This window comes from Onychomys torridus, chromosome X, assembly GCF_903995425.1.
Source record: "Onychomys torridus chromosome X, mOncTor1.1, whole genome shotgun sequence".
NCBI classification, from domain to species: domain Eukaryota; kingdom Metazoa; phylum Chordata; class Mammalia; order Rodentia; family Cricetidae; genus Onychomys; species Onychomys torridus.
The window spans coordinates 52,360,481-52,431,676 of record NC_050466.1 but is presented as its reverse complement, the minus strand read 5'-3'; the positions used below and the strand labels follow the sequence as shown (position 1 = coordinate 52,431,676).

Here is a 71,196-nt window from a genome sequence, read left to right as displayed (position 1 = left end):
TCTCTTCTGTCAAAATCTTCTATCTTCTATCCCTTTCTCAATTTCTTTCTGTGAAAAATATAAGGCATAGTGTAGTAATATCGTTTAGGAAAAACTTAGAAGTGTAAGATCTTGTAGAAAAAAATAAGGCAACTAGATAGAAAAACTCCAATATTCTAACTTTGGAGCTATGAATGCAATCTGGGGGGAAAATCTTTCTTTGGGCTTTACTGGTAGTAAAAAAGCTCTTCTTTGAGCTTGTGGGGAAGAAAAAGTTTCCTATGGAAGCTTTTGACCTGGGGACAGCTGAAATGCTAAGTCCAAGCGGCAGGAGAAAGTGATTTCTCCCTGAGGCAAAAATGAGGACATAAAAAGCCAAAATTTGAAGTTGGGAAGTTTTGGGAAAAGTTGGTCTTTCTCTTCTGGGGAAAAAAAAAATCTCTCTTAAACTAAAAAGCTTTTCTTGAAAAATTTGGGGGAAAAATCTCTCTAAAAAGCCTTAATCTTTCTCTCTTAAACTTAAAAGCCTTTCAGAATTCTCTCTCAGAAGGACAAAAATTAGAATCACCTGAAGATATTATTATGGGAATCATCTGTGATTAGTTCTAAGGGAAAACAACAAACCTCTTAAGAAAGCAAAACCTAACTTCTCTTTCAAGCTTTAAAAATCCTCCCTGCAGGCTGGAGAGATAGCTCAGAGGTTAAGAGCACTGACAGCTCTTCCAGAGGTCCTGAGTTCAATTCCCAGTACCCACATGGGGCTCACAACCATCTGTAATGAGATCTGGCGCCCTCTTATGTACAGGAGGCAGGGACAAGTTCCTAAAAACCTCTTCTAAGCTCTGTCTGTTCAAGCTAGTAAAAGTCAGTGGGTCAGAGTCCCCTGAGGGAAACGCTGGGAGAGTGTGGGTGAAAAGCTACAGAGCCAGAAAACCTTACTTGAAAAAAGCAAAAGAGCCAAGCTTTTCAGTTACAGCGGAGTTGAGGCATCAATGGTTTTGTTTCTGAGTGTTTCAGAAAGAAAAGGTGTTCCTAATTGCCCTAAAGCAAAGATCCCCTGAAGTGATACAAACTGTTAGCATTATATCCTCCCTTCTGAGCAAATACTCAGAGGTCACTGGCCAGCTTCTCTGAGTTGGAGTTGGAGTGCATTTTGAGGATACTAGGGTTCCTGCAGTTGCAAACTTCCTGGAGCACAGAGCTGAGGCAGGAAGGTGCAGGACCCAGGGGAAGATTGCTAATGAACAAACAAAGCTAAAGCCGGTGGGAACGGCACAGTTGTCCGCTTTCCTACAAGTCCCGGGTGGATAGGTCCACAGCTGCAAAAAGAAATCTGAGAAAAGCTTTCCTACCAGAGAAAGGACCTTTCTAGGAAAGCAGTAAAGCTGAACTGTGTCTGAAGCAGTTGTGCTGCTGAGTCAGAACACTGTCTGGGGAAAGAGACCAGCCAGGGCAGAACAGAACTATCCAGGAATAAAGCTTTCTTTTCTGTCAGAGAAAGCATTTCTTTGAGAAAAGCTTTATTTCAACTGATACCCAGTGAGATGAGGGAGTGTAGCCCTGAGGGGTGATTGCCTCTGGCATAAGCTCTGTCCTTGAGCACCCAGACAAGCAAACACAACTCACTGGGGGACTGAGCCAGGTGAAGGCTTGATGAGGCAAAACACCTGTCCTAATGGGAGTTTAGAAATAGCAAAAATCTCCCTTGTTAGATTTTCAGTCTGTACGCAAACCTCACAGACCCCGAAAACAGAAACAGACTAAAGCCCCTACCTTCAATAGCAGGGAAAGCCGCCACTGTATTGTCGGAAACTGTTTCTGGGGCACAGGGGATAAAACTTTGGTTTGAGACCAAACTGGGAACTCTTAGACTCTGAAGAAACAGAAGGGACAGATTCCTCCCCCAGAAAATGCATGACCTGTGAAAGCTGCTAAGTGTTTGAGGCAGATTTGGGGGGAAGAAAGGCCCTACCTCCAAAGGCAGCTAACAGGAACAGAGCAGCCTGAGATATCTGAAGCGCTGCATCTTGGGGGAAAGGAACAAGCAAAATGAGAATAAAATCAGTGGGAGAAAATCTCTCTGAAGGAGCTATGGAAAAGTTGTTGTATATGTTTTTGTTTTTCCACTGACTGGCTAAGGCAAACACAAGCCCTGAGGAAAGTTGCTATCAGGAATGCCAGCCTCAATGCTGGCTAACCAGGCAAGTGCGGTTCTGATCCTGGGCCAGTGTCGAAGGAAAGACACCTGTTAAAGCCAGCTGAGGAGAGAATAGAAATCTCTCAATGTCCCATATGTGAAAACTTAAAACTCTTGGTTCAAATCTCTTGTTACAAAAGCAAAAACTTCTAAAGCAGGTCCCTTAAAATAACTGGAAGTTGACTCCCAGATTGAAAAAGAACTATGGGAAATGGAGTCCATAAGCTAGCTTGTAACAAAGGACTGATATAAGAGAAATGCATTCTGGGAAATGTAGTTTTTCAGCTAAAGATGACCATACTGTCCAAAATCTTTTCAGCTCAAAATGAAGTTTCTTCTTAAAGCAATGCTAGAAAGCTTAATCTTACCTCTTGAGAACTCAGATCAGAAAAAAGCTACCTATAAGAGCAAACAAGCCACTTAAAATCCTTAAAACAAGGGAAAGCAGTTTATACACTGAATGTTGTCTTAACTATGAAGAAACTTACATTGAAATTTAAAAAGTTCTTTGCCTTTTGAACAAACTGCCTGCAATGAGTAATTCCCTTGCAAATCTAATAAGGGAGACAAGGAAACAGGCATTAAAAAAATGACTGCTTTATAGACTGGAAACAAACTTCACAAAAGCTGTCTTTTAAAAAATAGTTGCTTCACCTGAAAGTTCCTTATAAGAAATCAATGCTAAATATTACAACATCAGGAGTTAAAGGTAATGAAGTGAAAATACTAAATCCTGAAAATGCTTTTTCTCAAAGTACGCTAATGAAGGATATGTTTCATGAAAGAACATCTATGTTCTTGACTCTGAATAGTAACAGTTTTGGTAAAAAAAAAAAAACAAAAAAAACTGGAACTAACAACAATCAAGTCAAAATGTTTCAACAAATTCAAGATGCTATTCCACAAAAGAAAGCTGCCATGCTTTGTGGGCCATATTAGAGCTCACTCCAACCTTCCTGGCCCTTTAGCTGAGGGTAATGCAATGGGTAAGTTAAAGATAGCTGCATTATTACAAGTGGAAATGGCTCAGTAGTCACATGCTCTTCATCAAAATAGCAAAAGCGTAAGAAAGCAATTCAATCTTACCAAAGAAGCAGCTCATCAAATAGTTAAATGATGTGGGATATGTAAAATATCTTCCTGTCCCTCACTTAGGGCTAAACCATTGAGGTCTTCTTCCTAATCATCTATGGCAAATGTATATTACTCATATTGCAGAATTTGGCAAATTAAAATATGTACATGTGACCATTGACACTTATTCAGGATTTTTAATGGCTAGTGCACAACCTGGGAAAGCTACAAAACATGTAATTATGCACTGCTTTGAATGTTTTTCCTGTATGGGTATCCCCAAAATTATTAAAACCGATAATGGTTCTGGATATAGTAGTAAGGCATTTCAACAATTTTGTACCTAATGGGAAATCGTACATAAACAAGTATTCCTTATAATCCTCTGGGACAAGGTATTGTGGAAAGGGCTCATAGCAGTCTTAAAATACACCTTCAAAAAATAAAAATAGAAAAGGAAGAAATTTACCCTCAATCACCACATAATTCATTAAATCATGCTCTTTTTGTTCTGAACTTTTTGAACATGAATGTCTGTGAGCAGTCTGCGGCAGATAGATTTTGGCACAGTGGCATCCAAGTGACTTTTCCTCAAGTGAAATGGAAAGATCCCTGCTTGGGATTATGGAAGGGTCCCGATCCTGTGTTAACATGGGGTTGAGGACGTGTTTGTGGTTTTTCACAAGAGGAGAATGAGTTCGGTGGTTACCGAAGCACCTGGTGAGGAGCGTGGAACTAAGGAGGGTCAGCTCCAATGACGTTCCTATAAAGGAACCAGAATGAAAGTGGCTCCATTAGTGTTTCTGAGGTGTTGTCACGGGTTAATGCAAACAGCAAGGAAACAGAGTTCTGAGCTGTGCCGCTTTTGGCTTCACCAGCTCCTTTAGAAAAATACTTTATATCACCTAATAGCTGTGCAGTATTTTGCAAAGAGCTTTACAGCAGCTAAATATGATAATTTCACCCTCAGCATGAAGTGAAGTTTTTCGGTAGAACAAACCAAAAGTACTGCTGCAGTAGAAACGTTTGTCTGAATTGAAGCACTTAGGGGAGCTATTATGAATTTGGGGGAAGGGACAGCCTCTAGTTAAAAACCGTTTACCGCTGACAATGCATCTCTGCCGGTTCCAGAACGGCTGATTGAACTCAGCAACTTTGGGGTGTGGATTCGTCCTGAGAATGTTACAGTTCCCTAGCAACTAGAATCACAACTCTATAATGACAACACTCACTAAATCCCAGTATTGTATAGCAAAGCTGACTATAAACTCTATACTTTAGAAATGATGTATGTACTTCCTGTCTAGTTAAGAGAATATTTCTAATAGAGATAGTGATAATAATTAAGAGTAAGAAGTAGAAAAAGATGAAAATAAGATATGAGTTTGTAGAAATTATTCTCTTGTTAGATCTCTGTGTTAAGAAATCTTTAGGTGTTTGCTAAGTTAAATATATGCTAAGGGTAGCCCTGTATAAGTTTGTAAAATAGATCTATAGAGTTCCTTTAAGAATATAAGCTTGCAGGAAGTATCTAAGGTAGTCTTAATAAGCTTGTAAGAAGTAAAGATGCTAGTTGTAAATGTAAGTTTAAATAAGAAATAAGAAGATGGAATAAATATAAGAAGTATATAAGAAGTAATAAGAAATATATTTGCTAAAGTAGTTCTATAGTTTCCTTAAGGAGTATAATAAGTAGATGTTAATATGTTATATGTGAGTTTGTAAAAAAGTGTAAATGTTGAATGTGAGTATAAATGCTTTGCAAGGCAAAATATGTTATATGTGAAAAGGTAGTGTCCTAGCAGACTGCAAAGCAGGCAATCTGAATGGTTTCAAAAGCTCCAGAAGCCACTAAGAAGCTAAGAATGGCAGATGCCAGAACCAGCACAAGGCATCCACAGCTGAGATCCGTGGAAAATCAACGCAACACAGAAAAACCTGAGCTAACATCAAAAACAGTGCCATTTAAAATACTACTGTAACTAAAAAGATCTCCATGAGAACAAAAGTTGCAGAGACGTTTGTTTGAACTGAAATTGTTAACTGCAAAAAGTTTTGGTTGTAAAACGTCTCTTCATATTTGGAAGTAAAAGCCTGATTCCAGAATTTACTTTTTGAACTTTTTGAACTTAAAGATAAAACTACAAAAAGATTTTGGTTATGGATGTCTTCATATTTGGAAGGCTAGTACCAGAATTTATCATTTAAATTTTGGCACTTAAGAAATGAAATGAACAATAGTGATTTCATTGCAATGGGACAATTTTGAGTTTACTTATAGTAATGACCTAGGAACTGTTTTCTAGAGTTATTTGTATTAAAAATTGAACTGTTTAAATGAAGAAATTTATTGTTTCTACCTAGAGTCAGGATGCAGTTTTGTGTATGCATATATGCTTTATTAACTGGTGATTCATGAATTGTTTCATGGAACTGCTTATGTAAAATTGAATTACTTTGCCGGGCGGCGGTGGCGCACGTCTTTAATCCCAGCACTCAGGAGGCAGAGAGAGGCAGGTGGATCTCTGTGAGTTGGAGGCCAGCCTGGTCTCCGAAGTGAGTTCCAGGAAAGGCGCAAAGCTACACAGAGAAGCCCTGTCTCAGGGGAAAAAAAAAAAAAAAAAGTACCAGAAGTTGACTCCCAGACCCGAAAAGAGCTATGGGAAATGTAGTCCATAAGCTAGCTTGTGACAGCGAACCGAACTGATGTCGAGAAAGGCATTCTGGGAAATGTAGTTTTTTAGCTAAAGATGGCGATACTGTCCCAAAACTGGTTTTTCAGCTCAGAATAAAGTTTCTTCTCAAAGCAATGCTAGAAAGCTTAATCTTACCTCTTGAGAACTCAGATCAGACAAGCTACCAATAAGAGCAAACAAGCCACTTTAAAATCCTTAAAACAAGGGAAAGCAGTTTATACACTGAATGTTGTTTTAAAAACTTATGAGAAATTAAGTTCTTTGCCTTTTGAACAAACAACCTGCAATGAATGACTACTTAGCAAATCTAATGAGACAAGGAAACAGGCATTTAAAAATAAATTACTGCTTAGATGGGATCAAACCAGAAAATCTGTCTTAAAAATAGTTGCTTCACTTGAAAGTTATAAGAAATCAATGCTAAATATCACAGCTGCTAACACCAGGGGTTAAAGCTAATAAACTGAAAATACTGAATCCTGTAAATACTTTTCCTATGAGTAAGCTAATGAAGGATATGTTTCATGAAAGAACATCTATGTTCTTGAATCTTGCTAAGATATATTGGGCTAATAAAAATTTATCAAAAACATCAGCATTGTTAAAACTCAAGGCAAATACAGCTTAAAAAATTAAGAAGGGGTAAATTTTTACCAGAGTTTGATTGTAAAAAGTAACTAAATCAATTTTTCTGATATTGAGATTCCATCCTGTACTCTGGGGATAGTAGGAGTATAAAGAGGCTTCCAGACTGCTAAGGAGTTTGAGACAATTGTAATTAAGTTTCAGCAATGTCTTCAGACCTGGTGAAAGCTGCAGGTCTGGAACCTAACTCCAATTTAGAAAACTATCTTCTCCTGTTGGGAAATTGACTGTTATGGAATGACTAAGCAATTCATAAACAGAATATTCCTTACAATGTTTTTCTTTTCTTTTTTCTTTCTTTTGGATTTGCTGTAAACTGAGATAGCTCTTAGTAGAGTTCTTTTTTAAAGATTTTGTTTATTTATTTATTTATTTATTTATTTATTTATTTATTTATTTATTTATTTATTATGTACACAGAAGAGGGCACCATATCTCATTACAGGTGGTCGTGAGTCACCATGTGGGTGCTGGGAATTGACTCAGGACCTCTGGAAGAGCTGTCGGTGCTCTTAACCACTGATGATAGAAAATCACAACATGTCCACACAGTTGGGCTTTACTGGCGGACCGCCTAGTCATTTCTGGTTCAAAATAGCCATTTCCAGGTCAGAACATCTCGCGTGGCTAGGACTCCGTGGCTTTACATGCGCGCGCGCGGCCATGTAATCTACATGCATGCGTGGAGTAGCCACATGCGGTCCTGTACGAATGCACAGCTCACTCTTTAAAAAGCCGGCGCCATTTTGCACAGGTCTCTCTTCTCCTCTCTTCTCTCCTCTTCTCTCTCTCTCCTCTCCTCACTCACATGTGTGCTTCACACAGGCCTGTCACATCTCTTCCTATCCTATATTAATAAACAGCTCTTCTGTGGATTTGTCATGTTCGGGACATGTTCTTCGCGGGGTAAGAGCACCATAAATAACTAACAACTGAGCCATCTCTCCAGCCCCTTAATAGAGTTCTTATAAAGGATCTGAAATGATGAGCAACAGAAGTCATTAAGTCCCATAGTTAAGAGAGAGACATTAAAGAATTACTCTTGTTTCGATCTATCTCTAACTTTTAGAATATCAAAGTTGACAGTAAGATCTGAACTTTAGAAATGATGTATGTACTTCCTGTCTAGTTAAGAGAATCTAATAGTTATAGTGATAGTAATTAACAGTAAGAAGTAGAAAATTATTCCATCTTGTTAGAAAATGTTAAATCTCTAAGTGTTAAGAAGTCTTTAGGTGCTCACTAAGTTAGATATATGCTAATGGTAGGCCTATATAAGTTTGTAAAATAGATCTATAGAGTTTCTTTAATATAAGCTTGCAAGAAGTATCTAAGATCGTTCTAAGACATGTAATAATAAGCTTGTAAGAGGTAAAGATGCTAGTTGTAAGTATAAGTTTAAATAAGAATATAGGATGAATATAAGAAATAAATAAATATATTTGCTAAAGTAGTTCTATAGTTTCCTTAAGGAGTATCAATAAGTAGATGTTAATATGTTATATGTGAGTTTGTAAAAAAATGTAAATGTTGATTGTGAGTCTAAATGCTTTGCAAGATATGTTATATGTGAGTTTGTAAAGTGTAAATGTTAAGTGTGAGTCTATTCTTAATGTATATGGTGAAAGAACCTGAGATACAGGAGTTTATGTCCTAACAGACTACAAAGCAGGCAGTCTGAGTGGTTTTCAAAAGCTCCAGAAGCCGCTGAGAAGCTAAGAATGGTGAAGGCCAGAACCAGCACAAGGCACCCACAGCTGAGATCCGTGGGAAATCAATGCAACACAGAAAAACCTGAGCTAATAGCAAAAACGGTGCAGTTTAAAATTTTACTTCTGATGCCAGTAGGGATTGAGAGCCCAATATGGCTGACCTTGACAAGCGTTAATGTAAGCCTAGGAACTGTAGCCATGCTGCTGGATTCTTCAGAAGGTAATGTATAGTAACTGCTTTTTCAAGAATGTTTGAGAATGTGTCTCCCAGGCAGCTTAGATATTAAAAGGGTAACCCTGACATTTGGTAGTATGGTCACTGACCTCCATTTGTTAACAGTACCATGCCAGCTAAGCTTTTTCCTGTCTTGCTGTCGTCCCTTGTGTCCCCTGTTCCTTTCATTCGCTCCCACAGGTGGGTCGCCCCATTGAAACCCCACTGGCTGGGGCATTAAAAGTTATAAAATTAATAAAACTCGAGTTCCACTTACTTTTGGGATACCATCTTACAAGGACTCCAATTTGCAGTAAGGGTCATTGAGGAAGGGAATGGCTCAAATATATGGTGATATTTTATTTGTACTGAAATGTGATTTTATTTGTATGTTAATAAATAAAGTTGCCTGGGGGTCAGAGCTAATAGCAAGCCATAGCAGAAGCTGGGCGGTGGTGGTGCACACCTTTAATCCCAGCACTTGGGAGGCAGAGCTAGGCGGATCTCTGTGTGTTCAAGGATACAGCCAGCAATGGAGACACACACCTTTAATCTCAATACCAACCATAGAAGCCCTGGAGGTCTGTATAGACAGGCAGTGACAAGGGTTTACATGTGGTTGGGTTTACAACCAATGAGAAGGCAGAACAGAAAGTCAATAAAAGGACAGACACACAGAAAGTAGGCCTCTTGCTGAGGGGAAGGACAGCAGCAGCAGTGAAGGTAAGAGTTTTTAGCTCTTAGCTATTGCTCTGACCTCTTGGGCTTTTAACTCTGCATTTGGCTCTGTGTTTCTTATTTAATAAGACTGTTCCATCTATATAATTGCCCTTACCTACTGGCTATGGATGGATTAGGACTTTTGTTGGTCTTTCCTGTGTTGAACACACAGATTGCAAGCCCAGTGCCACTTTGAGATCTATGGCAGCAGTTAACCCTACAGCTCACACATGGCTGAGCCTGTATGATAATGAGTATTCAATGATGGGTAATTCCTGGGGGGCATTCACCAACCTAAGCCAGGGGACCTGTGGGGCCTGTGCAGGTGTCTTGATGACGGGTAAGGTGATATGCTGACGTCCCATGCAGCCTAAGACAGAAGCTCATTTTTTTAGTAAAAAGGGGGGACCTGTTGGGCCCTGGCCCCCATTTGTAGTTAGAGTTTTCCTGCCTGGCCCAGTCAGGACAAATCTCTCTCACCCGCCAGGCCCATAGACGCTCAGAACCAACCAAGTAAACACACAGAAACTTACATTGTTTACAAACTGTTTGGCTGTGGCAGGCTTCTTGTCATCTACTTCTTCTGTCTTAAATTAACCAATTTCTATTAGTCTATACTTTGCCACATAGCTTGTGGCTTACCAGTGTCTTTACATGTTGCTTCTCATGGCGTTGGCTGGCAGTGTCTTTCTCCAGTCTTCTGCTTCCCAGAATTCTCTTCTCTCTTGTCCCGCCTATACTTCCTGCCTGGCCACTGGCCAATCAGAACTTTATTTACACAGAGCAATATCCACAGGACTTCCCCTTTTCTTTCTTTTTTTTTTTAGGAAGGTTTTAACTTTTACATAGTACAATTACATATAACAAAACAATTATCAAGCAAGAATTACAGTTACAATATTAAAGAAGATATCCTATCTATCTTATATTTGTGAGTCTAAGGTTTTATATCTAACTTATCTTTTATCATAACTGAGGAAATTATAACTATCTAGTCTTCAACCACATCAAAAACCTCAGAAGGATATAATATTACCTGAGAACCGGGAGAAGGATGTAAGCATTTTTCAGGAGTCTTGCAAGAGTAGACAGAGACAGCTGGCATCCTGGACAGTCACTTAATGTTCCTTTGTAAAGTTGGGGCATTTGTCTTCAGCCCACAGGGCTAGAGTCTCTTGGTCACTTCTCTCAGTGTCTTGTAGAATGTCTGGCAGTTTCCTCTGCGAAGCAGGAACCTGAAGGACCATTTTGTCAAGCAAAGTTTTGTGGTCATCTTTCTATGAGTCCTGCATGTCCAGTCGATCAAGCAGTCCAGGCAAGAACTATTAAAAATAGCCCAAATGGCTATTTTTGCCAAGGTGAAGATAAACTCCATATGAAGTGTCTTCAATGCCCATCCTCCTCTCTGAAGTAAATCAGTGCTGCCAGGAGCAGACATGTCTCACTGTCCAGAAAGTCTAAATTTTAAAAGTATTTTAAATGCCATATTCTGTAGGTCTTTGAAGTATTTGAAGATTACCTATCTATCTGAAATATCTCTGTGTATACCTAGAAGACTTAACTAACATGGCTACAAGTGTGATTATCCTAGATGACTAATTATTAATCTATTTTTAATTATCCATTACAATTTAAAATGAGCTATACAAACATAATACCTTAAACATGAGTAGAAATATGCACACAGTATAACAAAATTAACTTTAATTTGTATCAATAGACTAAAGTCTATACCAATGTAAAACATTTTAAACAAGTTGTTGCTCTTTAGAAGTAAGTTCCTTAATCTACCCTTTTGTCCTATTATATCTATATCCTATCCCCTTTTCTTCTTTAGAAAGAGATCACATTTATAATCAACCCGATTTAAATAAAAATATTGGTTTTTCTCTGCCCTACACCAGAGGGCTCTTCTGATTTGGGACACAAGAATCTCTTAACCTTTTAACAATACGTCTGGGTTTAGAGAAGGAGTGAGCCAATTCCATCTCCAAAGCCAGCTTGATAATTTTGGGAATGTGGGCATAGTTTTTCTTATTACTTCCTGTTGGAGGGGGCACTGTATCTTATGGGAACACAAAGAAAATTTTAGGATTATGGAGTAGTCCATGAGGGTAAACCTCTGAGCCAGTTGCCTTGAAACCATTCTGGATGTTGGATCATCTGGGCCATGGTGTCATTGGAGACCTTTCAGGTGGTCTTGGCTGATCAAACCTGATGTATCTTAATCTGGAACAAATCCATAGCCTCTGGCTTTCTGTGGAAACAAAAGCAGAGACCCTTTTCCAAAGCAACATATCCTTATATCCAAATTTTGAAGTTAAGGTACCTTTAAAATTTACATATTTGTTTAACTCAACAGTTTTTACGATCAAATTTTTTTGTGTAGTTAAAAATCCCAAAGACAAGACAAACCAGATTTTCTGTGTAATATCCATCTTTGTAAGATTGAAACACCACTGTGGCTGCTGGCTCCACCCACCTCAGCTTCCCAACATGGCGGTGGTACAGTTTACCGCCAGCTCTGGGTCTGGAGCCATGTGTACCATCAACTATCAGAAACAGTTCTATCGAAGCAGCGCATAGCCTAGAAATCTTTTTTTTTTTTTAAACTGGCAAAGGCTAAATCCATCATGCGGCAGAGCAAAGTGCTGCTTGTAGACTCCTCATTCCCGCCACAGGGCAGGTCAGACACACAAGCCAGAAACCCGCCACAGTAGCTCAAACTGGCAGGCTGCCACTAACTTGAGAGAGACAACTAGCAAGCTGTTTTTTGCTCTGTTTTAGAATCTTTTTTCTCAGGTTTTAGGTGGAAATTCTTGCCCCACGTTGGGCGCCATTTGTAATTAGAGTTTTCCTGCCTGGCCCAGTCAGGACAAATCTCTCTCACCCGCCAGGCCCATAGATGCTCAGAACCAACCAAGTAAGCACACAGAAACTTATATTGCTTACAAACTGTTTGGCTGTGGCAGGCTTCTTGTCATCTACTTCTTCTGTCTTAAATTAACCCATTTCTATTAGTCTATACTTTGCCACATAGCTTGTGGCTTACCAGTGTCTTTACATGTTGCTTCTCATGGCGTTGGCTGGCAGTGTCTTTCTCCAGTCTTCTGCTTCCCAGAATTCTCTTCTCTCTTGTCCCGCCTATACTTCCTGCCTGGCCACTGGCCAATCAGAACTTTATTTACACAGAGCAATATCCACAGGACTTATATAATATCTTAGATAGAATATATTAAGTATTAGACTCAGGTTCTTTAGGATAGTACACCTTTTGGAATGATCCTTGTAACATGCCACCTACCCATGCCCTAGACTTCTCTGGATTTTACTATGTGTTTTTTGCTTGATATTGTTTGCACTTATTTTAATTCCAACTTATTTAAGTCATTATCCCTCATTACTCCTGGACACTATTTGATAACCATCTCTTTGTATATAGTCTTGTATTAGATTAGAACTCTCTTATTTAGACAAAAGGGGGAGATGTAGTGGATAGCCAACCCAGCATTGGCCTGGAAGTTCCAACCCCCATTGAGGCTTCAGTAATGATCACGCCCACAAGGCGGGGCAGAGGAGGGAGCCGAAGACCGAGGATCAGGAGGAGGTAGCTCTCTTGATTCGGGGCTCTGGACGCTGGAGGTAGACTGAGCAGAGTTCTCCAGAGAACACCGCCAGACTGCGCTATACCTTTGCCAGACCCTGCAACCTATCCCTTCATTTGTAAGTTACCCCACAAAATAAACCTCCCTTTTAACTACGTGGAGTGGCCTTAATAATTTCACCAATACCCATTATTGGAGAGCTTTTGCCTTGCTTGCTGACCTTGATCAGATGTCCTCCCTATGCTAATTCCCTGCCAGTTTCATTCCTCCTAAACAGCTTACCGAAGGTTCCTTGTTTGCATATCCTGCATATTGGTGTAATGCTAGAATGTAAAACATCTGTAGTGAACTTTTGCCCTCCCAGGTTCTTCTACTGTGCTGTAAGTCTGTATTTAAGGCCTCCTCCCTCCTTCAATAAAGGGCATTTTACTGAGACTAATGACCTGCTGTCTTGTCTCTCTTTTTAATCCTCAGCCCCTCACTCAGACATGATGAACGGGTAGTAGCAGGGCATTGCTACACCTGATGCCTTGTTGGTATCTGTGGACCATGATGCATGTCATGTTGATGTGAGTAGCCTGAGCTGCCACCCAGGACCTGTTTATATCTGTGGTCTGTGCTACCACAGAGAGCTGTTGCTTTTTACTCTTTTACTATTTTGCTCTTTGAGGGGCCTGTCACCCATCTCCAAAATAAATCATATGGAGGCTTATTCTTTTTTATGAATGCCTGGCCTTAGCTTGGCTTGTTTGTAGCCAGCTTTTCTTAAATTATCCCATCTACCTTTTGCCTCTGGGCTTTTACTTTCTCTATTTCTCTATACCTTTCTTTACTTCTTAGTCTGTGGCTTGCTGTGTAACTGGCCCCTGATGTCCTCCTCTCCTTGTTCTCTTGCTCCTTCTCTCAGATTATTTTTCTCTCTTTTTTCCTTCTATTTATTCTCTCTGCCTGCCAGCCCTGCCTATCCTTTATCTTGCCTTGCTATTGGCCATTTGGCTCTTTATTAGACCAATCGGGTGCTTTAGACAGGCAAAGTAACACAGCTTCACAGAGTTAAACAAATGCAACATAAAAGAATACAACCCACCTTTGCACCATTAAAACAGATGTTCCACAGCATAAACAAATGTAACACATCTTAAAATAATATTCCACAACAGAGGGCCATGTTGGGGTCCATGGTCCTGATGCAGTTAGGGGTCTGGCTGCAACCAAAGGCCATGTGGATGTCTGTGGTCTGTGCTGCCACCTGAAGCCAGGTTGATGTTCATGGGCCAGGCTGCCACTGGAGACCATATTGGTGTCCATGGCCAGTGTAGGTCATGTTGATGGCCTTGTCCTGTGCTGCTGCCAAAGGCTATATGATGATGTCTGTGGCCCAAGCTGGGGCAGAGAGTCATGTTTATGTCTGTGGTCTGTACTGCCACCAGATATCATGCTGAGGTCCAGAGCATGTGCTGATGCAGGAGACTATGTGGATGCCTGTGGTCTGTGGGGTTGCCTGAAACTATGTTGAAGTCCATGATCCACATTACCACTGACTATAAAGGGCAAGGAAGCTACTTTTGCAGTAGTTTCAATGACTACAGACTCACAGTTGAGAAAGAGGAACAATGGAAGGATCCTGTGACAACACCCACCCTCACCCCCAAAAAAGTAACAGCCTAGACAGAAAGCCATCAAAGAGAACTCTTAAAAATTGTGATAATAATGTTAAAGTGTACTCTCCACAATTGATGGCTTCTGGTGGGGGTGGGATGGTGGGGAGTCTCAGTTTCCTTTAAAGGGCTGGCCACTGGGAGTTTGATCATGTTCCAGTGAGTACATGGGCAACAAAAATTAGAGTTATTTTCTTCTTCTTCTTCTTCTTCTTCTTCTTCTTCTTCTTCTTCTGCTGCTGCTGCTGCTGCTGCTGCTTTTGGGAAGGTTGTTATTGGTTGTTTTTATTCTTTGTTCTTTGGGCTCTTTTGGGGGCCTATCCCCCAGCTCCCAAATAAATCACACATGAAGGCTTATTCTTTTTTATGAATGCCTGGCCTTAGCTTGGCTTGTTTCTAGCCAGATTTTCTTTGTTGTGGGATGTTTCTGTATGCTGTGAATGTTTTATTATCATTGGTTAATAAAGAAGCTGCTTTGGCCTATAGTAAGACAGGATATATCCAGGCAGAAAATCCAAGCAGAGATACAGGGAGAAGAGGGTGGAGTTGGGGGATACCAGTAAGCTATCCAAGAAGCAAGATATGAAAATACTGGTAAGCCACCAGCCACATGGTGATACATAGATTAATAGAAATGGTTTAATTTAAGATGTAAGAGCTAGCTATTAATAAGCCTGAGCCATGGGCCAAACAGTTTGTAATTAATATTAAGCCTCTGAGTGATTATTTTATAAGCTGCTGCAGGCCCAAGCGGGACAGAGAAAAGGCTTCAAAAACATTTCTTAAATTATCTCATCTACCTTTTGCCCCTGGGCCTTTTCTTTTTCCTCTGTAATCTTACTTTCACTCTTACTCCATGGCTGGCTCTGTGGCTGGGTGGCTGGCCCCTAGCATCCTCCTCTCCTTGTTCTTGCTCTTCCTTCTCCCCTCCCAGATTTTTCCTCCTCTTTATTCTCTCTCCCTGCCAGTCCCATCTATGCATTCTCCTTCCTTGCTATTGGCCAGTCAGGTCTTTATTAGACCATCAGATGTTTTAGACAGGCAAAGCAACATAGCTTCAACTCTGGCCTCAAAGTCACAGAGATCTACCTGCCTCAGCCTCCTGAGTGCTGGGATTAAAGGACCACCATACTCAGCTAATCATTATTTAGTGTCATAGATACAGAAAGCAAATCAAGGGTTTGACAGACTAGGTTTTAATAGAGACAGAGAGACAATAAGTATGTTATTTCTGTTTCAGATGATGCAAATACTCTGGAATTAGATCCAGGTGGTGGTTTCACAACACAGAAATGTCACAAATACCACAAATTCTACACTTTAAAAGGGTGAAGTTCATGACCTATTAATGAAATACTTAATAAAGCTGTTTTTTACAAAGGAAAAGGCTAGATTTCTACTACCTCAAAAATGAAAGTTTGGGGCTGGAGAAATTACTCATTTGGTTAAGAACATTGGTTGCTCTTTCAGAGGGTTGGGTTTCAATTCTCAGGACCTTCAAGGTGGCTCGCAACTATCTATAACTCCAGTTCCAAGGGATCTGACACTGCATCCATGTGGTACACAGGCAAAACACCCCCACACATAAAATTTTAAAAAGGATGTCAGGCCTGGTGGCACATATCTTTTATCCTAGTATTTGGGAGACAGAGTTAAGCAGATCTTTATGTGATTGAGGCTGACCTGGTCTACATAGTGAGTTCCAGGCCAGCCAGGGAGAGAGAGAGAGAGAGAGAGAGAGAGAGAGAGAGAGAGAGAGAGAGAGAGAGAGAGAGAAAGGAGGAGGAGAGAAGAAAAGAAAGAAGGAAGACTAAAAACAACATATTAAATTAAATAAAGGGAAAAAATTTTAACAAATGTCCTCTGGGGGGCCATCAGTGCCCACTTGTTCTGCTGTAGAGATAATTTGTACATCCTAGGGTCCCAGGAATTCTGAATTCATGAGGAACTGCACCTGTCACTCTGCATTCAGAAGGAGCCCCTAGAACAGAAGATATGCCCAGAGTCAGCATTTCCCTTGCTTACAGCATCACTACTAATTTGTCCCATCCAACTTTATGTACCTAAGATCACAGCTGCATTCATCAGTAATTTTAAGATGATGACAGCAGGACATCAAATGTGTAGTCCTAAGCACAAGGTCTTGGGTGACTATGCAGGACACCAAAGCCCTGTGGGCTCCCTGAACAAGTAGTCCTCACCAGCCTTCTGGATCTCCCAGGAGCAGTGGACCAAGTCAGCAGTTGGCCCAAATTCATATCCTTACCCACAGACCTAGCCAGCTGTGGTAATATACTGTGTACCCTAATAAAATTTGACTGAAGATCAGAGAACAAGCCGCTAGATTAAACATAGAAGCCAGGCAGTGGTGGCACACACCTTTAATTCTAGCACTCGGGTGTAGTAGGAATCTTAAAGGTACTTGTTAATAAAAACAAACCTGAGGCCAGTTATTGGGGTGAATGCTGGAAGATCAGAGAAGCAGAACAAGCCACAGCTATCTCACCTTGCTAGTTCCTCAGGTGATCCTTTTTCCTCAGGCTGGAAGCTTCTGAGTCCTCCTCCACATGAATCTCAACTGAACTGTGTTGCTCCAAAGCCTGAACGCTTAACCAACCAAATGCTTAACTAACTACATGATTTTTTTTTCTAGTTCCTGGTCCTCATGCCTTATATACCTTTCTCTTTCTGCCCCCACTCCCTGGGATTAAAGGTTGGGTTTCTGGAATTAAAGGCATGGGTCACCATGCTTAGCTGTTTCTAAAGTGGCCTTGAACTCAGAGATCCGGCTAGCTCTGCCTCCCAAGTGCTGGGATTAAAGGTGTGTAACACCACCACCCAACTTCTGCTATAGCTTACTCTTCCCATTTTCTAGCCACCAATTTTGGCTTTGTTCTAGTGGCTGTCTGTTCTCTGACCCCAGATTTGTTTATTTCGGGGAACACACAATATTTCAGGGAACACAATACCCACCACACTCGGGAGGCAGAGGGCTATCTGGATCTCTATGAGTTCAAAGCCACCTTGGACTACAAGAGATTGACTCAGTCTAGGAGAGAAAGAGAGCCAGGCTGTGGTGGCACACACCTTTAATCCCAGTACTTGAGATCTCAGGCCTTTGCTTGAGAAGCACACGTGTCTTTAATCCCAGGAAGTGATGGCTGGGCAGAGAAAGGTATATAAGGCGTGAGGAGACAGGAACTAGAGACTTTCTCAGGCTGAGGAGTTGGTGAGGTAAGAGGTGGTGGCTGTTGCTGGCTCTGCTTCTCTGATCTTTCAGCTTCCAAACCAATATCTGGTTCAGGGTTTGTTTGTTTGTTTTTTTTAAAGACTATTAAACATTTGTGTAACAGCCAGCTGCTCCACCCACATCCCTGACCACTGCAAATCAGTTCAGGAGCCCATTTTCAGGTTTCCTAGTGGCTTTACCAAGCAGGTCTGCATGGAGAGGATGATTGGACCACCAGACTGAATGCAAGTGTCTGAGATGGTCTGCACTTGGCTGTGCTGGGGGAGGTCTTTTGCTCCAACCCTTGGCATTGCTATAAATACTCTAGGGCAAAGACAAATCGTGGCCGGTGTGGATTAGTACCCAGGCCCTCCCAAGTCTATCCTGTGTTTTCTCTCTGTTTCTCTCCTCTCTATTTCTAACTAAGTCTCTTATCCCTCATTCCTCAAGAGTCCCTGGGGTAAATAATGGTGGGGGTTGGTCTCCCACACCTGACCTCTGTCATCCAGTTCAGGGATGTAAAAAGGTGTCACCCCTTTTCACTTTAGCCCCTGCTTTTCATGTTTAAGGAGACTCAGCAGCAGCTTATTTCTCATGGCTTCACCCAAACTGGGATAAGCAGAGGCTGAATAGGCCTTTACTATGTCCCCTGCCATGGGGATAGTGCTCAGAGTTTTTAACCTCCTAGTCCATACCTGCAAATTACTAAGCTGGATAAGAACATCACACCTGGCCTCACCCCAGACACACACCACTCAGCTCCCTGTATTCACATCTTCACATGTCTGACAACCTGTCACACCTCCAGGAAAGCCACCACAGTTTTGTTTTAGAAGTATGAGGAGACAAAAGAGTACAGCACATGCTTTCCTGACCTCCCTCAACCCCAATCTGGCTCACTGCTGGGACTGAGCCACCAAGCAATTGCAAGTGGAAAAGGTTGAAGCACCAGCTTGGCCTGGCCTGCCTATTAAGGAGTACACAAGGAGACAGAGGTACAGATGGGGAGGGGCTTCTCCGAGCCTCTAGGCTCACTTGGGCTTTGAGAAGCAACCAGAAGGGATCATCCTTCCTGTTCTGACAGAGTCTCCAGAATTCTCCCTCTAAACCCCATGTGTGACACATGCCTGTGAGTTCAGCAATATACAAGTCCTAACAGTATGAATAATGAGTTGAAGGGCAGCATCAACTATATAGCATATTTAAGGATAGCTGGGAAAATGAGAGAGCCTGTCTCAAAACAAAAACAAAATCATTCACTATGGTGTTACTATAAAAATGCAATGTTAGAACTCAAACCAAAGCCTGTAGAAGCCCTTCACAGATACTGAAAGGCCCCTACTGAAGACGTTTTCTATTAATCTCTAACATATTTCCAGCTACACTACACATCCTGTTCCCCATCTTCTTCCCTGACTTCTTCCTGGAAACCAGAGAGCCTAGCTACAGGCTGGTGCTAAAAACCATCCCTCTTCCTCAGAGAGCTATAAGAAAGGGCCTTGACTCTAGAGGGCCCTGGCTTCTCTCTTCAGAACCCTTGTGTATTAATTAGGGTTTTACTGATATGAAGAAACACCATGACCACAGCAACTCTTATAAAGGAAAACATTTAATTAGTGCTAGCTTACAGCTTCAGAAGTTTAGTCCATTATCATCATGGTGGGACATGGCAGCATACAAGCAGATATGATGCTAGAGAAGGTGCTAAGAGTTCTACACCTTGATCCACAGGCAGCAGAAGGAGACTGGGTGCCACACTGGGCATAGCTTGAGCATATGAGACCTTGAAGCCCACCCCAACAGTGACACACTTTCTCCAACAAGGCCACCCATCCTAACAGTGCCACTCCCTATGGATCAAGCATTCAAACACATGAGTCTATGGGGGACATTCCTATTCAAACCACTACATTCCACTCTCTGGTATCCATAAGATAGTAACCATAGAATAATGCAGAAATGCATTCAGTCTAACTTCAAAAGTCCCCATAGTATAAAATAGTCTCAACCCTGTTTAAAAGTCCAAAGTTCTAAGTCTCTTCTTTGATTCTCTTAAATGAAATCCCATGTAAAATCAAATGAAAACGCAGAACACATACTTCCAACATATAGTGACACAGGATACACATTACCATTCCAAAATGGAGGAAAAGGAACATAGCTAGGAAATACAGGATCAAAGCAAGATCAAAAACCAGCTGGGCAAACTCCAAACTCTGCATCTCCATGATCTTCATGTCTGATGTCAAAGTGCTCTTCAGATCTCCAACTCCTTTCATCTCTGTTGACTGCAATACACTTCTTTCTCTTGGGCTGGTTCCACTCCCTGTTAGCAGCTCTCCTCAGCAGGTATCCCACAACTCTGGTATCCCCAATATCTTGGGATATTCAAGGCAATCCAGGCTTCTCCTCCACAGCTTCACACAATGGCCTCTCTCAGCCTCATCCCTGACACATGCCTGGCCTCAGTGGCTTTCCTTGGTATGGAGTCAAATTGTATAACCCTTTTCTTTTATCCTTAATTCTAAAGCCAGAACCACATGGCCAAAATTGCCAAGTTCTGCTGCATGCTGGGGCTGGAACATGACCCCTTGTTCAATTATATCTTCATTAGCTTTGTGTTTTTGATGGTTTCCTTTGCTGCCTAAATATGGCTGTCCTGGAATTTGCTCTGTAGACCAGGCTGGCCTTAAACTTAGAGATCTGCCAACCTCTGCATTCTGGATGCTTGGATTAAAGGTATGCACCAGGACACCCAGCTCTAAACTTATCTTTAATTCCTTTTCACAGGTTGGAAGCTTAGCTGGGTGGGGTCTTGTCCTGAGAATACCACTCCCTTTATTTCATTTAACATCCAGCTCCTCTTTAATCTGTTTTCCCCTTGAACACAGGACTTAGCTCCATTCCACTTCCTGGTGGCCATTTTTGTCGACTGGCCCACATTTTCTTCCCCAGGGTACTCTTGAGGAGTGACGGATAAGAGATTTAGATAGAAGGACAGAGGGGAGAGAAAAAGGCAGAAACACAGGACAGCCTCGGGAGGGCCTGGATCCTTATCCACTGGCCCAGAACTTTATTCAAAGGGGTTTTTTATAACAATGCCAAGGGGCAAGGCAAAAGAACTCCTCCTTGCTAGATACAGCCAAGTGTAGACCCTTCCAAACACCTGGTACCCAGGCCCATGGTCCAATCATCTTATGCAGCCCTGCTGGTAAAGCAAGCTCAGATCTCACTAGGAAACCTCTGTGGGCTCCCACAGGTTCCTCTTCTTAATATTTTAAAATTCAGGTGAGTGTACAGAGCTTAATTTTATGCAGCTCTGAATCCACTAAGAGCTTGCAAGTAGCTGGAATTACCACAGCACTACTCCTGCTCCCTAGGGCTGTCACATTTCCCAGTAAAGGAGTAGAGGATGGTAAAGATGGAATGGGTCTAAGACAACTACAGCAGTCTTAGCTGTACCAAGCTCTTTTTTAAATAAAAAAAACTCTTGATGCAACCACATCAAATAAATCAATAAATTTCTGATGTATCCGCTTCAAACTTAAAGTTAGGGTTTTTATTGCTGTGACATCTTGACCACAGCAACTCTTATAAAGGAAAACATTTAATTGGGGCTAGCTTAAAGTTTCAGAAGTTTAGTCCATTATCATCATGATGGGAAACATGGTAGCATGCAGGCAGATATGGTTTTATAGAAGGAACTATAAGTTCTACATCTTGATCTGCAGACAGCAGAAGATTGTGAGCCACACTAGTCATAGCTTAAGCATATATGAGGCCTCAAAGCCTGCCTCCACAATGCCACACTTCCTCACACCGCCTAATAGTGCCACCCCCTATGGGCCAAGCATTCAAACACATGAGTCCCTGGGGCCATTCCTATTCAAACCACCACACCTTATCTCTGGTGCTGAGGCCTGGACTCTGCTCAGATCTCCTGCCATGCTGCTGTCTTTCTGTCCATGATATTAATAATTCTTCTAATAATCTTATCCCCAAAAATATCTTGGTGCCTCTCTTGAACATGCACCTAAGGCCTCTCAGTTACTAGTTTATGACTGAAACTAGGTCGTCTTTCTCTCAGAATCATAGCCCCATGACAAAACTGTGAACTTATTATGCAGTGATGGAAAGGTTTCTCTTTGGCCAGAGAATAAGAAGGCAGGAGGAACTAACTATTCACAGACCAGCTTCCTGTCTGAGCAGAGGAAGGGCAGACTGAAAGGGCTGTTAGGTATCAAGTAGGATGATTATCCAAGTCGTCTTCTGGGAAGAAAAAAATAATAAGTCTAAATAGTGCTGTGGGATGTTCTGTATGTCAAATGTGTTGATCTGATTGGTTAAAATAAATAAAATGCTGTTTGGCCAGTGGCCAGGCAGGAAGTATAGGCGGGACAAGAGAAGAGAATTCTGGGAAGTAAAGGCTGGGGCAGAGAGACAGGGCCAGCCACCGCCATGACAAGAAAGAAATAAGGTACTGGTAAGCCATGAGCCACATGGCAAAGTATAGATTAATAGAAATGGGTTAATTTAAGATAGAAGTAGATAACAAAAAGCCTGCCACGGCCATACAGTTTGTAAACAATGTAAGTCTCTGTGTGCTTTCTTGGTTGGGTCTGAGCAACTGTGGGACTGGTGAGTGAGAGAGATTTGTCCTGACTGTGGGCCAGGCAGGAAAAATCTAAAAACAAAACAGGGTTCTTCAGGCTGAAACCAGCTTTATCCTGTTCCACCTTGATCTGCTTTCACAACTGAAATCAATCTGGGATGTGTGCAGAGTAACTAAGTTAGCACTTTGTCTGGGCTGAAAGGCTGTTTCCCTGATGGCACTGGCTCTCTGGGTTGAACTATGACCAAACAAATTCAGGATTTTGTCTTCTCAACCTCCTTTTTTATTTTACTTGGCATCATTTACTACATTAAGGATTAGCTTTATTATTGTTTTGATATGGGGCCATAAATGTATCTCAAGCTGCCCTGGAACTCTGGGTAACTCTCCTGCCTAGGCTTTCCAAGTGCTGGGATTATAAACTTTACATGAAGGTATTCTTTGTTTGGGCTTCTTTTTTAGATTTTTTTTTTAAATTTGTGTATGTATGTGTACCACATGCATCCCTAGTCCCAGAGGATGTCATAAGAGGATGTCAGATCCCTAAAACTGGAACTATGGGTGGTTATAGATATGTATGTATGTTAGGAACCAAACCCAGGCCCTCTGAAAGAGCAGTACATGTTCTTATTCTCTAATCCATCTCTCCAGCCCTCTGGTTAGTTTTTGAGTCAGGATTTTTTTTTAAGATTTATTTATTTATTATGTATACAGCATGTATGACTGCAAGCAAGAAGAGGGCACCAGATCTCATCACAGATGGTTGTGAGCCACCATGTGGTTGCTGGGAATTGAACTCAGGACCTCTGGAAGGGCAGTCAGTGCTCTTAACCTCTGAGCCATCTCTCCAGCCCTTGAGTCGGGATCTTACTGTGTATCTCGGGCTGCTGCTATGGGACTTATGTTACTATATACCCCAGGAGGGCCTCAAACTTGCAGCCTTCCTCCTGCCTTAGCCTCCTAAGTGCATGTAAACCACACCCAGGTTTTACTATCAGCTTTAAAAGCTCCCAAACTAGGAACCATTACAGTCTTTTAGAACAATACCTGGAACATATTTACAAGATTTCAAATATAATACTTAGGGCTAGGGATGTAGTTCAGTTGGTAGAGTGTAGCAATACATAAAACTGGATGTAGTGGCACATAAATATTATGAAATATTACTTTAACCATGTAAAGATGTGTTATATTTGTTTATGTTACAGAATATTACTTTAACTATGTAAAGATGTGTTACATTTGCTTGTGCTGCATTTGTCTAATTATGTAAAGATGTGTTGCTGTTTCACCTTGCCTGCCTAAGGTACCTGATTAGTCTAATAAAAAGCTGAATGGCTAATAGCTAGGAAGTGGAGGGATAGGTGGGGCTAGCAGGCAGAGAGAATAAGTAGGAGGTAGAATCTAGGCTTGAGAGAGAAAAAAGAATGAGGGAGAAAGAAAGGGAGACATGGAGGGTAGAAGCAGCCAGCCAGGCAGCTGCCAGCCAGACCAACACAGAGTAGGACATACAGAATGAAAGGTAAAACGTGCCAAAGTAAAATGTAGATAAAGAGAAACAGGTTAAGTTATAAGAGCTAGTGGGACAAGCATAAGCTAAGGCCAATCATTCATAACTAATAAGAAGTCTCCGTGTCATGATTTGAGGGCTGGTGGTCTGAGAAAGCCTGGTGTGTATGTGTGTGTGTGTGTGTGTGATCCCTGCATGTGTAAGTTAGAGGCAGGGGAATCAAAAATTCAAAGCAGAGGTGAAGGGGAGATATCAAATTCCCCTCAGGTGCCTCCCCTGAAGAGATTTCTCCCAGAGTCCTAGGGAAGATGCTACAAGTGGCTGGGATACTAATCTGAGGGATATCAAATGAATCTAAGCATACTGAGCTCTAGTCCATTCACTTTGTTCTTCTAAGTCAATTCTATCTACACAGCTTTTTTTCTGTCCTCATATTTAGCTCCTCTCTGTGCCTTCTTTTGCTGTTCTCTCATTGTTCTCTTAGTTACCATTCATTAATAACTTGTTAGTAAAAACTACAAAGTAAACTCTCAGGGACAAGTATTCTGATAAGAGTCACACTTGGCAGACTTGGTCAGCTTAACTGGTGACTGACAACAGCTGTAGGTTGTAAAAAGTTCTGGCTATCTTGCTGGGCGGTGGTGGTGCACGCCTTTAATCCCAGCACTCAGGAGGCAGAGCCAGGTGGATCTCTGTGAGTTTGAGGCCAGCCTGGGCTACCAAGTGAGTCCCAGGAAAGGCGGAAAAAACTACACAGAAAAACCCTGTCTCGAACGCCCCCCCCCCAAAAAAAAAACTGATGTAGAAATAAATACAAAGTGTTAATTGTTTTTTGAATCCAAGTGGGAAGGTGCCGTTGGAGGAAGCTTAGGGCAACATAGATGCTATTGATCTCTTGAAGGACTAAGATATACCAAGGCCAGACACCTGCAATATCACTTCTAGTTCGCTATAATTGTTCTGAAGGGTTTTGATCCAACAAGGCTAGGCACCTGCAATTCTGCTTTGTGAAAGTTCTATAAGGATAGTTTGTCTGGCCAATGTTTACCATGTCAGTGGCTAAGGATGGAGAACAAGACCTATAAGTGTCTACATTCCACATGGAACAATAGTGCTGTGGATATCGCTCGTGTAAATAAAGTTCTGATAGGCCAGTGGCCAGGCAGGAAGTATAGGCGGGACAAGAGAGAAGAGAATTCTGGGAAGTAGAAGGTTGGAGGGAGACACCGCCAGCAGCCGCCATGAAAAGCAACATGTAAAGACACTGGTAAGCCACAAGCCATGTGGCAAAGTATAGACTAATAGAAATGGGTTAATTTAAGATAGAAAAGGTAGATAACAAGCAGCCTGCCACGGCCATACAGTTTGTAAGCAATATAAGTTTCTGTGTGCTTTCTTGGTTGGGTCTGAGTGACTGTGGGACTGGCGGGTAAGAGAGATTTGTCTTGACTATGGGCCAGGCAGGAAAACTCTAACTACACAATAGACCTAGTATGAAGCATATTTTAGTATGTTTCTATTCATAAAAATTGTACAGTTAAGTAAGAAACCATCTTCTTGACTATCCACAATTATGTGTGCCCATAAGATTAAGATGCCGTAATGAGATTACATGTACACAATGTTAGTTATTTTGGCGGTGCTCTTACCCCGTGAGGAACACGTCCCGAACACGACAAATCCACAGAAGAGCTGTTTATTAATATAGGATAGGAAGAGATGTGACAGGCCTGTGGGAAACACACACGTGGTCAAGAGAAAAAGAAGAGAGGAGAAGAAGAGAAGAGACCTGTGCAAAATGGCGCCGGCTTTTTAAAGAGTGAGCTGTGCATGCGTACAGGACCGCATGTGGCTACTCCACGCATGCACGTAGATTACATGGCCAACCACACTTTACGCAGCCATGCAAAGCCACAGAGTCCTAGTCACGCGAGATGTTTTGACCTGGAAATGGCTATTTTGAACCAGAAATAACTAGGCGGTCCATCGGGCAAGCCCAACCGTGTGGGCATGTTGTGACTTCCTATCACACATTACATGGAAATGCATGATAAATAGGGAGAATCATAGCTGTTATTGCACAAGAAGTTTACAACAAGAAACAGTCAATTCATTCAAAAAGCAGTAATTCAATAATGCCTTGCATGATGGTTTCCTCCAACAGAACCCTTGGTTCTGATAGGTTAACCTTCTGAACACTAGTTGTTACCTGCTGTATACTCCCATGATCTTTTGCTACAGCAGCTCTTAATAGGGAGAGGTAGAAAGGAAGAAGAAAGCTAGCTACAGGTTTTCAATGTTCCTTGAGAAACACACACACACACACACACACACACACACACACACACACACACACAAATCCTATTCAAATTGTTTTAAATGCTACAAACATGAAATCTTATTTTGACACAAAGATGAGTTTTTTAAAAATGCCAATGCTATAATATTACAACACTAGCTAACTTCCCTACATCCCACCCTGTTCACTCTGGACAACATACAGCAGCTTTCTAAATCCACATGCAGAACTTTGCACCCATTTTTGTTTCTCCAGCCAACATCTCAACAAAAAGTGAAACATTTAGAGGTTGGGTCTGGAAAGATGGCTCATAGACTCATGTGTTTGAATGCTTAGCCTATAGGGAGTGGCACTATTAGGAAAAGTGGACTTGTTTGAGTAGGTGTGGACTTGTTTGAGGAAGTGTGTCACTGTGGAAGTAGGCTTTAAGGTCTCTTTCTTAAACAGGAGAATAGTTCACTTCCAGTTTCCTGCAGATCAAGATAGGTGAGCATGATAGTACATGCCTTTAATCTCAGCACTTGGGAGGCAGAGACAAGTGGATTTCAGCCTGGTCTACAGAGTGAGTTCCAGGACAGCCATAGTTACACAGAGAAACCCTGTGTCAAAAAAAAATTAAAGAGGGCTGGAGAGGTGGCTCAGAGGTTAAGAACACTGGCTGTTCTTCCAGAGGTCCCGGAGTTCAATCCCCAGCACCCATATGGTGGCTCACAACCATCTGTAATGAGATCTGGTGCCCTATTCTGACCTGCAGGGATACATGCAAACAGAACACTGTATACATAATAAATAAATAAATCTTTAAAAAAATTAAAGAGCATGAAATCAAACTTCTGTAATGTTATCTTTAGGTACAGAAAAACAACCAATTCTAAGCAGAATGCACCAAAAGAAATCAATACCTAGAAGTATAATAATGGAAATTATAGAAAACCAGGGAGAAATATAAAATGTTCAAAACAGCCAGGCAGCCAGGCAGTGGTGGCACACACCTTTAATTCTAGCCCTCGGACGGTAGACAGGTGGACCTCTGTGAGTTTGAACCAAGCCCGGTCTACAAAGTAAGTTCCAAGAGAGCCAGAGCTATTACACAGATGAACCTTGTCTCAGAAAGCAAAAATAAACAAGCAAAAGGCTGGGAGTGGTTGTCACAACCAAGGAGCTCCCTCAGTTAATAAAGTGCTTGTCACATAAATATGAAAACACGAGTTAAATGTCCAGCATCAATGTGCCAGGCAGAACAGTGATCATCTGTAAGCCCCATGCTGGGGACATAAAGATAGGAGGGTCCTTATAGCTCACTGACCAGCCAATCTAAGCAAATGGCAAGCCTCAGATTCAGTGAGAGACTCGTCTCAAAATATAAGATGGAAGGTAGCAAGGTATCTCAGCAGGTAAGAACCCCAGAATCCATATAAAGGTGGATGGAGAGAATTGATTCTTCCAAGTTATTCTCTGTCTTCCACATACACACACACACACACACACACACACACACACACACACACACACACACAGTTTTTTAATTAAAATAAAGTGGAGAATTATTGAGAAAGATCCTCAACATTTCAAAGGCCCTTAGTGCAATTTTGGTTTGATTTGTTTTTATTTTGATATAGAGTCTCCTGTAACCCAAGCTTGTCTAAAACTTGTTGTGTAGCCAATACAGGCCTTGAATTTGCAATCCTCCTGCTTCAGTCTCTCAAGTTCTGGGATTACAAAGGAGCACCCCACACCCATCTTTAAAACATCTTTCTTTTTCCTAACAATATTATTTTTATTTTATATGTACATGTTCATATCTGGTGCCCACGAAGGTAGAAGAGGGTATTGGATCCTCTAGAACTAGAGTTATAAGTTCTAGAGGTTATAAACTGTCACGTGTGAGCTGTGCACTAAATTAGGGTCCTCTGGAAGAGCAACAAATGCTCTTAGCCACTGAGACAACTCTCCAGCACTCCTAAAATATCTTTCAAACATGAAGTATAATGCAAATAAAAAATGGAAAATTTCCTTCAAGCATGTCATCACAAAAAGGATGCATTTTGTGACTAGCAAGTTGGCTTAGTGTGTAAAGGTATGTAAGCAGATTTTTTTTGTCAGGACCATTGGCTCCCCAATAATGACATGGAAACTTAATATTAATTATGAAAGCTCGACCTATAGCTTAGGCTTGTTTCTAACTAGCTCTTATAACTTAAATTAACCCATTTCTATTATTTTACTTTCTGCCTTGGGGCTTTATTACCTCATCTCCATAATGCCCATACTGCTCACTCTGCGTCTCATGGTGTCTCTGCCTTCTTCTTCCTAGCATCCTCTCTGCCCTGAAAATCCTGCCTAGTTATTGGTCACTCAGCTTTTTATTAAACCAATCATAGTGACACATCTTTACTTACAGTATATGAAAAGATTATTCCTCAACAAAGGTGCTTAATAACTTAAATTTGACCAACTGGACCCACATAATGGAAGAAAAGAACGAACTCTTGAAAGTTGTCCTTTGACTTCCTCACATATATAATTTTTGGGTGAGGTTGGCTTTTTTGTTGTTGTTGTTGTTGTTGTTTTGAGACAGGGTTTCTCTGTGTAACATCCCTGGCTGTCCTGGAATTCACTCTGTAGGCAAGATTGGCTTCAAACTCACAGAGATCTGCCTGGCTCTGTCTCCTGAGTGCTGGGATTAAAGGCGTGCACCACCACACCCAGCTTTATATGTTTTTAAATACATATTTTGCATAGAAGAAAACTGATACCTGTGGGTAAAAATAGTGTGGTAAATATATGAGTAATGTAAATGAATCCTGGCACAATAGCAAAGGCCTGCAATCCCAGGTAGGATGACTGCAAATTCAAGGACAGCCTAGGGTATAGAGTAAGTTAATTGCTAGCCTGAACAATTATTAAGACTGTCTCAAAGTAAAAAGTAAAAAGAGGAGTGAGGATATAGTTCAGTGGTAGGTCCAGGAATAAAACCCATCAACGAGGCTGGAGCATGACTCAATGGTAGAATGCTTGTCTCGAATGCACAAGATACTGGGTTCAATAACCAGTACTAGCTGCCCCAAAAAAATAAACTAAATGAATATTCAGTATATAATATAAGGTTAAGCAAACTATACCTGTCTTGTAAATAAGGTTTAAGTGAACCTATGATAGTTAATCTTTTGTTTGTAAGTTTTTGTTTGTGATAAGATATAACTATAGCCCAGTATCTTAGGGTTTCTATTGCTTAGATGGAATACCATGACCAAAAAGCAACTTGGGGAGAGAAGGGTTTATTTGGCTTACACTTACACATCACATTTCATCACTAAAGGAAGTCAGGACAGGAACACAAGCAAGGCAGGGAATAATGCAGAGGTCATGGATGAGTGCTGTTTACTGGCTTGCTGAGCCTGCTTTCTTAAAGAACCCAAGACACCAGCCCAGGGAATAGCACCACCACCAATAGGCCGGGCTCTCCCACATCAAACTATTTAAGAAAATGCTTTATAGGCCTGCCTACAACCAAATCTCTCTCTCTCTCTCTCTCTCTCTCTCTCTCTCTCTCTCTCTCTCTCTCTTTGAGCTGAGTATCGAACCCCGGGCCTTGAACTTGTTAGGCAAGCACTCTACCACTGAGCTAAATCCCCAGCCCCTACAACCCAATCTTATGGAGGAATTTTCTTAATTGAGGTTCCCTCCTCTCAGATGCCTTTAGCTCGTATAAAGCTGATATAAAACTATCCAGCGCACCCAGGTTGGCCTGGGTTCACAGTGATCCCCCTGCCTCAGCCTTCTGAGTTCTGGATCTGAGTTCTGTGGTCTGAGTCACCACACTGGACTCTGGTGGTTAAAATTGATTGTCAACTTGTTGGAGTAAAAAGTACCTAGGAGATTATTATGAACATGGTGACTTTAATGCCTTTAATCCCAGCACTTGGGAGGTAGATGGATTTCTGAGTTTGAGGCCAGCCTGATTTACAGAGTAGGTTCCAGGACAGCCAAAGCTATATATGAGACCTTATCTCAAAAAACAGTAGCAACAACAAAAAGACTCTAGGACATTGATAAACCATACCACCTGGGAGTGTGTGTGGTACTATCCCATAGACAGGACTCAGCTAGAATAAATAAACAAAAAAGGAGCCCATTAGCACAGACATTCCAGTTTTCCCCATTGGGTTGGCATCTGGGCCAGCAAAGTGATGAGAGATGCTTAAGGAGGAGCACAGATCAGTGGTTACCAGGAAACAACAAAGAGGAGTAGGATGCAGGAGCTCTAGGAGATTTTTTAACCACTCTTTTCTTTCCTTCTTTTTATTGTTCAGGTGCTGGGGACTGAACCTAGAGCCTTAGCCATGCTAAATACTCTACCACTGCACCCCTCAGTGCCTACCTGAGATCATTCTGTATTCTTCCTACCATCTTTTTTTTTTATCCCAACGAGTTTATTGTGCCTACTACAGAAGCATGATTGACCCTCAGGTAGCTGCATCATGAAAAAGTCCTACCACCACATGGGTGGCACTCATAATATCTATATCACTAAATTCCTCTTTGTATCTTGTTTCAGTAGAAATTATATGGCACATACATGACATAAAAATGCATGGCCATGTGTATGCACAGGCAGGGTATACATGGGAAATCCATACATTGTGCTCAATTTTGCTAATAACCTACAATTGTTTTTATTCTAGTTTGATTTTCTATTACCACAATAAACATTATGACCAAAAGCAACTTAGGGAATGAAAGGTCTTATTTCATCTTATAATTCCCAGATCATAATCCATCACTGAGAAGTCAGGGCAGGAACTTTAGGCAGAAACTGAAACAGAGGACATGAAGGAATGATATTTGCCAGTTTGTTTCCAGCCTCACATTCAGCTACCTTTTTTATACAGCCCAACCAGGTATACCTGCCCAGGGAAGGCACTGCCCACAATGGGCTCAGTAGTCCTGTATCAATCAGCAATCAAGAAAATACTCCCACAAACATTCCTACATGTGAATCCCACCCAGACAATTCTTCAATTGAATTTTCTTCTTCCCAGGTATGTCAGTCAAATAGACAGCAAAAATGAATCCGCACAGTTCTTTAAAAAAATGAAGGCCGGGCGGTGGTGGCGCACGCCTTTAATCCCAGCACTCGAGAGGGAGGCAGGCGGATCTCTGTGAGTTTGAGGCCAGCTTGGTCTCCAAAGCGAGTTCCAGGAAAGGCACAAAGCTACATAGAGAAACCCTGTCTCAAAACAAACAAACAAACAAAAAACCAAAAAAAACCCAGACTCAAAAAACAAATGACTTTCCTTTGGGGTTGGGGATTTAGCTTAGTGGTAGAGCACTTGCCTAGCAAGCGCAAGGCCCTGGGTTCAATCCTCAGTTCTACATACAAAAAAAATGAAATCTACTTTTAAAATACATAAAATTAGGACTAGAGATGTAGTTCAGATGGTAGAGTGCTTACCTAGCATGCATGATGCTCTAGATTCCACCCCCAGTAAGTACTACATAAATCAGGCATAGTGGTACAGACCTGAAATACCAGACTTGGGAGGTAAAGGCAGAAAGATCAGAAGTTCAATGTCATCCTTGGTGTGCAGCAAGTTCATGACCAATTCAGGCTATGTAGTAAGACCCTATCTTTAAAAAAAAAAAAAAAAGGAAAGAAGAAGAAGAAGAGGAGGGTGGGAGATGGCCTAGTGAGTAAAATACGTGTCATGAAAACATGAGGACCTGCATTGTAGGAGGGGTGGAGGGTTAATTTGTTAGATTTTTGTTTTGGTTTGTTTGAGACAATGTTTCTCTATGTACTCTTGGCTAGTCTGGAACTCACTATGTGCTGTGGGATGCTATGGCAATGCAGGATAGAACCAAGTAGGAAATCCAAGCAGAGAGATAGGAGAAAAACGGCGGAAGTCTGGCAGATTCCATCGAGCTGCACAAGAAGCAACATGCCAGCAGACTGGTAATGCCATGGCCACGGAGCAATACATAGATTAATAAAAATGGGTTAATTTAAGTTGTAAAAGCTAGCTAGTAATAAGACTGAGACATCAGCCAAACAATTATAATTAATATTTAGCCTCAGAGTGATTATTTTATAAACAGCTCTGGAACCGGGCAAGACACAGAAAAGCCTCTGGCTACAACTATTTAGAACAGGCTGGCCTTGAAGTCACAGAAATCCACCTGCCTCTGCCTCTCTGCAGGGCTCCTAAGCTGTTCTTATCCCCAGAATCCATGTGAAGCACATCACAGTAGCACCTGCCTGTAATCCCAGCACTCCTATGGGGAGATGGGAGACAGAGACTGAAAACTCTAAGGCCAACTAGGGAGGCATACACAGCAATTAAAAAAAGACGCTGTCTCAAACAAGGTAGAAGGTGAGGATCAACACCCGAGGTTGTCTTTTGATCTCCACACATGTGCCCTGGTACATATGTGCCTACACTTAACATACAAGTACATGGACACACACATACATACAATAGACAAAAAGAGAATTAGGACATAAATAGGAGATAAATCTAAAAATCCTGCTGGGCATGTTGTCATGGATTTAATTCCAAGACATGGTATGTAGAAACAGGAGAATCAGCAGTTCAAGAACACCCTGGAGGCAGAGTGGTGGTGGTGGTGGTGGTGGTGGTGGTGGTGGTGGTGGTGGTGGTGCACACACCTTTAATCCCAGCTCTCGGGAGGCAGAGGCAGGTGAATCTTTCTGTTTGAGGCCAGCCTGGTCTACAGAACAAGTTCCAGGTCAGCCAGGGCTACAAACATAAACCCTGTCTCAAAAATCAAACAAATAAACAAACAAAAATAACAACCTTGGAGCTGATCTGGTGAAACTCACCTTGAGTCTCAGCACTCAAGAGGCAGAGGCAGGTGGATCTACATCATTCAAAGCTAGCCTAGTCTACAAAGCAAGTTCCAGGCCATCCAGGACAACACAGTAAGATCCTATCTTTAAAAAAAAAAAAAAAAAACCTCTTTATGTTTCTATCGCCACACACACACACACACACACACACACACACACACACACACACACAAAGCCATGGAGAAAAAAGAGACTGAAAGTTTGCCCCATGAGACATAAAAGACCTGTAACTCCACCTGTAATCTCAGGATTAAGTATGGGCAGGAGGTCCAAGATCATCCTTGGAAACATAGTGAGTTAAGAGCCAGATGACACCCTGTCTCAAAAAATATACAATAGAGCTGAGTGTGTTAGCATATGCCTTTTTTCCCAGCACTCAGAGGCCTGCCTGGTCTATATATAGAGTTCCAGGGTAGTCATGGTTACATAGTAAGACCTGTGCAAACAAAATAACACATAGTGAGACAAAAGAAAAGAAAGACCTGGACCTGACTTTTAGGCTTCTGATGCCCATCATTCTTATAAAGGAAAACATTTAACTGAGGTGACGGCTTACAGTTTCAGAGGTTCAGTTCATTATCATCATGGCAGGGAGCATGGCAGCTGGCAATCAGGCAGACATGGTGTTGGCTTTATCTTCATCAGAAGGCAACCAGAAGTGAACTTGCCCATCACTCTTGTGGTGACCCTGAAGAGTGGGGAGCTGACCCTAGGCCTTCAAGGAGATTTACTAAATCAAACTTCCTCTACCTGCTCTAAGCAAGGTACAAACCTTGTTTTCTAAGTACCACTAATCTGGCAGATACTTGGATGACCTATCAGTTTGAGGATATTAGTTTCTGGCAGCTTCTACTGAACCCTACTAAGGAGGGCAATGTGCCCAAGGTTTGATGCCAGAAGGCCACCAAACTCACTGACAAAATACAAACACAACCCCCTGACTACAGCAGAAGACTGCTAAAACAGATGGCCTTGACCATATTAAGGAGAGTGACTATGAAGGATTACTCAGTCAGCCAGTATGGAAACTACTATATTCTTTTTTGTTTGTTTTATATTCATTTTGTTGTTATTACTATTGTATCTCTTTTTTCTCTACTCAATGTTTTCTTTTAAAAATTTGTAATTATTAATGTGCGTGTGTGTAAGTCAAAGAGGTGTCAGATCCCCTGAAGCTGGAGTTACAAGCAGTTGTGAGCTGCCTGATGTGAGTGCTGGGAATCAAACTCCAGTATTATGTAAGAAGAGTATGTGCTCTTAGCCACTGATCCATCTCTCCAGCCCCCTACAATTTTTGAAATTTTATTTTATGTATATGAGTGTTTGGCCTACATGTATATATGTGCACCACATGTATGCCTAATGCCTGAGGAAGTCAGATTCTTGGAACTGAAGTTACAGATGGTTGTGAGCCACCGTATGGGTGCTGTAAAAATGAACCTGAGTCCTCTGAAAAAAAAAAAAACAACAAATGGTCTTAATCACTGACACATTGCTCCATCCCCTCTTAATTATTTTTTTGGCAGGGGGGATTCAAGACAGGGTTTCTCTGTATAGCCCTGGCTGTCCTGGAACTAGCTCTGTAAACCAGGCTGGCCTTGAACTCACAGAGGTCCAACTGCTTCTGCCTCTCAAGTGCTGGGATTAAAGGCGTGCGCCACCACTGCCCAACAATTTCTTTTTTGAAGATAGGTTTTCATGCAGTTCAGGCTGATCATAAACTCACTTCTAGCTGATACTGGCCTTGAATTCCTGATCCTCCTGCCTCTGCCTCACAAATGATGGGATTACAGGCATGAGCTAGCACACCTGGCTCCATCCCCAACTTTTTTTTTTTTTTTTTTTTTGAGACAAGGTCTAATGAAGCTCAGGCTGACCTTGAACTTGATTGTAGTGGGAATTTTAAAGGTACTTGTTAATAAAACTCAAACCCAAGGCCAGTTATTGAGGTGAATGCTGGAAGATCAGAGACACAGAACAAGCCACAATTTCCTCACCCTCGCCAGTCCCTCAGCTGGTTTTGTTTCCTCAGACTGGAAGCTTCTGAGTCCTCATCCTAATGGTTCTCAGCTGAACTGTGTTGCTCCCAAGCCTGAACGCTTCTGCAACCAAATGCTTAACTAAATACATGCTTTTCTCTCCTCTAATTCCTGGTCCTCACGCCTTATATACCTTTCTCTTTCTGCCTCCACTCCTTGGATTAAAGGTTGGGTTTCTGGGATTAAAGGCGTGGGTCACCATGCTTAGCTGTTTCTGAAGTGGCCTTGAACTCAAAGATCCACCTGGCTCTGCCTCCCAAGTGCTGGGATTAAAGGTATGTACCACCACCACCCAACCTCTGTTAGGGCTTACTCTTCCTATTTTCTAGCCACCATTTTTGGCTTTGTTCTAGTGGCTGTCTGTTCTCTGACCCCAGATATGTTTATTTCGGGGAACACACAATATTTCAGGGAACACAATACCCACCACACTTGATAAATGACTGAGAATGCCCTAAACTCTTGATCCTCCTGCCTCCACCTCCCAAGTGTTGAGATTGCAGGTGTACCCAAACTGAAAATGCTATGTTCTAACCAAAACAGTATTTCTATAAACTTTTTCTATATTTTGGAGCATTACCAAAGTGGGGTGGAGTTCCTGTAAGTGAGATCATTGGGTCAAAGGACAGGAATGTTGTTTTACTTCTGTCTAGTTACTGCCTGAGGAGACAGATGAATCCAGCTGAAAGGACAATCTCAGCTGTCCTGGCACTGTAGCTGGTCAGGACAGAAAGCTCAAGAATGAGGATCGAGGGTAATGTTCCAGACATCTCCTCAATGAGTGATACATAAAACAGAACACTCTGGGGGGAAAAAGGCAGAAAGAAAGCAACCAAAGGCTCATCCTCTGGGATTCATGCTTTACTTAACCTCCACATGTGCTTCTGGACTTTCCATGTTCTTAAAGAATACATGTCAACCTTACGCCATTATCTATGTCCCCAGATCCAACGTCTTAACAGCCATGAGAGCTCCGATCTCAAGTAACAAGCAGAGCTTCAGCTCACCAAACATAGAAATAGATCTCCCACCACAGAGGGTGTGTAGAGGCAGCAGGGGAGCTGGCTGTAGTGATTTACACCTGTAATCCCAGCATGAACTATAGGGTGTGATCCTATCACAAAAAAAAAAAAATGTCTAGAAGGAGATTCATCTGGCAGCAATGACCCAGGCTCCTTCTAGGAAGCTAGTGTGAGCACAAGCCTCAGGGAAACAGCTTCTCTAGGCACCTCCCACCCAGACTCTGGAGAAGAGGAAGGAGGCGGGTCTGGAGGTGGAGCCTGCGTGAGGACCTGAGGCCCCACAGCGCAGTGTATGGGCCTATGGCAGAGCGACGCCTATAGGCTGTGGCTCTCTTTAGGCCGCCATTGTCGTGCCTGCCAAGCTTCACTACGTGACTCGTCTGCTTCACCTCGCCGGCAGAGCGAGACCACTGGGAAACTCCCTGATCCGATCTGCGTCTCCCTACATCCAGGCAACGTCCTTGGTCCGCCTGGTCTCTGCCACCAGCCTGGAGAGGACCGACCAGAGCGCCGGGCCTAGCACGGGAGGGACCCAGGTCCGGGAGAACAACTGCTACTTTCCAGTCCTGGATATTTCTGTTAGCCAGACTGTGAGCCGCCACGGGTTCCCAAGGCCCTGCTGGCCATGCATTGCGTCTCCCAGCGCTCATGAGGAACTGAGCCTGGTCTGGTGTCTGGAGGAACAAGTTGCAGCACCGATCGCGCCCAGCATAGACTTGCCCCTGCCCCACCACCCAAACCTACTCTCTTGCTTCATTCCTCCCAGAGCCCACGGTCCCCAAACAGTGCACCTGCCGGAGGTCCCAACCCAGCGGGAGAAGTGGACATGAGGTTGGCAGGTGGGTGGTTTCCACAGAGAATGGAAGAGAATCCTGGTGTCCTAGTGGTCGTATCAGGAGGGGCCTGGGTAGTCACTGGTTTGTTATTTATTAATGGATAACTGTGCACAAGCACTCATTCTATGGGCAAATTCTTTCACCTCTGAGGACTTCAGCTTCCCAAACTATAAGAGAGTATGCAAACTGGAGAAGGCAGCCTGGAAAGGAATAGGGGAGAGTAATGGAAGATGACCAAAAAAGAGAAAGTCCCAAAGAGTCAGGTCAGGAGACTGTGGTGGCCTAGAAGCTATCAGTGAAGTGTTTGCATCAGGATGGCTAGGGCAGCCCATCAAGATGTCAAGAAAAAGCAGACAGGCAATCAGAAATGTGACATCGTGAAAGTCATGGGTGGTCTGGTTTGGAAGGTCATTTGTTTGCTATTGTGGTGGCAAGACTAGATTGGAAGAATTTTGGGAGAGAGCATCGGGCATGACATGATAGAAATCACAATGTAGATGACTTTTTTTTTAAATGTTTATGCTGGGGATGGAACCTAGGGTCTCATGTATGCTGGACAAATGCTCTACCACAGAGCTATATCCCCAGCCAGAGTATAAAGTTTTAAAGAGTTTGATGGAGAAGTGGTAGGTAAGGAGTTAGAGGATGATATTTTTCTTGCAGGAGCTCTATTTCGTCTTTATAAATTAGGACCTGTTAATATTATGAAAGTGAGATAGAAAGAAGGAGCCTTAGCACAACATATCTGAGATTGGAGAGAGCTTGATGGATCTTGAAGCAAGTAGAAGGACTAGTCTTCAAGAGGAGTATAGATCCTCCATCAAAACAAGAGGAAAGGAGAGGCAGATGGGTGAGTTGGAAATACACTGACAGTTTCAGAGGCAAGATGCTGAGGTTGGTGCTATGGAACCTGTCCAGAGCATGAGTTCTAAAAGGTCCATCCAGAGCTGCTGAGGAGACCCAAACAGAGCAACCTCAACATTTGAACTCACTTTCTTCCCTTCACCAGGAGGGAGTTCAAGTCTCCTTCTTGGGTCTGGTGGGTAGCAATGGGTGCCCCACCTTCCAATCCTGCCATCACTTGTTTCCAAGTAGAAGAGGAGATCTAGTCAGGTGAGGCAGTGGGTTGTTGCTGGGTTTGTTCACTGGTATCTGAGATAGACCTACCCTGTGTCTGTCCTGCCTGCAGGCCCCCTGCGAATCGTGGCCCTAATCATCACTATGGGTCTCACCTGGATCCTAGTCACCATCCTCCTGGGTGGTCCTGGTGGTAGCCTTCCTCGAATTCAGCAATTCTTCACCAGTGAGTGTGGGGACCCTCTTGCCTCACTGTACAGGTGTTCAATATGGGGTGTGATGGTTGGGTTTTCCATCCCCTTCTTGACAAGCTTATTTTTGCTGCCCTCAGCCTACCTTCTAACACAAATGCAGAATTGTCCCTACCAACTGACCTAGACAGCAACACACTATTGAGTGGAAGTTGATGAAGTGAGAGTATGGAGTGGAAAGGCCTCCACTAAACATTGATCATCTTGGACTTTCTGCTGGGCTCTGAGATACACAAGGGACTCTATTTGTTGCCAGTGCCAAGTCACCTAAGCACTATTTACAATTCCAATTCATCCTTTTCCTAGAGCAGGCAGTTTTACATCAGGGCATCATTGAGACTTAAGCAGGGAACATGCCAAGTGTAGCCTAACTTGGCCCCGAGTCCCTGATCTTGGCTGCTTTGCTGTAGGCTTCTGGAGGCCCCCATGCTAACAAAACCAACTCTCTGTATCCACAGGCCCAGAGAACTCAGTGACTGCAGGTAAGCTTCCTGTCTCTTCCCTATCCCCTCCTATTCCTGTACTTCATACTGCTTTTTGTGACACCCCTGCTTGCTGCCAGCCAGCCCACCAGAATTTCTGTTGTCCATCTGGCCCTCTCCCCACTAGCTATCATAGCCTTTTATGCAGTGAACCTAGTAAATAAGTTACCCACCATCAGAAAGTGAGAGGGGCAGGCACAGGAAAAAACATTCCCATTCCAAATGGAAGACATTGGGAAAGGGGGGTGGGGCACTCATGGACCTAAGCCAATCCCGAACATAGCAGGGTAATTCTTCTAGATTTTAAGGTCCATATACTCTGCTTCTAGGCCCACTGAAGTGACCCCATCCTCTGGAACAGGAGATAGTGTCACCCTCTGGGCTTCAGTCCTCTTTGGCCTCTTCATTCCCGGCTCTATATTCAGAATCTCCCTTCCTTCTTTCTTTCCTCCCTCCCTCCCTTTCTTGTTTCTTTCCTTCCTTTCTTCCTTCCATCTTTGTATTCTTCTCATCTCTATCCTTTTCATAGGCTGACAGTGTTTCTGTTGGTATAAACTTCTAACAAAGTTTGCAGGCCTCTCATGGGATTCATGAGGGCCCAGGTTATAAGACAAGAGAGTCCTCCACAGATTCATCCTGTATAATCCCATCTCAAGTCCAGGCTTCTGAGAGGTAGGAACACACCCACAATCACATACTTCCTTTCCTTAGCAAATCCTAAGCCAGCCATCCTCTTTGTGATCTCTCTAAAGGATGCTTTTTAAAAAATTTTATGGTGCTGGAGATTGGACCTAGGACCTCACCCATACCAAACAAATACTCTACACTGAGCTATTTTCCTAGCCCATAAAATATTTCAGATTTTGTTTTAACAGTTTCACTCTATAGCACAGACTAGCCCTGAACTTACTAAGCAGCTCTCAAACTCTCAGTGATCCTCCTGTGTTACCCTATCAAATGCTGGGATTACAGGTTTGGACTGCTTTCTCATTTTTTACAATATAATTAGGCTAACATTTTCTTTCTTCCCTTCTTTCTTTTGTGACAGGGCTTAATGAATCCTAGGCTATCATTAAGCTCACTATGTGTAGCCAAGAATAACCTTGAATTCCTGATCTTCCTGCCTCCATCTCCCAAGTGCTAGGATTGTTTTGATCTTTATGTTCTAGATCCTTCATATTTGATAGTTATTTCTCCAACTGCTTTGTCTGCTCTCATTTTACCATGAGCAGCCACAAGGAAAAACCAGGCCATACCTTTAACACTGCTTGAGAATCTCCTCTGCTAAATGTCTTACAAGCTTTCTTTTCTACAATACACCAGAACAATTGACACTTTATAACAAGGATGGACTTTCCTCCCATACCCAATAATGGCTTCTTAAACTTCTAAGGTCTCACCAAAAGAGCTATAATATTCATGTTCCTATCAACACTTTGTTTAGGATTATGTAAGTGAAAGATCAACAGAAGAATCTTACTCTGTTGTGCTCTTCTTTCTAAGCCTACACCAGAACTGTGTTTACTATCCATATTGCTAAATTTTATTTAATACAGAGACTTACTAAGTAGCCCAGGATAGCCTTGAAATCACGATTCTCCTACTTCAGCCTTCCAAATTCTGGGATTACATATGTGCAATAGTATACCTGGCTTCACTCTGTTTTTCTGCCAACAGGTGGTTTTCTTTTTTTTTTTTTCTTTAAGCAGTATAGGCTTTTTCTACTATATACCTCAAAACTTTGCATCCTTTGCCCACTCTACTCAGTTCCAAATCCATTTCCACATTCTTAGTTATTTGTTTACATAAACTCCCAATTCCTGGCACCAAAACCTATATTAGCTTCCTGAAGTTACCCTAAAAAAAGTAGTGCCTTAAACAACCAAAATTTACTTTCTTACAATTCTGGAAGCCAGGAGTATGAATGAAGTTGTCGGCAGGGCTATGCTCCCACTGAGAGCTCCAAGTAAGGGTCTTTCTTTCTGGGCCTCTGCAAATCCTAGAAGCCTTCTATGTGCCTCATCCTGTAGCTGCACAACTCTACCTTTTGCCTGTACTGTCTCACAGCATTTCCTGTGTGGTTTTTTTTCTTCTCTTCTCTTCTCTTCTCTTCTCTTAAGGATACCAGTTGTACTGCATTAAGGGCTCAACATAGTCCAGTATGATCTTGTCATAACTTATCTGTGTATAAAGACCCTGTTTCCCAGCAAGACCACATTCTGAGGAACTGGGAATTCAGACTCCAGTATATTTTGTAGGGTCATAATTCAAGCCATTATAGAGATCATTCCCACCCTTACCTTCTTACTCTGAAGAAATCCAGAGGCTAGCAGAGCCCCCATGCTCCACCCACCCACCTCAGCTCATCTACTTTGGTCTGACTGTATATGGCTCATCCATGGAGCTCTCACCCTGACTTTCTGGACCTCTGATTTTTCTAGTTGTATATGGGTTCCAAGCCAGCTCTCAATCCCCTTTCCCTTTTCCTACCAGTAGCAAGAAAGCTTTATTCTTGGTGTTCCTACTCCCTTGCCAACACACTACTTGGAAACATCCCCAGCTTTGGTCTGAGCCCCACTCACCTCCTGCCCCAGTTCCATGCTCTGTGGCTGCACCTTCAGCCCTGTGGCTGGTCCTGACCTCCACCCTCTGATCTTGGGTGACACCAGGGCCAGGTACATGGGTCACATCTGCTATCATTACTCAGAACCAAGGGCCAGGAAGTACAAGTGCGGCCTGCCCCAGCCATGTCCTGAGGAGCACCTGGCTTTTCGCATAGTCAGCGGGGCTGCCAATGTCATCGGGCCCAAGATCTGCCTCGAGGACAAGATGTGAGCATATGGGCTGGGAAGTGGGAGGGGAACTTGAGGCCAGGTCTGCAAGGGCCAAAGCTAAGGGGTATGTGAGGAAGAGAAATGTGATTTGCCCACAAGAGATCTTTTGCCGCCTCCCCCCCCCCCAGGCTCATGAGCAGCGTCAAGGACAATGTGGGCCGTGGGCTGAACATCGCCCTGGTGAATGGTGAGTTCCCCCATGTTGTGGGGTCAGAGTTTAGACCATAGAAGAAAATATGCTGTGGCCTGGCCCCTCCACTTCATTACTCCCTCTGCAGGAGCAGGTGATTCCTGGGCATTCCCAGGGAGGCTTGAGAAAAATTCTATGCCAGCCAAAAGCTCTACAAAGGAAGTCACCCAGTGAGCAAAAACGTGATAGTAGTAGTGGATACATAGGGCCTCATGCCAGAGGCTCCATGGGCTGCAGCTCTGTGAATGAGAGGATGACTGGGCATGTTTGAAGCTTCTGGAAGGGCTGCCACCTTTCATGTTTGAGCCTGGGTTAGGGGTTCAGGCAGTAAGGTAGCATGTCCCAGACAGTTTACTTAGCAGGTCTTCCTCTTCTTGACACAGGGGTTAGTGGTGAGCTCCTGGAAGCTAGAGCCTTTGACATGTGGGCTGGAGGTGAGTGGCCACCACATCCTATTATACATTTTCTCCCTGAAGCCCTGCCCTCTGTGCCTTTGTACTCAGCTATTCAAGTATATCTTTGGGTTCACAAAATGTAGGAGATGGGGGAATCTCTGTCTGGAGTCTATGTTTTGTGACCAGATGGCCCTAGCTTCTTTACCAGTTTGTCTGTGCTCATACTGGTGGCCGTTGATGTGGAACAGCCCTTGCCCAGTCCCTACATTGTTTTCCTCATTAGAATATTGTTTGGTGGGGAAGGGCTGCTCAGTGGGACCTGAAGCTCCATGTTCTGTGGGCTCATCTCCACCAGATGTCAATGATCTCTTGAAGTTCATCCGACCACTGCATGAAGGTACCCTAGTGTTTGTGGCATCCTATGATGATCCAGCTACCAAGTAAGTGACTGCCAAGTCCAGCTTCAATGTTATCCTAGTACAGTAACAGTCCCTAGTTCATATTTCTTCCTACTGTATAACAGGATGAATGAAGAGACCAGGAAGCTTTTTTCTGAACTGGGCAGCAGGAACGCCAAGGAGCTAGCCTTCCGTGACAGCTGGGTGTTTGTGGGAGCCAAGGGTGTGCAAAACAAGAGCCCCTTTGAGCAGGTACAGCAGAGACCCTGACACTTCTGCCTTCTAGCCCTGGCAACCTTGCCACCCCTTCTCTTTACACCAAAGTTTCCCTGAATTCTGTCCATCAGGGCCCAGAGACCTGTCCCTGACCTGTGCCCTGGTTAGCCCTGGCCTCTTGTTATTACCACAGGGAGAGACAGTAATTTTGATCTTCCCTATCCTGTACATATTTCAACCTAAAGACTTTAAAAGTTGGATTGCACATTGGCCAGACTTATAAATAAGAATTCTTCTTCACAGACATCTTCAGGATGCTCAGTTTAGGGATATAGCTCATTTATGATGGGTGTTTGTTTAGCATACATGAGGCCCTGATTTATAATACTTAGTATTGCGTAATTGGCATGGGGATACATATGTAATACCAACACTGTGGAGGTAAATACAAGAGAATCAGAAGTTCAAGATTATCCTTGACCATATAGCGAATTTGAAACCAGCCTAAGCTACATGAGATACTGTCTCAGATTGAAAGAAAAAAAAGATGCTCACTACCATCCTAGTCATAACCCAGTTTCCTAATTTATGCTACATCCTTCTTTCCCACCTTCCCTGGGTTCCCTCTTAGGCTACACCAGTCATATGTTGTGCTAGGGGCTACTAGAGAGAAGAGGGCCTCTGGTATCATCCTTACCTCAGAAGGCTCCCAGCAAGTCATCTTAGGTAGGCCTCCAAGTCCTGTTCTCAACAAATACAAATTTCTCCATAGCTGTGGCTGACAAAAACAAAAACAAAAACAAAACTCAAGCTCATGCCCTCCAAGACCCTTCACCCTAAACTCAGGCAGCAGCTTCCACATTTCCCTGAAGCCAAGGCCACATGGACTCCCTCCTGTCCACAGTGCTTACCATCCTGGTATACATCAGGCCCATATCCCATCCCCAGTTCACTCGTGAAAGAATAGACCACCGCAGCCATCTCCTATTTTTTCTGCGAGAAGGGAAGGGCAACAGATTGAAGAGTACCATGGTGGTTGGCCCCTGGGGGCTAGGTCATAACTTCCTGTTAACCCCTACAGCATGTGAAGAACAGTAAACACACCAACAAGTATGAGGGCTGGCCAGAGGCCCTGGAGATGGAAGGCTGTATCCCTCGAAGGAGCATGGCGGGCTAGCACAGCAGAGCTCTGGGACCAGACTGAAGGAGGCAGCATGGCACCAGTGTAGGGTGGAGGCCTTGCCCCATGCCCAGCCATGAGGCTTCCCTGCCTGAACATATCAGGGCTTGAAAGTAGCCTCAAGCTGATGAGGGCTGCAGGGCTGGCCCATTTCACTTTGTCATGGAGCTTAGGTAGCTGTGTTTTCCTAAAGCTGATCCCACAGACAGTTCCACCCAGCCCCTTCCTCTGCTCCTCCTGTGTCATCTTCTATTCTTGAGTGCCCCCAGAGGTCTTCAGTGCTTGCTCCTTTCACTGGAGCAGCCAGTGGGTAGGTTGGGACATCTTTCAGGACCTCTCCCTCCCAGAGGCACCGCACTGCCATCCAACCATGTTTTCAGTGTGATCCTTTTTTGTTTTTGTTTTTTGTTTTGTTTTGTTTTGTTTTTTGAGACAGAGTTTCTCTGTAGCTTTGGAGCTTGTCCTGGAACTGACTTGGTAGCCCAGGCTGGCCTCGAACTCACAGAGATCCGCCTGCCTCTGCCTCCTGAGTGGTAGGATTAAAGGTGTGCACCACCACCGCCCTGCAGTGTGATCCTTTTTAAGTAAGCCATATCAGAGCTTAATCAGATCACTTCTGCAAACCTGAATGGAAGACCAGCCTTTGGTGCCCAAGTAGCTGGAATCCAATCAAAGTTCCTCACAAAGTATATGGCATTATGCAGTTTGTCAGAAGGCTCACCTTCTAAATGACCTGTTTGTTAATAAACTAATCAATTGCAGTGGAATAAAATGCATTCAGATGTTGTTCTCAGTGGAGAGTCAAGGGTGGTGTCCTTTGTGTATGGAGGGGACAGATGAGTCCCAGAGGATCAACTAACATGTTGCTCCTGAAGCTTAAGCAGACAGCCTCTGTCAACAGGCCCTGAAGCTCAGGTGTGACTCAGATAAGAATGGTTCTCCAACTGGCATCAACCATGGCATTGATTGGAGAGATGGCTCTGTACTCTGGAACCCAAGGAAACTCACCAACTCTCACTAGCCCAGTGTGATCCTATAGGGAGAAAGATGGGAATTAAAACTGGTACAGGCACTTAAATATCAACTCCAGAAGTACAGAAGCAACCTCGTTCCAAAATGGAGAGAACACAACTTGGACTTCCTAGATGGAAAACATCAAGGCATAGTCATTTGAGGAGCCCATAAGGTATCCCTGAGGTGGCCATGCCAGAGGTGATAAACTTAGAAGTCCTACTGTGGCTTTCCAAACTGCTTTCCAAGCCATCAACCCATTGGTGTTAAGTACTGAGTCTCAAAAAAAAAAAAAATGCTGAGAGCAAACCAGGCCTTAAGAAATGAGAGTAGGGCTGGGTATAGTAGTGTGCATATATTATTCCAACATTCAGGAAGTGGAATGAGGCAGGAGGATCAAAAGTTAAAATCAAACCATGGCTACTTAGCAAATTCCAGGACAACCTGGGCCACATGAGGTACTGCATCTAAAAAAGGGGGGCTGCAGGGGGGTGATCAATTAGATAAATGCAATAACTGCCAAACCTGGTGGTCCCCAGAATCCATGGTAGAAGGAGAGAACCAACTCCTGCAAGTTGTCCTCTAACCATGTGTAGGCACATACATGCACATACACTAAATAAATAAATGTTAAGAGAGGAAAAAAGGAAAGGAAAAGGAATGGAAGTATTCCATGGCAGGTATATGCTAGTTTAGAGGTGTGGGAGGCCCAGGAGGAGAGGCATGCCAGGAAAGAGAGAATTGTGTAACTAAGACTAAAATGGTCAAGAAGAAAGTCAGCAGGGCTCAGCTCCTTGTCTCAGATATAGTGATGATAACAGCTAACACCCAGCCCTCTAAGTCTATACCAAACTCAGCCTCTGTCTCTTTCCCCCTCTCATGTCTCTGTCTCTGTGTGTGTGCATGTGTGTGTGTGTTCATATGGATACATGTATATGCACATGCATATGGAGGCCCGAAGTTAACCTTGAGTGTTTTTCAAATGCTATCTACCTTGGGTTCTTTATTTGGTTTGAGTTTGGGTTTGGATTTTGGTTTGATGATGTTATTTGGAGGGAGATTTGTTAAACAGGGCCTTACTGTCGCTTTGACTGCCCTGGAACTTGCAAAGATCCTCCTGCTTTTACTTTCCAAGTGCTGAGATTAAATGTAGATGCCACCAGGCCCAGCATTAGTTACTTGTTCAGTTGTTTTGAGAAGGGTCTCACTATGTGGCCCTGGCTGACCTGGAACTCACAAAGATCTGCTTCCCCCAAGTTCTGGGATGAAAGGCATGTGCCACCATATTCTACTGCTTTATTTGTTTGTTTGTTCAAATGGCCTGGAACTCAGAATTAGGCAAGGCAGGCTGGCCAGTAAGCTCCAGGTATCCACCACCTATGTCTGCCTCCCCAGGACTGCCCCTGCAGCAGCTTTTTTGTTTTCTGTGGGTACTAGGGCTCAAACTCAGGTCCTCATGCTTGCACAGCAATTACTTTATAGACTGAACACTCTCTAGTCCCTGCATCAAACTCTAAAAACATTCTGGGGACTCAGTAATTGTATGTTCTATCCCCAGCACTGCCAAAAGAAAATTGCATTACTATTATCCCTTTTTCAAAAGACTTCCTTTCTTTTGAGCCATTTTAGGTTCATAGCAAAACTGAGGGAAAATGATAGAAACTGCCCATCAGACTCCTGTTAGATACAGTCAGTGAACCTATATTTTTTTACATTAGGTTTGCCCTGGGTATTATACATTGTTTGATGTTTGTATTTTTAAATCTTTATTAAAGATTTATTTATTTATTGTGTATACAGAAGAGGGTGCCAGATCTCATTGCAGATGGTTGTGAGTCACCATGTGGGTGCTGGGAATTGAACTCAGGACCTCTGGAAGAGCATTCAGTGCTCTTAACCTCTGAGCTATCTCTCCAGCCCCATTTTTTAATCTTTTTACATGTATTTCTTTTGTGTGAATATGTGTGGGCATGTGCAGAAGTCAGAGGACAACTTTCAGAAATTGGTTTTCTCTTTGAGTTTTGACAAATTATGTAATGATGTTTATCCACAACTATGTTATCAAATATATATTTGTCTCTTGAATCTTCTATTATGGAAATTTGCAAGAATCTCAAAGAACAGAGAATATAAATCCAGTACACCTTTCACTTGCTTCCACATTGCAGCCAGTATTGCCTCAACAATACTTACAAGGCTCCAATGGAGATCAAGCAAGTCTCAGCTTATTCGTTCAAGATTTTAGTTTTAAAACTAGGTGGTGGTGGCACACACCTTTAATCCTAGCACTTGGGAGGCAGAGACAGGTGGATCTCTGTGCATTTGAAGCCAGCCTGGTCGACAGAGCAAGTGCCAGGATGGCCAGGGTTATACAGAGAAACCCAATCTCCAAAAGAAAAAAAAAGAAATTAAAAAAGATTGTAGTTTTAAACAACTTACTTACAAAGTTCACACAACCCTAGAAGTCTGGTCATTATTGTCAATGTACAAAAAAAAAGATAAAGGGTACCTAGAGGTTAGGAACCAGATGAGTAGGCTCCCTAGGTTAGCAGCTTACTCCCAGGTGAAGCAGAATCTCACTGAATGTGCTTACTATGATGCTGGAAATACAGAGACCTTCCTATGCCTCCCAGACAATTGGACAATTGTCTTTTTGTTTGTATGTATATATGTGTTCATATGTGTTTGTGTCTGTGTGTGTAGGTATAGATCAGAGGACAACTTGTGAGAATGGGTTCTGTCCTTCCACCATATGGGTCCTCCCAGGAATCAAACTCAGGTCATCAGGCTTGGTAACTTTACCCACTGAGCCATACCACTGCCTCTCACCTTTTTTTTTTCTGAGACAGGGTTTCTCTGTATAGCTTTGCACCTTTCTTGGAACTCACTTGGTAGCCCAGGCTGGCCTCGAACTCACAGAGATCTGCCTGCCTCTGCCTCCCAAGTGCTGGGATTAAAGGCGTGCGCCACCAACTCCGGCTTCACCTTGTTTTCTAAGACACAGTCTCTCATTGACCTAGAACTCACCAAGTAAGCTAGGCTGGCTGGCAGTGAGCCCCAGGGATCCTTCTGTCTTTACCTCCCCAGCATTGGAATTACAAGCATGTATCACCATGTTTTGTAGATTGAACTAGGGTCTTCGTGCTTGGAAGCACTTTACCAACTTAATTATCCTCCAGGCCCAATCTTTATCCATTTGTTTTATAAATATTAACTAAGTGCCTATGTTGAGCAGTCACTGCTGCACAATAGGAAGAGAGCCACAGATACGGCAACACAATTTATCTCCCACTTGACCCAACACAGGCTTGGAAGCCGATAGTGGGGAGCACTGTGTAACTGACTTCCCAAAAGTTTCAGGACAACTTCGAAGGCTAACTCTCCTTAGTCAAGATTGGGTTTATCCTACCACCTACCTAACTGGCTATATACATTAGAGCATGTACCCACACTAGAAGCCTGTATTAGGGTCACCCACATGCGATCCACATGTTTCAAGAGTGTTGGTGGGATAGTTACTGCAGATAAAACAAGGTGTTGTAAGCTGATCCAGCTGGACAAAACAACTGTTGTCAGTATATTACCTACAAATATTGGATGCACCTTGCACATATCTGTGTAGATGTCTTCCTCATCTGCCTGAAGAACAGGATATAGACTGCCTGTCAGGGTCACTACTGTGGTCATGTTGCACATTTCAGTAGAAGGTTTCCCATCTGAAATGCCTTGATTTTGTCCAGATCTTACTATTGTTTTTCTTTCTTTCTTCCTTTCTTCCTTCCTTTCTTTTTCTCTTTTTTCTTTCTTTTTCTTTCTTCTTTCTTTCTTTTCTTTTCTTTCTTTCTTTTTCTTTTTTTTCTCTTTTTTCCAGAGCTGAGGACCAAACCCAGGGCCTTGCACTTGCTAAGCAAATGCTCTACCACTGAGCTAAATCCCCAACTCCCATTATTGTTTTTCTATCTGTTCTCTGGTCCAGATGACTTCTCTTTTGGAACTTGATGTCCTTACCCAATATAAATAGCCCTTCCTTATTCTCTTCTGAGGTAAATTATTAATTCCATAACCAACTTCAAATATTTTCTTGCCTCTCCCCTGCCCTTTCCTGCAAATAAAGCTGCCAAATTCTGCATGTCAGACATCCCAGCACTCCCTCTGGCTTTTCAGGGAAGGCAGAAATGACTAATGACAACAAGGAGCAGTCTTCTAACTAGTCTTCTGACCAAATTTTTCTCCCCTGATTCCAGCACACAGCAGGAATTGGTGGCTTTCAGGTGGCCAGGCCCAGGTGAGTTCCACTCAACAGCATGATTTCCACCAAGGACATAACTCTTAAAATTTCCCTCCCTGCTTCTTTCAGCTGACCCATCTCTCCCTGTGGCCAGTTTACCTCACCTTCAGAAAGACACTGCCCCTTTTCAAACTGGATCTTCAGCTCAAGCATGTGACAAACAGCCCTCTCACATGTCCTGACTCTTAAGTACTGACTTCTAGCAGTACCTCTCAAACCAATTTGAGACAGACAGTACCACCATTCTGAGATACCAAGTATACACACAATGATGTGATTACTGATCATCTGATAAACAACAGCCTAGCATTAGGGCTTCAAAATGTTTTTTATTTTTGGGGTGTGTGTGTGTGTGTGTACGTGATGAATGAAAAAAGAAAAAAGAAAACATGACTGCTCTTAAGTAGAGGAGAAAATTTATTGTAGATATATGAGAGATGGGATAGCAGAGGTAGAAGCAGGGACAGGGACATCTGGGAGAGTCTAGATGTCCAGGCTGAGCTATGCCATGTAGGGAGAGGAGGAGGGGAAGAGAGGATGGAGAAAAAGGAAGTAACCAGGTACAGCAGCTAGGAGGCCCAAATGTACAATGAGAACTGGCAACCAAAATGGTTGGATTATATAGTGAAGAGCAGCCCAGCCCTCTGAGCTTGAGAAGTTCAGGGTAGGAGTTGGGGTATGCCAGCCAGGGGGCCCCTACAAGGGGTAGGGACTGAGGGATGCAGGGAGAACCTGGAGGCCAGGTCTGCTTTGTTGTGTTAAATTGGCACCTCAGCCATTTGTCTCAGCTTGAAACTTAATGTGTGTCTGTCTGTGTCTGTGTTACATGCCTATGTGTGCATATGTTAAGGCCAGAAAGGTATGAGGAACATGAGGTCTCTTCCTCTATTATTCTCTGCATTATTCCTTTAAGACATTTTCATTTTCAGAATCAGGTCTCTCACTGAATCTGGGTTAGTGTTTTGGTTAGGCTAGCTGGCCAGCAGACTCCTGGAATCCTTCTCCACCCACAGCAACACTGGGGTTTACAAGCACTTGCAGCAATCTGTGGATTTTTACAAGAGTACTGGGGATTGAGATTTATGCCCACATGACTATATAGAAAATGCTCTTTCCCACTGAACTATCTCCCTAGCCTCTAGTTTTTGTTTTGAGACGAGGTCTCACTCTACAACCATGCAGCCTTATTCACTATTTTTGAAGCTGAGCTCAAATTGATCCTCCTTGCTTCAGCTCCTCCCTCCATGCTAGAATTACAAGTGTGAGCTCCCATTTCCAGCTGCAAGTGTTTGTGATCATTCACAAATTAAACCCCTTGGAGCAGTGGTTCTCAGCCTTCCTAATGCAGTGATCTCTCTCTCCCTTTCTCTCCCTCTCTCTCCCCCTCTCTCCCTCCCTCCCGAGACAGTGCTTCACTGAAACACACTCTGTAGACCAAGCTGGCCTCAAATCAGAGATCTGCCTGTCTCTGCCTCCTAAATGCTGGGATTAAAGGTGTGCAACCTCTTAATACAATTCCTCATGTCCTAGTGACCACCATCTAAAAAGTTATTTCATTGCTACGTTGTAACTGTATTTTTGCTACTGTTATGTAAATACCTGATATGCAGGTGTGTAGCAGGGTCCTTTGCTGTTGTTCCCTTTGGGGGCGGGGGCCAAGTAGGCACAGAGTCAAACCACACAAACTCCAGGAGAATGTAGAAACAGCAAGCTCAGTTTACTCAGGAAGAGGGAAGCCTTATATACCCTCCACCCCACCCTGGGGAGAGGTCTGATGAAGATGCATCTGCTGGTGTGACATGGCTGCCTCTCATTGGTCCAGGTCATCTCCAGATCATGTCTCAGCTGCTGTTGTTAAGATCCTTAGACAGACCCAGGCTGGCTCTCAGAAAGTATCTTTTTTACTTGTTTGGGCAGGCTGGCCCACAAGCCTGTTAGGGATGAGTCATCTTAGGTGACCCCCTATGAAAGGATCCTTCAATCCTCATAGGTCCTGCAACCCACAGGTTGAGAACCACTGCTTTAGAGCATGTATAGCCTTAACATATATGTATGCGTGTGTGTGTGTGTGTGTGTGTGTGTGTGTGTGTGTGTACTAATTTGAATTTTATGAAACAATATGGGCCTGGAGCTAAGAGTGCTTATAGCTCTTCCAGAGGACCTCGGTTCAGTTCCCAGCACCACCACAGCAGCTCACAACATGTAACTCAAATTCCAGGAGATCCAATACCCTCTGACTTCTAAGGGTTCCTGCTCACACATGGTACACATAGACTCATGCAAACACACACACACACACACACACACACACACACACACACACACACACTCACACAAAAGTTTTTTAAAATACAGTTTAAAATTATTTTACAATCATTTTCAGAGCTGTGGATGTAGGTCAGTTGAAATGATTGTCTAGCATGAACAAGGCACTGAATTTGATCCTCAGAACCATATAAATTGGGTTTGGTACTGTGAAGATGCAAGCAGAAGGATTCAAAGTTCAAGGTTATCCTCTCAGCTACATTAGGAGTTTGAGACCAGCTCTGAGATTCTGTCTCATAAACTAACTAAAACAAGCAAACAAACAAATGGGTCTAGCTGCTGCTTCTTTGGGAAAATACCAAATGTCAGATGATGCTCATGCAGCAAGAGGGACCGGAGGACCTGGGAGCCCAGGATTAGGAAGCCACAGCAGCTTCCACAGAGTCCCTGGAAGAGATCTACCTGTTCTCCCAGCCCCATTAATTAATCTGAGATTATTGACTTTTTCCTGGGCACATCCCTAAAGGATGAGTTCCTAAAGATCATACCAATGCAGAAGCAGACTAAGTCTATCCAGCAGACCAGATTCAAGGCTTGTGTGACTATGGGGACTACAATGGTTATGTAGGTCTTGGTGTTAAGTGTACCAAGGAGGTAGCCACTGCCATCCGAGGGGCCATCATCTTGGCCAAGCTTTCCATTGTTCCTGTGCAGAGAGGCTACTGGGGGAACAAAATTGGCAAATCCCACACTGTTCAGTGCAAGGTGACAGGCCGATGTGGCTCTGTTTTGGTCTCATCCCAGCCCCAGAGACATTGGCATCATCTCTGCTCCTGTGCCCAAGAAGCTACTGATGATGGCTAGTATTGGTGACTGCTACACATCAGCCAGGGTCTGCACTGCCACCCTGGGCAACTTTTGCCAAGGCCACCTTTGATGCCATCTCTAAGACCTAAAGCTACCTGACCCTGACCTCTGGAAAGAGACTGTGTTCACCAAGTCTCCTTATCAGGAATTCACTGACCATCTTTTGAAAACCCATACCAGAGTCTCTGTTTGGAGATCCAGTTGTGGCTATTACATAAGAGTTTTTTGTTGTTGTTGTTGTTGGCTTTTTGTTGTTATTGTTTTTCTTGTTGTCTTGAGACAGTTTCTCTGCACATAATGGCTTTTATACAAGAAAAATAAAGTAAATTAAGTCTGTTTTAAAAAATAGTCTAAACATGGCTACCCCAGCAGTGATTCTATAGAACTGCATACATGGCAGTTAGCTTATTGCTTTTATCAGAAAAAAATCCTCAAGTGAGCTAAGAAAAGTTTGCTCAACTTGTCCATACACATACCTTTTGACAAAGAGACTGGCTTGCATAGAGTTGTGGGTTGGGTTCAATTTTCCTTTTTTTCCCCTGAGACAGGGTTTCTTTTTGTGGCCTTGGCTGTTCTAGAACTCACTCTGTAGACCAGGCTGGCCTCAAACTCACAGAGATCTGCCTGCCTCTGCTTCCCTTGAGTGCTGGTATTAAAGTCATACACCACTCCCACCAACTGGGTACAGTTTTTTCCACAAGAACTTCAGAATTTACTACAATGGAAAAATCATATTATTGATAGAATGAAGCTTTATGTACAAGCTCAGAGACCAGAGGTTTTGCAAGGAGATCAAATGTCTATGAAGAGGGATTTCTGAGTCTGAAACTATCCATTAAATAAATGTAACAGAATAAATTTTAGAATGTATTTATGGTCTCACATTTGCTATTTTTAAATTATATGTGTGTGCCTTTGTAGGGCTATGTGCACAAGATTGCAGGTGATTTTGAAGTTCAGACAAGGGCTATCAGGTCCTCTGTAGCTGGAGTTACATGCTGGGTGTTGGTACTAGAAACCAAACTCAGGTCCTCTGCAAAAGTAGTACATGCTGTTAACCACTGGATCATCTCTCTCTCCAGCTGCCAGATAAATGTACATTTAATATTTTTACTATATTATTATTATTATTATTATTTATTAGTAGTAGTATTTTGGTTTTTGAGACAGGGTTTTTCTGTGTAATCTGGCTGTCCTGGAACTCAATTGGCAGCCCAGGCAGGCCTGGAACTCAGAGAGATCCACCTGGCTCTGCCTCCCGAGTGCTGGGATTAAAGGCATGAGCCACCATTGCCCGGCTCATTATTTTTTTTTTAAGAAAGAAAATAAAACAATAATAAAATAAGTTTATTTTTGTATGCTTCAAAGACAGAAGCATGTATGGCAGTAACATAACCACTTGCATACAACTCACCTTTCTTTTTAAAGATGTATTTTTATTCTACGTTTATGAATGTTCGCCTGCATGTTTGTATGAGCATCATATGCACCCAGTATGAGCAGAGGCCAAAAAGAGGGTATCAAATCCTCCGGAACTGTAGTTGCAAGCGGTTGTGAGCAACTAAGTGGGTGATGGGGAATTGAACAAGTAGTAAGTAACTGCTCCTAACCACCGAGCCATCTCTTCAATCCCCACATCACCTTTAATCCAATATTTGTTTACTGTCTTCTGACATTCTTTCTACACCTTCCCACTACCCACTTTTTTTCCCAGGGGGTAACCCCACAACAATGTACTTATTACGCGGCATGCCAAAAGCGCTGACTCAGGAAGTCAGGTCTCACGTGGTAGGGCCAGCTTCTCGCTTCCAGGAACGTCATATCCTGTAGGAACCCAACACACGCCTTCCAGAGGTGAGGGCCTCTGAGAGGGCGGAGTCCTAGCACGCGGGTGGAGCCTCGGTGGGGCGGAGCCTGTGGGGGCGGAACGAGGCCCGGGCGGGCCGCTCTCTCCCGCATCTGCTGCCCAGCCGCCGCTTGTGCGGAGCTCAGTGGCCGCGGAAGCAGGTGAGATACTTCGACCGGGAAGGGGAGGATGGGAGGTGACTTATGGTTCCGTCTGCAGTCCGCGATCACCTGCTCGGGCCAGGCCCAGCGTGAGGCCTTGCGGGCGCGAGAGTGACGTGGAGTCTCTCCTGAACCCAAGACTGACCGCGGGATTGTGAGCCCTTCCTAACTTCAACAACCACCTGACAACCCTCAGATTCCCAGGTGCGGAGGAGACCTGGTCTTCACTGCTAGATATCCTAAACCCCAACACTTCGCTGCTGTGGAAAAAGCTTCAGGACAGGATTGCTTCCTCAGCTTTGGAGTGTATTTACCCCAACTCTTCCAACCCCTCTATCAGCAGAGGTGTAGGATAGGAACCAAATCCCTCTTGCAATGACTCAGGTCCACCAGTCCTACTGGAAGGATGGGGTATGGGTGGATGGCCCTTAGCTTCTCCCTTAACTGATTCACACCACTCTGATGCCTACATCTTTTCCTCTCCACTGGACTTGTTACCCTACTCTGGTTTTCCTGCCTCCCTCTTCATCGATGAGACACAAGGCTGAACCAGAGCCCCCAGGGTAAGTGACCCGAACTGTAAGGAAGCAAAAGCCATATAGATGGAGGTCTGGGGCCAAAAACTGATCAGGACCCAGAGAGCTTAAAGGTACCTGGCAAGCTATAATATAAAACTTGCTTTGTCCACTGCCATCTAGTTGCCCCAGTTCTAGCAAATGATGATACTAGGGTGATAACTATCCAGTTGAGAAATGGAAGGAGGCAGACCCCTCCTTTCACCACCAAGTTACTCCACCCTTAGAAATACTCAGGTTCCACTGTCAGTTTAAATTTCTGGTAGGTGTCTCACACTTTTAGCCCAGCATTTGGGAGGCAGAGGCACGTAGATCTCTGAGTTCCAGCCCAGTCTAGATGGTGAATTCCAGGCCTGCTAAGGCTATACAGTGAGGCCCTGTCTCAGCAACAACAAAAAGACTCTGGTAGGGCTGAATGTGGTAGCCTACACCTTTTTTTTTTGAGCTGAGGATTGAACCCAGGGCCATGCGCTTACTAGGCAAGCACTCTACCACTGAGCTAAATCCCCAACCCAGCCTACACCTTTTAATTCCAGCACTTAAAGAGACAGAGACAGGCAGACCTCTGAGTTTAAGGCCAGCCTAGTCTACACAGTGAATTGCAGGCAACCAGGCCATCCAGGCCTACATACAAGGACCCTGGAAGGGGGATATGTGCCAGAAAACTCTCTGAGCAGAGGTTGTCAGGTGTAGTAGCAGCAGCTGAGAGCTCAAGTTCTGAGACTGGGAAGCTCTGACAAGAGAAGGTTGCTCAGTGGATATCTAACCCAGTGCTACTGTAACTTCCCTAAGAAGTAGGGATGTGCTTCCCACAAGGACTCCTATCTCATTAGTATAGCACAGGTAGGACAGGACATGTAGCCACAGCAATGGTTTATCCAACTCCATGTCAGCAGCAGGCATCACTCCCTACAGACTTTGTTTCAGTAAGTCACATATTGCCCATGTCACTTTGTCACCACTTTACAGCTGGCAATTGACATTCAGATGAAGACCTGGATGACCCAAGGCAATGTTCCTATCAGCACCCTTTTTTTCTTCATTTTTGGAGACAAGGTTTCTCTGTGTAGTCCTGGGACTCAATTGTAGTCCCAGGCTGGCCTCAAACTTACAAAAATCCACCTGCCTCTGCCTCCTGAGTGTTGGGTTTAAAGGTGTACACCACCATGCCCATCTCTAATCAGTAATCTTTGTTCTCATTTGACTAGTCTTGTCTCCCCCCAGGAAGCCATTTTTTTTTTTTTTTGAGCTGAGGATAGAACCCAGGGCCTTGCCTAGCAAGCGCTCTACCACTGAGCTAAATCCCAACCCAGGAAGCCAATTTTATTTGATTTTCTTTGTTTGGAAATGGAGTATCAAGTCCTCCAGACTGCCCTGGAACTGGCTATGTAACTGAAGGATAATCTTGGACTCCTGATTCTCTTGCCTCCACTTCCCAAGTGCTGGAATGACAGCAGTGAGCCACAATACCTAGTCCCTCCAGGAAGCAGTTTAGTTCATTCCTACAACGCTATCACAGCATCTTGAAACCAGTGTGGAATGGGTTAGTGGTGACAAGATTAAAGACTGCTCTCCTAAAACCCTCAGCACTAGAACATTTCTATAAGGTCACCATAGTAGGCAAATCCAGAGAATTGGCAGACTGAGTGGGGTTTCCTGTATGTAGGTAACCTCTCTTGAGGGCTGAGAATCTTGAGGCAGCTGTGCTGAAGGAGGAGATGGCTGAATGACATTCAAGGACCAGCACTATCCACAAACCAGAATTAAAAGGTTCTCTGAGAGCCCCAGGCTCCTGAGCTTGCAGTTTTTTCCTCTTCATTAGCCATTTTCTTTGCCCCTTCTCTTTTCAGGAAAAGACCTGCTATCAAGGAAGAGCACACAGGACCAGGACTTTCTCATGGATACTTCTCAGGACATTCCAACAGCACAAGCAAGGGTATTCCCCTAAGACACAAGGGCCTGTGAACACTATCCTTTGAGAAGTGCCATGGTGGTCAAGAGAAGCAGAAGTAGCTCCCAGCAGTTGCCTGGCCTGGGAGGACAGGGTGGTTGTACAGGTCTCCTAGGTATGCTCGGAGCTGCCCTACTGGTCATCAGCCTGCCATGGGGAGCCCAAGTGATGGCCAGTGCCAACCTCAGTACTGCTCTGGGCCACACTGGGCCACTAACAGGTGGTCACTATCTGAGCATTGGAGATGGCTCAGTGACAGAGTTTGAGTTTCCTGAAAAGAGTGAGGGTATCATTGTGATCTCTAGCCAGTACTCAGGACAGGCCAATGGGACAGGCCCTAGCCCCACACTGAGGGTTATATCCCTGGACACAGAGGTACTGACCATTAAGAATGTGAGTGCCATAACCTGGGGCACTGGGGGTGGCTTTGTGGTGAGCATCCACTCAGGTCTGGCTGGGCTGGCTCCACTCCACCTCCAGCTCATGGACCTTCATGAGGCCCCACCCTTGTTGATTGAAGAACGAAGGGATTTCTGCATCAAAGTGTCACCTGCTGAAGACATCCCTTCTACTCTCAATCCCAACTTGAGCCACTTCTCAGAGAACCCAATCCTCTACCTGCTCCTGCCTCTTATCTTTGTCAATAAGTGTTCATTTGGGTGCAAAGTGGAACTTGAAGTTTTGAAGGAGCTCCTACAGAGCCCCCAACCCATGTTGTTGGGCCTCTTGGGCCAATTTCTGGTCATGCCCTTCTATGCTTTCCTGATGGCCAAAGTCTTCATGCTACCCAAGGCCTTGGCTCTGGGCCTCATCATTACCTGCTCATCACCTGGCGGTGGGGGGAGCTACCTCTTCAGTCTCCTCCTTGGAGGAGATGTCACCCTGGCCATCTCCATGACTTTCATCTCAACAGTAGCTGCCACGGGTTTCTTGCCACTCTCATCAGCCATCTACGGCCACCTTCTCAGCATCCATGAAACACTCCACGTGCCCATCTCCAAGATACTAGGGACCTTGCTGTTCATTGCCATCCCCATAGCAGCAGGTGTGGTGATCAAATCTAAGCTCCCCAAGTTCTCAGAGCTGCTGCTACAGGTCATCAAGCCCTTCAGCTTTGTACTTCTCCTGGGTGGCCTATTCCTAGCCTACCACATGGGGGTCTTCATCTTGGTGGGAGTCAGGTTACCCATCATATTGGTGAGCTTCACAGTGCCCCTGGTTGGCCTCTTGGTGGGCTATAGCCTGGCCATGTGCCTGAAGCTGCCAGTGGCCCAGCGGCGGACAGTCAGCATTGAGGTAGGGGTGCAAAACAGCCTGCTAGCCTTAGCCATGCTGCAGCTGTCTCTGCGCCGCCTTCAAGCAGACTATGCCTCTCAGGCCCCCTTCATTGTGGCACTGAGTGGTACCTCTGAGATGCTGGCTTTGGTTATTGGCCAGTTCATCTACAGCAGCTTGTTTCCTGTTCCCTGAGGACCCTGGATCAAGTTTTATAACCCCAGCCCCCATACTCCGTCCACTGTCCCCACAGTTCTTGTGTACCAAAGGCTTTTAGTTCTCATGCACTATGCACTCAAACAAATCCAGGCTTTTTTCCCCTCCAGCTTTCAGTGCCAAAAAGGCCATGCTGAGTTAGAAATATATTTCAATAAAAGACAAAAGCAAGCTTGGGTCCCTTCCAGTGTTTGTCCCTTGGAGCCTATGGATGGGGATAGGAAGAGTGTGTCTGGACTGGTATGGGCCAGGATGGTGAACAGGCTTGGTGACCCTGCACAGAGCCCACTCTGTATAATGAATGAGGAGATAGAGGCTTTCGGAACCTCAGTTAGGATATTTTTGCAGCAAGACTAGAAAGAAGTAGAAAGCCATCGATCAGGCTATGATAGCAGGTAGGAGTAGCCATTTCTATATCTGAGAGACACCACTTTGCACTAATTGGTAAGAATTAGTGCAGTCCAGGCCTTGCGTGAAGCTGACATCCTGGTCCTTCATTTCAAGCCACAGCTCCCAAGTGAAGCAAGCCTGGCCCCACAGGTTCCTCGCTTCGATCCCAGTGGGCGGGACGCCCCCACTACCTTGCACCATAGCCGCTGGAGGTTTACTGTAGGCTGGGGGTGGCGTGAAGGCCCGGATGCCGGACTGAGGGATGGCGGGAGCCACGCAGCAGGCGCGCCCCTTTCACAGCTTCCGGCGGCGGCGGGCGGTTCCGGCGCGCGCCCGGGGCGGCGGCGCGCGGCAGAGAATCTTTGAGGTTTGCATAGGCCCTAGTGGACGCGGCTGTGGACACCATGCAGCTGACCGTGAAGGCGCTCCAGGGCCGGGAGTGCAGCCTACAGGTAAGGTCAGCCTACATGCTGCTGCACTCACACACTCCTGCCGCTGGGGGCCAATGGCGGGCGGGGTAAGCCGGGAGAGCTGACCTCAAGAAAGGGCACGAGGGCTTCCTCGCCCAGGGAATTTGGGCTAAGCCCTTGCCTCTCCACCTCGGCCGGATCAGGTGCCGGAGGACGAGCTAGTGTCTACACTGAAGCACCTTGTCTCGGATAAGCTGAATGTCCCTGTGCGCCAGCAACGTCTGCTGTTCAAGGGCAAGGCCCTAGCAGGTAACCAGGGAAAGGAGCCGCCTAGGGAGCCCCACAGGAAGTTGGAAGTTGGGGGACGGGATGTACAGGCCAGTGTAATGGATTAGAGCACTGGCTACCACTGGGCCTTGGAAAAGTAGCTGAGCCGCCACCACCACCCCACCACCCCATAGCCAGATGCTGCAGTGTTTCACTCCGGCTGGCTGTGGCAGGATTGCTCTCCGGCCACCCCCACAGTAGTGAGGAAGGAACCCCACCAATCTCTCTTTGGCAGATGAGAAACGACTGTCAGATTACAACATTGGTCCCAATTCTAAGCTCAACCTAGTCGTTAAACCTTTGGAGAAGGTGCTACTGGAAGAAGGGTCTACCCACAGACTGGTCGACTCACCTCCCCCACCCCTTTGGCAGCTGATCTCCAAAGTCCTGGCCCGTCACTTCAGTGTAGCAGATGCCAGCAGGGTCCTGGAACAACTACAGAAGGTGAGAAGAGTAATGCTGGACCTCCAGTCTTAATGCTTCTAGCCCCAGCCCTATTACAGCATACCCCTTCCCAATAGCACCCCTAAACCCGTCTGGTCTTCTCTCCTCAGGATTATGACAGGTCCCTGAGTCGCTTAACACTGGATGACATCGAACGTTTGGCCAGCCGCTTTCTACACCCTGAAGTAACTGAAGCTATGGAAAAAGGGTTCTCCAAATAGCATTCTGGGATTGGGGGGGGGGGGAGAAATCCCAGGTCAGGCCACAGCTGCATGTTACATTAAATGTGTTCTCATGTCGCAGTTTGGCTCATAGTGATAATAATAGCTGGTATGTACCCAGCTCTTGCTAGGTGCTAGGCACTACTCAAAGTACTTGGCCTGAGTTCTCTTCTGCCTCCCACAGGACAGTTGAGACTGCACTGTAGAGACACCTAGCAATGGCTTGGGACAGCCAGAGTCCAAGTCTAGCCAGCCATAGAAGTGCCTCTGTAGGAGAAAGAGTGTGCTGTTTTGAGGGATGGGCCTTACTATTCCCATTTAGCCCACTCAGCATACACCCTCAAATGACTCCCTCAGGAAGCCACTAGTCCCTGTCACCTGTCCTCTAGTGTGTCTGGCATAGCCCTTGGCAAATCTCCATAGGAAGCCAAGCGGTAGCCATCCAGGGCCCCTCTGCTGCTGCAGCCAGTGTGCTCTTGATAAATGACAAGGTTAGGGGCTAGAGGATCAGAAAGATACCCCAGCTCCATTGTATGACTTGAGTCAAGTTTCTGTGCCACTTTGGTCCCCATCCATTGAGTCTGTTCAATGATGGCCACTCCTCTGGCCTAAATAAGTTTCCTTCCCCCTTTTCCAGCTCAAGGTAGGAGTTTCTGCTATCATCTGCAGTTCCACCTTGTGTTCAATAAGCAAACTGAAGCCGAAAGTGAAGTGGTAGCCAAGCAAGTATCCTGGGCCTTTATGACATAGCTCTTCTCGGGGGCACCCTATCTGCTTGGCTTCTCCTGGAAGTGGGTCTCATCCATGAGGGACAGCAGGTGACTCAACAAAGCAGTGTCACAACTAGGACTCTGCCTTGGTCTCACCCAGCACTCACCCATAGCGTGAGACGGATGCTTCCTTTGCCACCTGTGTACAGGGGCTTTTACTTTGCACACCTTCATTGCTTAAGAAGAAACTCAGGGTGCTAAGGAGGAAATAGAAATGTAAGATGAAGACAGTGGTTCTTCTTTTCACTATCCCTATGCCTGGGTGCTAAAGGTCATGTAAGTACTAGCTCCTTTGAGGAGGACCCCCTGGGAGCAGTTGAGGCTGGAAGATAGCCACCTGCAGGATACTATTCCTGCTCCTCCACTCTTGCCAAGGAAGCCACTCTGAATGTTGTCAGGGGTACACTTGCCTTTCTTCCCCAAGGGCCATCTTCATGGGCCTTAGGCCTTGTGAGACAAATCTTGAATTCCCATATGGAATGATAAACTAAAGTGAGGCCTGAGGGGATGAGCAGCTGATAGACCCTGGTCCTCTCTGAGATCTGGGGTACCACATCAGGGACCTGCTTGTGAGCACATATATGGGCTGGCAGCTCAGTTAATAAGCTTACCAATGTCCTTGTTCACTTTGAGTCAGGGAATATATTTGGAAAATTATATAACACTAAAGGTGCATGTGAGACTTCACCAAAATGAACTCTATTAATAAGCTAGGCTGCTTTGGGTTTCCAATAATTGGTTTAACAACACAGGAAACTTACTGGATTACAAAACTGAAAAAGCCCAGGAGTACTGACAGTGGATGAACAATTTCACCAAATGTGCAGCTTTTTTCCTGCTTCCCTCTGAATTCTCCAGAATCTGCTTCATCCTCACCACTACTTCCAAGGATCAAAGAAAGGGTGGCTGCCTGCAGCTTCATCAAAACCCTTCATTTGCTGCCAACAAGGAGCACTTTCTTCTGTACCATACCTTCTATCTCAGATGCCCCAGCAAATAAATGCTGTCTCTTATTGGTCAGAACTGAATCCTGTGTAATCACTTGGGCAGGGCATATGGGGAAAAGGAGTTGTTGATTATCTGTTAAAGCAGTCTTGGTCTGCTTTCCTGGGCACATGTGACCTATACCAGGGAGGAAAAGTAAATGGATGTCTTGGTGGATGCAGATGGCAACTGTCCCCTACAGGAAACATCTGAACCAGAAAGAGTGTGACTAGGGTTGGTGATTTAGCTCAGTGGTAGAGCGCTTGCCTAGCAAGCTGGGTTCGATCCTCAGCTCTAATTAATTAATTAATTAATTAATTAATTAATTAAAAAGCCCGCTGGGCAGTGGTGGTGCACGCCTGTAATCCCAGCACTCTAGGCAGAGGCAGGCAGACCTCTGTGAGTTCGAGGCCAGCCTGGTCTACAGAGCGAGTCCAGGACAGTCTCCAAAGCTACAGAGAAACCCTGTCTGGAAAAAAAAAATGTGACTCCCTTGGAGATAGTAAAGGAGAAAGGGATGAGGACTCAGACAAGGAGTGTTTTCTGAGACTTGCATCCAAAGACATTTAAAGTTTCTAAAGGCAGAAACAAACCATGGACATGTTCCTCATTTCAGAGTGCCAGAAGCCTGCAAGATGCTCACTTTGGCCAGAGATGAGACAGTGGTGTTTAGATGAGTTTATGTAGAGGGGCAATTGGCAGGTTTTGCTGTGTAGCTACCTATAGAGGTAAAAACTAAACAGGGTTCCTCAGGAATCAGGCTATGGCTGAAACAGAAAACTCAAGTGTAGGAAGGAGCCCTGAAAGGGGTCCAGTTGATATCTGACTGCCTTGGGAGGCTGGGGTGGCTGTATGTGGGAGGTCAGGGACAGGGGAGATAAGATTGGACATGGGAATTAGTGAAGAACCCTCAAAATATAAATTAGGGACCCTGTAATGGAAAAGCTGATCCATAAAAGCAAGAAGAGAACTCCTTTTGATAGTTAGCTATTGGATTGTTATGAACCTTTTCTATGCAGAGAGAGCACTTTTCCTGTTTCATTCTCATCCGACTGCCAAATGTAGGAAGTGGATGAGCAACAACTTGAACCTGGGCTTAGCTTTATCTTTAAGCTCGTGTAAACATACTGCTGTACCCAGGAATTTTCTGTAGAGAAGGAGTCCTAGATACTGGAAGGATGATTGAGGTGGCTGCCCAGAGAAAGGGGCTGAAAAAGAAAAAAGTCTGAGCCTCAAGGAGCCAGATTCACTAACCAGAGAGTTTAGAAGGGAGCCAGGAGCAAAGGCATGGGCAGGAAGTGGTGCTAAGTGCAAGTCAAGTCAAGGCCAGGCCTCCAGAAGAGAGAGACCATCAGTGCTGCCACTACAGAGACAAGGTGGCACCTCTCTCTGGAGTTCTTAATATGTAAGTTATTGCCAAAAAGTTCTTAATATGTAAGTTAGTTTCACTGTATGATAGGCCAAAGAGTCCTCAGGAACCTCTCATTTCACAAGAATGGAGACAAATAGGTAGTGTTTGTTAGGTTTCAAGCTGGGACAAATGGTTGAGATGCCTATTTAACATAACAAAGCAGACCAGGCCTCCAGGTTCTCTCAGCATCCCTCAGTCCCTACCTTTTAACAGGCCCTCTTGGCTGGCATTCCCCAACTCCTACCCAGAACTCTCCAGCCCAGATGGCTGGGCTGCTCTTCTCTGTATAATCCAACCATTTTGGTTACCCACCCTCTTTGTATCTTTGGGCCTCCTAGCTACTGCACCTGGTTCTCCTCTCTCTCCTATACCTCCCCCACCACAGGGCTCAGGGACATGTCCACTCAGAATTCTTCCAGATGTCCCTACCTTTAATTATGTTCTCCTACATATCTATAATAAACTTTCTCCTCCACAATACCTAGGAGCACTCATGTTCATTTCCTTTCCTTTTTTATTTCTTTTTTTCATTCAGTGTTAAGCCTTGAGGAGCTGTGTCAGGGCAAGGATGGCAGATGAGGGAAGACAAGAGGTGACAAATGCTGCTGGGATGAGGAATAGGGGGGCCATCAAAGGAGTCTGGGACTCAGTGATCACAGGATGCAGACCCTGCCTTTGCCCTGAATTTAGTATGGCTCTCCATATACCAGCAGACTCTAAAATCTAAGGGCCCTCATCAGGGATTGGAACATTTGCCATAGGCACTGTGCCATGCTGAGCCACATGTACACCCAAGTGGCAATAATCCACTCACTGCTCCCTGCCCAATACAAGTTCCTGAGAGCCTCTTTCTGACTCTCAGATAGGGACCCTGGTCCTAGGTATGTGATGTGATCACAATCACACCAGGAGATAGCAGCAGAAATGAATGGCCCCGCTCAGATGGCCCTCAAAGACAGAAAAGTTCTGGAACCTGGGATGAGGGATTTGATTGAGACATCCCATTTAGAGCTATGAGTTCCAAAGTGTCTCTCTCTCTCTTCCTCTCCCCTCTCCCTCCTCCCTCTTCCCCTCCCTTTCCCTTTCCTTGTGTAATATCTGGCTGTAGGTCTCTGTATTTGTTCCCATCTGCTGCAGGAGAAGCTTCTCTGATGATAAAGCCCTGATCTATGAGTATAGTAGAATATCTATAGCATTTTATCACTACTTCTTTTTTAGACCAGTGAATAGTATTTGGTTTTACCCTAGGTTTCTGGGCTATCCAGTCTCTGGTTCTTGATCACCCAAGCAGTGTTGGGTATGGGTTCTATTCTTAGTTTTCTGAGTTATGAGGGATGATTAAAGAAAGAGGGTCACTCCAGGATATAATCAGGCTCTGAGGCAGCAGGGAGGAACAGTCACTGATGGACTGAACTCCAAAGAGCCATGTAGAAGCATATTTATTGATTGTTACACAAAAGTTGTTTTTTGGGCTGGGCAGTGATAGGCACACACCTTTAATCCCAGCAAATCAAAACTACTTTGAGATTCCATCTTATACCTGTCAGGAGGGCTAAGATTGATAACACTAGTGTTTGAAGATGACTTGTCTATCTAAAATATGTCTGTTTGACCTTGAAAATGTACCTAATATGACTACACATTTGATTGTAATGACTATGAACTTGCATTTCTTATATCCTAATCAGTTGGTAATAATAACTTTCATGCCGGACGGTGGTGGCACACACCTGTAATCCCAGCACTCATGAGGCAGAGGCAGGAGGATCTCTGTGAGTTTGAGGCCAGCCTGGTCTACAGAGCTAGTCCAGGACAGGCTCCAAAGCTACAGAGAAACCCTGTCTGGGGGGGGGGCAACCTTTCAATAAGTAGCAATTTGCATTACATTGTTAAATGAATTGTATAGGTACAATACATTGAAAAAGATTAGAAATATATGTACAGTATTTTATAACAAAATCAATCTCAAATTTATATCAATATACATAATTTGTATACAATATACAGAAATCCAATCCAATGTAAAATATTTAAAACAAGTAGTTGCTTTCAAAAGTAGATTCAATAATCTACCTCTTTATCATATCCATATTTCCTCTTTTTTCTTTTCAGAGTAGATTCAATAATCTACCCTTTATTCTATTATTTCTATATCTTTTTTAGAGGAGATTAAATAATCTACCTTTTATCTTATCTCTATATTCTTTTTTTTTCTCTTCATAGTAGATTCAATAATCTATCCTTTTATCCTATCATTTCTATATTTTTTAAGAGTAGATTCAATAATCTACTTCTTATCCTCTCTTTTTCTTTTTCTTTGTTTTTTCAAATGAGAACCCTGAATCTAATCTCCTTTGTTTAGTCTTTTTCCTGACCATTAACAATAACACTTGTAACCACCATCATCCTAAACAATGACAATTATCCATAACCCATTAAACAACCAAAAACCAAAAATCCCACCAATTGGGAATGTGGGTGTCGTGTTCTTAAAATGACTTCCTGCTGTCTGGAAGCAAAGGCATCTTTAGGAGATCCTGAAAAGAAAAATTTTGGGTTAATTTTCAAGTCCTGGGCAAGGTACTGTATCATTTGTTGTCTAATATCTGCATGATGGCAAAGCACAGATTTTGTCTCAAGTCCTAGCTCGAGTAGTCTGTGAGGCTGGATAATCTAAACTAGCCATCTCCATATTGTCCTGAGCAGTTTGTAGTCCAAAACTGATCTTTGTGTGGTGTTTGTCAGTTTAGTGGTATTGTCATTGTCTTGATAGAATCATTGTTCTATCATCTTTTTGTAGACTTCATGACAAAAGTTTGAAATATATATATATGATATATATATATATCTTATAAATTTTGATACAAAATTGATACATTAAGAAAAGTTTTAAAGAATCAAAATAAAACTAAAGAATTGAGATTAGTGACAATAGAATAATCCCTTAATTTTGGTTTTTCTTCTGTCCCATATCAGGTGGCTCTTCCGAAATGATACAGAGATCTTGGATTTTCTATTAACAAGCATGCTTGGGTTTAGAGAAGGAGAGAGCCATTCTCCAACTCCAAAGCCAGATTTAATTTTTAATTGAAATGGGACTACATAAAGACCATTTGTATTAGGTATCTGTAGAGAAGAGCAGAAACAAACATTTAGAAAGACTTAGGAAATTTTATCCTGTTAGATATATGATATATGAATAAGCCAATTTAATTTTTTTCTCGGGACATTTTTCTGGAAGATTTGTCCCTTTTTCTTCAGATGTCTCATTTGTCCAGGGTTCTTCAGATTCCTTATCCTTCATTCTCATGAATGACAAAAACAAAAACCCTTCCCCAACCCTAACTTTGGGGAGGTTCCCTTTTGGCAAGTTATATCTGATTAAATGAAAAGCATTTTTTAGTGGTATAAGTTAATTTAAATTGTATGGTCATGTTGGTTGATGAACTATCACCTCTTCTAATTAAGAGGTCTCTCTTGTTCAAATAGAATCTTTATCAATTTTGATGGTATCCACAGCTTATCTTTTCCTGTAGAAACAAAAGCAAAACCTCGTCCACAACATAACATATATCCTGATTTTCATTCTGAGGTCAGCACATCTTTAAAGTATACAGGCTGATTTAATTCTGTAGTTTTTTTCTATTATCCAATGTCTCTCCACAGCGGTTGTTCCTTTCTCATTAGCATTGAGAAAATTCAAAGTTAATAGAGCATTATATAATCTATTTCTGAGGGTTTTTGTTACCCCTTTCTGTTTATTTAGCATATCCTTTGGAGTTTGATTTGACCTTTCTATGAATGCTTGGCCTGTAAGATTGTGTGGTATACCTGTAATATACTTTATATTATAATAAGCAAAAAGCTGTTTCATTTTACCAGAGACATATGCTGGAGCATTGTCAGTTTTATGCAGACATACCCATGAAGGCCATAACTTCTACCAAATGAGTGATTACAGAATGAGCCTTTTCTGAACTCAGAGCAGTTGCCCATTGAAATCCTGAATAGGTATCAATGGTGTGGTGTACATATTTCAATTTTCCAAATTCCACAAAGTGAAACACATCCATCTGCCAGATGTCATTCCTCTGAGTGCCCTTTGGGTTACATCCTGCTGGTAGTTGAGTCTGGTTATAAAAAGAAAAAAGAACAAGTAGGACATTTCCTTATAATTTCCTTGGCTTGTTGCCAGGTTATGGAAAAATCCTTTTTTAAACCCTTACTATTGACATGATGTTTTTAATGAAATTCTGAGACCTCCAGCACATTTTCTATCAATAGTTTATCAATCTCATCATTACCTTGTGCTAGAGGGCCTGGCAGACCCATATGGGATCAGATGTGAGTTATATATAAGGGATGCTTCCTATTCCTGATTCTTTCTTTCTTTCTTTCTTTCTTTCTTTCTTTCTTTCTTTCTTTCTTTCTTTTTCAAAATGGGGTTTCTCTGTGTAGTTTTGGTGCCTGTTCTGGATCTCACTCTGTAGTCCATGTTGGCCATGAACTCACAGATCTGCCTGACTCTGCCACTCAAGTGCTGGGATTAAAGGTGTGTACCACTACTGCCCTGCCTGATTATTTCTTGTAACTGAATAAATAATGAAGTTAATCCTTAGTCATCAAGGATAAATTCAGCAGTTTCAATATGTAAGACCACTCCCTCAGCACACTGAGAGTCAGTAACTATGATCAGGGATTCTGAAAAATCTATTAATATCATCAGAATGGCATATAGTTCCGAGTTTTGGACAAAACTATAAGGACTTTGAACCACTTTATTTAAATTTTCTGATTTGTAACATACCTTTCCTTGTTTATTTGCATCTGTATAAAATGTAGGGACTCCAGATATGGATTTTCCCGTACAATTCAAGGCAAGATCCAATCAGCTCTATTTATAAGTTGAATTCTATTGCTTTTGGGATATTTGCTGTTAATCTCTCCCAAAAAAATTACTGCAAGCTCTTTGCCAAGGTTCACTTTCTGCCCATAATTTGTCAATGTCATCCTTAGTTAAAGGTACTACAATTTCTGATGGGTCTATTCCTGCTAATTGACAAAGTATTAATTTTCCTTTTAAAATCAACTCAGATATATTTTCCACATAAATTTTTAATTTTTTACTGTTTATTTGGTAGAAATATCCATTCCAATATAATATCTTCCCTCTGCATTAAAATTCCTGTAGGAGAATGCTTAGAGGGTACAAAAACCAGAATGCAATCAAGCTTTGGATCCACACAATCCACGTGTTCTTCCTGTACTTTCTTTTCCACCAAGGCCAATTCTTTCTCAGCTTCAGGTGATAATTCTCTTGAACTATTTAAGTCCTTGTCGCCTTCTAAGGTTTTGAACAAATTACTCAGTTCATCATTTTTTACCCCAACAATAGTCTGTAGATGGGAAATGTCTCTGAATAATCTTAAAGTCATTAAGAGTCTGTAATTGATCTCTCCTAATTTGCAACTTTTGGGGGGGAGGTGTCTAACTTTGTAAACCTATTTTATATGCTAAATAAATAATAGAATCTTCTCTTTGTATCTTTTCAGGAGCAATTTGTAATGCCCAACAAGGCAAATTTTTCTTTACTTCTTCAAGCATTCTTTCTAAAGTATCTTCCTTTGAATCAGCTAGTAAAATATCATCTATATAATGATAATTATAGATTTAGGAAATTGTTTACATATTACTATAGACAAATTTCTAAACAGTCTTATTAAATGAGAAAAAAAGAGCCAAATATAGGAGTGAAAGCCATAGAGATCATAAAAATAGGAATAGCCTGTAGTTGGATACCTTCTCTCCAGCCCCTGCCAAGCCCTTTTAGTCCAACAACTCATTTATAAAATAAACACACAGACATTTATATTATTTAAACTGTTGGGCCATTAGCTCAGACCTACCATTGTCTAGCTCTTACTCTTATATTTAGCCCATTTCTAATAATCTATACTTTGCCACATGGCTTGTGGCTTACCTGTACCTTACATCTTCCTTGTCATGGTGGAGGCTGGCAGTGTCTCTCCCTCTGCTTTCCTGTTCCCCGAATTCTCTTCTCTGCTTGTCTCACCTATACTTCCTGCTAGCTACTGGCCAATAAGAATTTACACAGAGGGATATCCACAGCAATAGCCACTAACTAACCTTAGCTCACCATACCGCCATAGCTCACCAAGAGAACCAGCTTCTTCCTGTCTAACATGTACCTTTATTGCCTTGCTGTTCTGCCTTCTCATTGGTTCTTAGCCCAGCCACCTCACTTCCTCATCACTGCCTGTCTGTACAGACCTCCAGATCTCTATGGTTGGTACTGAGATTAAAGCCATGTGTCACCACACTTGGTTATGTCCTGGAACACACAGAGATTGTTCCTGCCATGTGATCAGATTAAGGGCATGTGCTACCACCACCTGACTTTTGTTTATGGCTGGCTATCTATGTCCTCTGTTCTCCAGGCAAACTTTATTTATTAACACACAAATAAAATATCACCACCTATTACTTCCAATGGCTGGCATACAAAATGTTGGCACAGGGTTGGGCTATTTAACATTCCCTGTGGGAGACCCCTCAATTGATATCTCTTAACAGGCTGAGAATTATTATAAATAGGCACTGTGAAGGCAAATCTTTCTCTGTCTTTTTCTTGTAAGGGTATTGAGAAGAAACAGTCTTTTAAATCAATAGCTATAAGAGGCCATCCTTTAGATAACAGAGCAGGCAAAGGAATTCCAGATTGTAGAGAGCCTATTGGCTAAATTACCTTGTTAATTGGTCTTAGGTCTGTTACCATTCATTCTCCACTTACTATATTTCTGTTAAATAACAAATACAGGAGAATTCCAAGGGCTGGTTGATTCTTCAATATGCTGAGCATTTAACTGCCCTTGTTCAAGCTCTTCTAAAGCCTGAAGTTTCTCTGTTGTTAAATGCCATTGCTGAACCCAAACAGGCTTGTCTGTTAACTATGGTGATATTTTATTTGTACTGAAATGTGATTTTTATTTGTATGTTAATAAAGTTGCCTTGGGGTCAGAGCAAGATATAGCAGAAGCTGGGTGGTGGTGGTTGCACGCCTTTAATCCCAGCACTTGGGAGGCAGAGCTAGGCAGGATCTCTGTGTGTTCAAGGATACAGCCAGCATGGCGACACACGCCTTTAATCTCAATACCAACCATAGAAGACCTGGAGGTCTGTACAGACAGGCAGTGACAAGGAGGTCATGTGGTTGGGTTTACAACCAATGAGAAGGCAGAACAGAAAGTCTATATAAAAGACAGGACACAGGAAGTAGGTCTCTGGTGGAGAGGAAAGACAGCAGCAGCAGTGAAGGGTAAGGTTTTCAGCTCTCAGCTATTGCTCTGACCTCTTGGCTATTAACTCTGTGTTTGGCTCTGTGTTTCTTATTTAACAAGATGGTTACATCTACAGTTAACCATTTTAAAGGTAGAGCTGTTGATGTCTTAGTAAGATCAACCATTGTTGTGCTCTGTTCTTGTACAATCTGGATGGTCGGTGACTGTTCTTTATATCTTCTAATATTTTCCCCAGAAACATACGTTAGTTTATAGTTTGTTTCTGAAACTGGAGGAATGTTATTCTGGTTATTCCATTGTTGTAACAAATCATGTCCCCATAAATTCATTGCTATATTAGCCACAGATGGCTTTAATTTTCCTCTCTGTCCTTCTGGGCCTATACATTCAATCCATTCCATGCTCTGTTTCACTTGAGATAATGTTCCAGTCCCTAACAGCTGAACATTTACCTTCTGAAGAGGCCAATTTGGATGCCAAGATTCTGGCGCAATTATTGTTATGATCACACTGTGTCTACAAGA

At 43.3% G+C, this 71,196-nt stretch overlaps 3 protein-coding genes across 8 annotated transcripts; all 3 read left to right on the top strand.

Annotated features, from left to right (window-relative positions):
- The first annotated feature begins 36,345 nt into the window (after positions 1-36,345).
- Positions 36,346-56,953, top strand: Fam3a (FAM3 metabolism regulating signaling molecule A). Of its 6 annotated transcripts, XM_036174127.1 has the most exons (10): positions 36,346-36,618; positions 36,849-36,921; positions 38,108-38,221; positions 38,705-38,728; positions 41,436-41,559; positions 41,691-41,749; positions 42,136-42,186; positions 42,431-42,587; positions 42,671-42,797; positions 56,805-56,953. In XM_036174127.1, exons 2-10 carry the CDS (start codon positions 36,909-36,911, stop codon positions 56,931-56,933), a joined length of 798 nt encoding a protein of 265 aa, XP_036030020.1. In that variant the 5' UTR covers positions 36,346-36,618; positions 36,849-36,908; the 3' UTR covers positions 56,934-56,953. The 6 variants fall into 6 exon arrangements, with proteins under 6 accessions (XP_036030020.1, XP_036030023.1, XP_036030019.1 ...); XM_036174130.1 differs by having other exon boundaries at positions 36,346-36,921; positions 42,503-42,587; XM_036174126.1 differs by having other exon boundaries at positions 36,346-36,921.
- Slc10a3 (solute carrier family 10 member 3) lies at positions 56,934-61,978 on the top strand. The gene is made up of 3 exons (XM_036174125.1): positions 56,934-59,238; positions 59,759-59,967; positions 60,078-61,978. Exon 1 carries the CDS (start codon positions 56,942-56,944, stop codon positions 58,373-58,375), a length of 1,434 nt encoding a protein of 477 aa, XP_036030018.1. The 5' UTR covers positions 56,934-56,941; the 3' UTR covers positions 58,376-59,238; positions 59,759-59,967; positions 60,078-61,978.
- Positions 59,100-61,978, top strand: Ubl4a (ubiquitin like 4A). Its single transcript, XM_036174132.1, has 4 exons — positions 59,100-59,238; positions 59,400-59,505; positions 59,759-59,967; positions 60,078-61,978. Exons 1-4 carry the CDS (start codon positions 59,191-59,193, stop codon positions 60,186-60,188), a joined length of 474 nt encoding a protein of 157 aa, XP_036030025.1. The 5' UTR covers positions 59,100-59,190; the 3' UTR covers positions 60,189-61,978.
- Positions 61,979-71,196: the final 9,218 nt, after the last annotated feature.

Coding starts and splice junctions, on each gene's coding strand:
- Fam3a (XM_036174127.1), top strand. Junction 38,222..38,704: donor AATTCAGCAATTCTTCACCA/GTGAGTGTGGGG, acceptor CTGTATCCACAG/GCCCAGAGAACTCAGTGACT. Junction 41,750..42,135: donor GAACATCGCCCTGGTGAATG/GTGAGTTCCCCC, acceptor TTCTTGACACAG/GGGTTAGTGGTGAGCTCCTG.
- Slc10a3 (XM_036174125.1), top strand. CDS start 56,942: ATGGTGGTCAAGAGAAGCAGAAGTAGCTCCCAGCAGTTGCCTGGCCTG.
- Ubl4a (XM_036174132.1), top strand. CDS start 59,191: ATGCAGCTGACCGTGAAGGCGCTCCAGGGCCGGGAGTGCAGCCTACAG. Junction 59,239..59,399: donor GCCGGGAGTGCAGCCTACAG/GTAAGGTCAGCC, acceptor CGGCCGGATCAG/GTGCCGGAGGACGAGCTAGT. Junction 59,506..59,758: donor CAAGGGCAAGGCCCTAGCAG/GTAACCAGGGAA, acceptor TCTCTTTGGCAG/ATGAGAAACGACTGTCAGAT.